The sequence below is a fragment of the Beta vulgaris genome, chromosome 9 (genome assembly GCF_026745355.1).
Source record: "Beta vulgaris subsp. vulgaris cultivar EL10 chromosome 9, EL10.2, whole genome shotgun sequence".
NCBI classification, from domain to species: Eukaryota; Viridiplantae; Streptophyta; class Magnoliopsida; order Caryophyllales; family Amaranthaceae; genus Beta; species Beta vulgaris.
This window is the reverse complement of record NC_079210.1, coordinates 647642-718837: the sequence shown is the minus strand read 5'-3', so window position 1 is coordinate 718837 and position 71196 is coordinate 647642. Positions and strand designations below refer to the sequence as shown.

Genomic DNA, 71196 nt, shown 5'->3' with positions numbered 1-71196 from the left:
ACAGTAGAAGTTGTCCAACATTGAAGCAATATACTGTTATCAGTGTTATGAGATAATGAGAAGAGATTTTTAAGCTCATTGATCTTGTTTTAAGCTCATTGATCTTGTTCTTGATATTGTAATAGATTATGAAATAATGAGATAATAGTAGATTCATCAATCATCAACTTAGGCAATTATTTTTCTTGTGGTAATGCTACAAAAGCTAAAAAAAATAGTTTCAATAATGTGATTATTCATTATTGCATATAACGCAATGGTAACTGATGCTAACAGACAGAGATTATCTCATATCTCATATAGTTTGACAGTAGGCTAGTCTGTTTATCTGTTGGTATGTAGCAATCTTAGAAATTTCGTGCAAAAGGAAAATGCACTATTGATGTTGTAATCTAATTAGAATTAGTCAGGTAGTTGTTCTTATTAGTCAGGTGTTGTACTGTTGTATTAATAACTTGCTCTCATTCCTCAACTTTGTTGTATTTGTGGCATCACATTTAGTTTCACTGTTTTTGTTTTAATGGTTTTTACTTTGGTGTTAGGAGGGATTAGGATCTTAATGGTTTTATAATAAAAAAGCCTTTTTCCTCAATCCTTTTTGTTGCGTCATGCGTGGCCTTAGCCTTGCTCTCCTCTTCACAACTTTGCACTGCAATTCTGTCTCCTTCACACTTGTAACCTTGTGGCAACTTCATGTATACAGTTTCCTGCAAGTCACCATGCAAAAATGCATTCTTAACATCCATTTGGTGTATAAACCAATCTTGCATAACACCAATAGCAAAGAGGGATCTCACTGTTGTCAACTTGGCTACAGGGGCAAAAGTCTGTGCATAATCTAGCCCATATTTTTGCTTATTTCCCAACACTACCAACCTAGCTTTATGTCTTTCTAAGGTGCCATCTGCATTATATTTGTTCTTGTACACCCACTTGCATCCTATGGCAATTTTTCCTAGTGCCAGTGTGGTAATATCCCAGGTTTTATTTAGTTCAAGGGCCTCCAACTCTTCATTCATTGCCCTGATCCACCTGGGATCTTTCACAGCTTGTTTATAGTGAACATTGTCACTATGTTTTGCAATTCTAGTAGCAAAACACCAGAATTGTTTGCTAGTTGGGATGTTCACAGTTTTTTCAGCCCTTTTTGGTGCTTCAGTACAGGCTAGGTTAGTCTTGTAGTCACTTAACCATGAGGGTGGTTTGTGAGTCCTAGAAGACTTTCTAGTTTCCACTGTAGGTTGGATGCTCGTTTCAGATACAATCTCATTGTCATCATGGTTAGTTTGTTTGGTTTGATCATTGGATCTTTCACTCTCAGCCTCTTGAGGATCGTACTGAGTGTTTGGGTGTGTGGATTAGTAGCTATCTCAGTATCATACCACTCTCTGGAAGTCTGGTCTCTACAATGAATTACAGGCTTAGCAGATTGTTTGAACACTTGATAAGGGAACAAGTGTTCATAAAATTTGGTGTGTCTTGTAACAAATATGGTATTGTTTAGCAGATTATGCACTCTGTAGCCCTTTTGTGAGGTTGGATATCCTAAGAAAATGCAGGGTACCCCTCTCACATTCAGTTTGTCACCACTCTTATCAAGGTTATAAGCAATAACAAAACATCGAAATGTTTTCAGCAAGTTATAGTTTGGTTTAGTTTTATAGAGTACCTCATATGGAGAGACATTCTTAAGGTCAGTTGTAGGAAGTCTGTTGGTGATGTGTGCAGCAGCAAGCACACAGTCTCCCCAGAATTGAGCTGGCACTCCTGCTTGCAGCTTCAAGGCCCTAGCCATTTCTAACAAATTTCTGTGTCTTCTTTCCACCCTTCCAATTTGTTCAGGTGTGTCTACACATGATGTTTGGTGCACTATCCCTAGTTTATCAAACATAGGTCTGCAGTGCTTGTCATCCAGCTCAACTGCATTATCAGATCTCACCACCTTCACCCTTTTATCAAACTGAGTCTTGGCCATCTGAACAAATGTAGCCAAAGCATCATATGCATCTGATTTGTTTCTCATCAGATGAATCCAAGTCATCCTTGTGTGATCATCAACCACAGTAAGGAAGAATCTCTGGTGATTCTTAGAGTTCACTCTATATGGCCCCCATGTGTCAATGTGGATCATCTCAAATGGTTCACTAGCCCTTGAAGCACTTACAGGAAAAGAGAGTCTAGTGAACTTAGCCAAGGGACACACCACACATGTGTCACACTCATCCTTGTTAAATCCCTTCAGGCTATCTATTTGTAAGATCCTTCTCAAAGGTGCATGCCCTAACCTCATGTGCCACAAGAAAGTGTCATTTATTTTTCTTCCCTGATCAACACTAGCTGGAACATCAAGTTGTGTTGCATTGAAAGCATGATGTGTACTATTATCTCCCTCTGTGAGCAATCTGTCTCTCATGTTGTGTAAAATATCAATCAGTGGTTCATCAATAAGGTAGTACAAGCCTTTCATTACCTTCCCTACTCCCACCAACTCTTGATTCTTGTTGTTCTGAATTATGCAAAAATTCGAGTGAAAAATTGCTTTGCTTCACCATTGTGAGATAGTTTCCTCACAGAAAGAAGGTTGTGTTTGAATGTAGGAACATACAACACATTTCTCAACACCAAATTGTTCTTCAAAACAGCATCTCCCACATGAGTAATTTTAGATGTTTCACCAGTAGGTAGGTTAATTTTTGCCTCACTCTTACATGTTCTTATATTCACAAGACAACTCAAATCACCAGTCACGTGATGTGATACACCAGTGTCAATTATCCACTTGTTTTCTTCAATTTTTGCATAGTAACAGCTCACCATATTGGAGTAAGCAAGGTCCATTTCATCATCTGACCCTCCTTCATTGTCATTTCATGAAGTAAACAGCATCTTTAACAATTTTTCAATTTGTCCTGTGTTGACAGAACTAGATGAACCTATAGTGGATGCTCCTTCACTTCTCACATTAGCTGCCATTTTCACCTTTTGATCATTACTTCCCTTGTTCCACTTCTGATAGCCCTTGTTGCTGTAGTTACCAGGTTTCTTGGAGTAATATTCCTTACTTTTCCCTTTTTGATCTCTCTGGTGCTTGGGGTGCCTAGGTGGATACCCCACAACAGTCCAACACTTGTCAACAATGTGACCTATCTTTCCATAAGCTGTACAAGTGTTCTCATTGCTTTTACTAAACATTGCAATCATGTCATTTTCTTCTTTCGGTGGTTTATGAAGCTCCCTCTGAGATTCTTCTTGGGAAAGAGTGCAACAGGCACTGTCAACTGAAGGTAGAGGTGTGAGCATCAGGAGGTTGCTTTTCACTGTTCCATAGGACTCATCCAACCCATTTAGGAACTGGAACAACTTTTGTTCCTCTTGCTCTTTGTTCAAGGCTTCCACAAAAGCTGTTACTTCAGGTGTAGTCTCTGTAATGGGGGAAAAATTCATCAAGTTCTCCAATTCTTCCCACAAGGTTTTCATATCAGTGTAATATTCTGAAACTAGCCTTCCATTTTGCTTGGTTTCATAAATTTCTTTACTGATTTTATACTTCATGGAACCATTGGTGACAGAATACCTTTGCTCCAGTTCCCTCCAAATTTGACCACAGTTGGTCACAAACATCACAGACCTCTTGATCTGTTCACTCATATTTACCTTGTCAGTTCCATCTCTCTTAACAACTCCTGTAATGAAGCCTAATTTTCTTTTTGAGGCTAGAGATATCTCAAATGATCTCCTCCAAGCTCTGTAGTTGGAGGGACCTTGGAGTTTTTCTACATTTATGGAATTGCTATTCTCAGAGGGATGAAGGTAAAGAGGACACATCCAAGGAAGAAGATGTCATATTTTCGTTTTTGTTTTTTCTTCTGGTCATACACACAGCAGGAAAAGCAAAGACACATGATGGATTGATTCAGACCTTTTAAGGAAAGATTAAAACTTTCTAAAGTTTGCAACTTTAGGAATCTACAGCATGAAATAAATACACACAAGACACCTTTTTTCTTGCAATCGATGAAACAAACTGAAATAAAAATGTTTCTCTAAGAGTAACGAACCTCAAGCTCTAATACCATGAAGACAAATGTATTCTTTCATTTGTCTCAGCTACTACTGCTGCTCAAGAAACATTTTTCTCACTTTCAGCTTTAGGTTTTCATTTCATTCTCTCATGCCTTTTTGGACATGAATGCAGCCTTTTATATCAGGTGCACAAACCTAGAAAGTAGTGCCTTGTAGGCTACACAAAAACCTAGAAACGTGTCACACAAGAAGACAAACAACCTGAGGTTGCCAGCCTAAGCAACAGACAGAGATATAAAAAGAGTTTGGGCCACACTAACATAGTGGGCTTTTAATACTAACAACTATGTAACTAAACTCAGCTGGACTTCTTTCTTCAATAATGTGTGAGAGAAAATTAGCTGATCATGCAAGGTGGATGTTGATTAGGTTTTCGGAATGGTATATTTTTATTTCTTATGCTAGTTCTTAAGCACAATTATGTACTGTTTATCCTTGATATTGACTTGAACTTGAAGCAATGAATGTACTAACAGTAGAAGTTGTCCTATGTTGAAGCAATATACTGTTATCAGTGTTATGCGATAATGAGAAGAGATTTTTAAGCTCATTGATCTTGTTCTTGATATTGTAACAAATTATGAAATAATGAGATAATAGTAGATCCATCAATCATCAACTTAGGCAATTATTTTTCTTGTGGTAATGCTACAAAAGCTAAAAAAATAGTTTCAATAATGTGATTATTCATCATTGCATATAACGCAATGGTAATTGATGCTAACAAACAGAGATGATCTCATATCTCATATAGTTTGACAGTAGGCTAGTCTGTTTATCTGTTGGTATGTAGCCATTTTAGAAATTTTGTGCAAAAGGAAAATGCACTATTGATGTTGTAATCTAATTAGCATTAGTCAGGTAGTTGTTCTTATTAGTTAGGTGTTCTACTGTTGTATTAATAGCTTGCTCTCATTCCTCAACTTTGTTGTATTTGTGGCATCACATTTAGTTTCACTGTTTTTGTTTGAATGGTTTTTACTTTGGTGTTAGGAGGGATTAGGATGTTAATGGTTTTATAATAAAAAAGCCTTTTTCCTCAATCCTTTTTGTTGCGTCATGCGTGGCATTGTTGCAAGAATTAGAATACAGTTTGCTTGAGAATACAGAAGCTCTTCTTATATTTGCTTGAGAATCACAACTCTTCTAGAAATCAACTTGAGAAGTAGAATACAGTTTTAAATTGACAAGTGTATAATATTGACAAGACTATAATATCAAGATTGTAATGGGCCGGGCCGGGCTTAAATGACCTTTATCCAGCCTAACCCGTTTAATCTATGCAATGGGCCTGCCCAACCCGGACCCGGCCAGTTGGGCACCTCTAACGTGGACACTTGTGCACCTCGAAAACAAATTTGAAATTCGTAAAGAGGTTATACTTCAAAAAATTTATTAGTGTTCAAATGAAATTTCATATTTAATGTAATTAAAACATAATTTAATTGACCATTGAGAATGAGGAGGGTAGAGATGGCCAACAATGAAGGTCAATCCAGCCCATTCAGCCCAGCCCACTTCGTGGGTCGAGTACGCTAAAAGTCCGGTCCAGCCCGCCTCGAACCGTGAAATTGGTGTGTGGATCGTAAGCCGAATTTTTGACCCCAACCCACGAAAGCCCACAACTAAAATCGTGCAATCCGGCCCATGAAATCGATCCAGTCTGGCCCATGAGCCGGACCAGTTCGTGGACCAGATCGGTGTGGGCCAAGATTTTTCATCCCCGTTGACCAGCCCGCCTAAACCGTGAATTTCGCAATCCAATCGTGGGCCATGAAATCTCAGGTCGGCTCGCTAGGGACGACAGACTAACCCGCCGAGCCCGCACCAGCGCCCATCACTAGAGGAGGGGATGAAGGGCTTTGGGCTAGGTTGTACTTATATGTCATGTCGTGTCCTTTAGATTGTAAACTTGGATCTTCCACAAATTCGAAAGAGAATTCGAAATTAAAGAAAAGAAATATTGTCAACTAATACTTCTATAACATTGAATTTCCTATAAAAAAGAAAAATAAAAAAAAACACTAAATTTATCAATTAGTATTTTTTTTTGCAAAAAAAGTAAATATTAACTATAACTTATTTTTTGGGCCTCACTGGGAGCCCTGTAATAAGAAGAAAAGTGATAGAGTATAGATCTATTCCTGGGGCCTCACCCATCAGCTTAAACTTTTGGTTGAGTTGGTCCTTTGACATGAAACAATATTTACATATATCTAACAAAAAGCCCTATTGGACGAGCACTTATCGCACGTTAGACAACTCAAGTACAACAGATTAACATTTAAAAGTAGGATATGGTTTGGTTCCATGGGTATCACAGCAAGCAATGGAAACCATCTGAATATCCAGGAGTGGATTAAAAACTTTTTTAGTCTTTTCAAGCATAGAAAGAAGGAAGATAGTGTTTCCATGGAACTAGAGTTCGTCTCGACGCTCTGGGGTATTTGGGTACACAGAAACGAAATCATCTTCAGGAAGGTGCAGCCAAACCCGGGAAGAATTATGCTCTTAACCAAAGATCACATCTTAAGGTCGAATTCTAGGGAAAAAGACCAGGATCATAAGCTGGACAAGAACTCGTAAAGATTGCATCTGGATCATGGAAATCATCAACAGCATGGTTGGACAAAGGGAAGTATGGATAATATCAGTGTTCAAACAATTGTGGTTGATGGAGCTTGGAAAAAAAATGCAAGCACAAACCAGTGGAAAGCAGCTATAGCATGGAAAATTGTTAACAACAACCCTAAGGAGGAAGCTGCCACAAAGATTTTTGCAACCTCGGCAGTTCAGACGGAAGCTTATGCAATTCTTAAAGCATTATCGGATATGGAATGGCGAAGTCCGGGGCTAATAATCAAAACCGACAACACAGAGGTTATTATGGCTCTGCAAAAGGATTATATCACGAATAAGAGTATAGATAACATCAACAGAGATATTAAAAGGATAGCCAATAGTTTTTTTGTTTGTTTCATGCGTCAAGGTAAGTAGAGAAGAGGTTAGGTTAGCGCATCTCCTTGCTACTACAGCAAGGAAAAGCTAATTGCCTCCAAAAAAAAAAATCCCTATTCTCAAGCTCAAGTAGATAGTGGAACTCGAAGTTGTGCCTTACCCCTTTGAAATATAACCTCAACGATACTACTAGTCTACTACGGTACTACCCACAGCACTACAGCAGCATCCAGCCCTCCTCATTGCCGCTCCTCTCCTCCCGCGCGACGCCGTCGACCAGTCCTCTTCCCCCGCGCGACCCCGTCGACAACACTCACAACACCCCACTCTCCCCTCCCCTCGCACGTCGCTCACGACCCCCCTCCACGCCCCTCCTTACCGGAATCAGACGGACACCACACACCAGGTACAATACCAACCAAAATTCATCAAGTTTCGATTTTTCCCATCTGCTTCCTTCTTTAAACTTCACACTGCCGTCCTATATATAAAAAGAACTTGAGTTTGCCGTCTACTTTGGTGATTTTCGCTTGCTGCTCGCTGGTAATCACAGTTTTCCGGTGAACCCAAAACTCTGGCGTTTAATCTGTTTTCCCAGATTTTGTAAAACCCCTTTGATACGGCGCTTATTACAATCAACCACTTTTGCTGAGTAGTCTGTGTTTTTTTTTTTTTAAAAAAAATTTGATTTTGTTTGTTTGTTTGAAGTTTGAACTATAGTAGCCTTCAGCAAAGCGGAAAAAAAAATGGAGCACTTGAGTGCGGATGCGGTTTCTATATGGCATCATATGCAGCACCATGAGAAAGAGCTTTGGCATAAGAGAAAGTTAGTTTTTCTTTCTTACCTACATCCCCTCTTTATGACCTTTTTTTTTTGTATAATTGCATTATATTCTGGTAATTCTTATGGCTACTTCAAGAATTGAATAACGAAACAACCTTGATCGAATTCTATGTTCGTGTTTCGTTGGTGCATTATAATAGTTATTGTTATTCTAGTTGTGTGAATTTCTAAGAGCTTATCGAAGTTATTGTAGTTGTAAATTGAACTTTGGTAGCCCTAATTTGAACTTATCGGAACTTATTGAAACTTGTTTGAACTTGCCGGGACTGAATTCTTTTTGGGTGTGAATAAGAGACTAGAGAGCCTTAAGCTAGGATATTTTATAGTTGTAAAGATTGCACGAGTTTAAAGGGAACTTTAATGACTGGTAATTAGTAGAGGAAACTAGACAGTAAAATTGATTTCAATATGATTGTGTGTTGCTATATCACACAGGTTTCGGAAAACGATCTTGTTTTTTGATTTTGAAGACAGAAAGGGGAAAAAGAAATATAGTCTGGTAGGTCTAGTTGAAGAGGGGGGAAGGAGAGAGGGGGGGGGGGTTTGTACCTGTTCATGAGTTATTAAGGAATTTCAACATGGGTGGATCATTTATTTTGGGGTGGGGGAACTGATAGATTGGATTTCTAACCCACTTATGGCATGTGCAGGTTCCTGATGGGTTTGTCAGACATCGATTATTGTGATCAGAATGTGAGATCACGTGCTGGAATACAGTGAGTATGAGTTGTTTGAACCCTGAAGCCATCTTGCTAATAGTTCTGACGATGTTCATTGGTGTTCTCTGTTAACTTGAATGTATTTCTTCATATATATATATACTTCCTTCGTTTTTTTTTTAGATGTTACACTTTTCAAATCACGGACTCCTAGGTAATTTTTGGAGAGGAGAGAGATAGAGAGAATGAAAAACAAGAGGGTCCCATGTGAACATGTGATAGGAGAGAGATAGAGAGAAATTATTACCCGAAATAAAAGTGTAACATCTAATTTGAAATTTCCTAAAATAGAAAGTGTAACATCTAAAAAAAATTGGAGGAAGTATATATATTCATAGTTGCAACGATGAGATCCTAAACGAACTTATGCGAAATGTGGATGAGACAGATAAGTCGATAGAGACACACTTGGAGACCTTTCTAAGAGGTATATATATATATATATATATATATATATATATATATATATATATATATATATATATATTCGTAGTTGCAACAATGAGATCCTAAACGAACTTACGTGAAATGTGGATGAGACAGATAAGTCGATAGAAACACACATGGAGACCTTTCTAAGAGGCTTGAGGACTAAAATTGTGAAACCCTCCTTTTTATTAAGGGGTAGGGGTGCTGGTGATGAGGGCAGGAGATATATTTAACATGTAGCGACCCATTTTGATATTTTGTTTTCTAATTTTGTTGGTTGCCTGGATGGAAATCAAGACAAGACACTTTGTGAAATTCTTTGTTTTATAATATACATTATTTTTGTGTTTTGTCATTAATAGTGAAAGGATGACACTGGATATAAATAGCAGTATTAGTTGTTCATATCTATTCTTTTGACCTTTGTTTTCTCAAGTTGGTTAAGAGCTGAGGTTCTTGTTTGTGTCACAAAATAAAGTTGTTGAGATTCCTTGACACTAGCCTGAAGTAAATGAGTTGAAAAATCCTTTGCACTTTAACTGAAAGAATTAACTGTGTTGACGTATATAACCTATATAAGTTGGCATATCAGGAATATTTTAACAACACATCACCGTCTCTTGTTCAACTATACTATATTATCAAATCAATATACTTTCAGTTAACCCCCAACTTCTTAGTATATTGAGATTTTGAGAAAATAATTCAAAATTTACCAACTCTTTCCTTTTTGTTATACTAAAAACTTTAAAGGGAATGGAGCATGTTACATTCATGTTTAAAGCTCAACACTAAACCGTCCCATTTAACTTAATAGGTTGAGCGTGGTTACTCGTGTAAGTAAACATGTCCAAAGTTTCTCAAGAATAAAAATTATTTCGTGTCCGGTTTGTGTCGTGCTGTTGTGCCTGATCACTTTTGCCAGATTTAGTTGCAAATGATTAAAAATCATTGCTTAATTTAGCAATTGCCTTTATTTCTAAGATCTAGTGGTGGCTGTATACCCCTATATAACTGTCATCATGATTTTCATCTCACCAGGTTCTCATGGTAATTTATGGTAAACTGTTTCAATGTGTATTCTAGGCTGCTGTGCGGTATTACTGAGATTCTGAAACTTATTAGCTAACCCCATGGCAAGAAGGTGCAGTTTAGCATTAGACTTGGTATTCTGTTAAAAGATTCATGGGGAACTAATTCGATGGATTCTTATGGGTTGTTGTGTGATATTACTTGGACAAATACTTATAAGCTATTCCTTCTGCAAAGGAGTTGCTGCTAGGCATCAGACTTGGTGATCAATTTAGAAGGGGGGGATTGTGCACACTATTTGTTGAATGCATTTTCTGTAGTTTTAGGCTGCTTCTGTATTAGAGAACTCATGCTTCCCTCATCTCACAGGCCACAACCAGTCTCTCGGTTGTTAATTGCAGTGCCTGGATGACTTTACATGTGTGATCTGTACTTTTGGTTTGTTCACTCACCTCTTAAATTTATGTCATTACAAACTGCCTCGGAACTGACAGGGATTTATTTATACCATGACAATTCTTAGATATATGGCAAACAGTGATTTCTTAGTTTCCACTGGTTAATTGCCCTGTTCATTTTTCTTATAATTTTTGTTTTTCAAATGCAGATCAATATTGCCGGAGTCATTTTTAAGGAAAGATGATGTAAGTATATAGCTTTTTGCTAAATTAATATTATTCCTCTAGTTGGTTGATTTAGCTGATGCTGTATGCTTGATTCTTTAAATTACCTCTGTACATTGTGATGCTATTGATTGCGGCAAATCTTTTCCCAATATTATTTGACTAAATGTTCCTTGATCATGTAGTCTTGTAGTAGAGTCAACAGCATTGTGACAATTGTCACGACAAAGCTGGTCTGTGATATTCTGTGAAACTGGACTTTTGACAACCATATACATTTTCCTTAAATTATTTGCATTACTAAGCAAAGACTTTTGAAGAATTCAATAGTTTGGATAGATTTTGTTGTGCGACAGATTTATCTAGCAAGAGTAGACCTGTCATTGATCGAGCTACTATGAAGTGCATCCTTGACTTTTGATTTCAAAAGGTGAAGGTATCTTTTTCTTTTTTCTGGTTCTCAATTCCTCATTGTTTATTAATTTTAGGTCTTCTATGAAGATGTCAAAAGTTATATTGAGAAGGGCTTTCGTCAAGCATGTGATACTGAAGCAAGACAGAGTAAAGCTGATAAGCAGCAGAAATTCTGTGAGTTAAGTTATGTTGAGAAGGGCTTTCGTCAAGCATGTGATACTGAAGCAAGACAGAGTAAAGCTGATGAGCAGAAGGAATTCTGTGAGTTTCACAATTGGTCAAGAATTATTTTGGCCTTGCTTGATGATTTGTCAAACAATGGACTCTGCTGTCTAGTCAAGATAGTGACAAGGGGTTCAGGTTTTTCCGAGAAAACTCGTCCACAAATGATGCGAGTTATCAAAAATAGCTTGCAAGAAATACATAGCACTCGGTTGGATAGCAACCACCAAGGCATAATTCAGAATCAACTGTCTCAGTTGCTAAGGGACCCAAAGAATTTCCACCAGAATCATGGGAAGCATGTACAATTGACAAGGGAATATCTTATCAGTGCTTTTGAGAAGATTCAACTTCATAGGATTCCTGTGCGGATCTTGTGTGCAATGCAGAGGAGACTGAAGGGGACACAAGGGGTCATGCCGAAGTTGTGCTCTCGTCCTCCTGGTTGGAGCAAGAGAAAACTGATTGTGCATTTGGAGAAAATGTGGAGAATGATGATCGACCAACTTGATGAATCAGATAAGCTGCCAGAACCTTTAGCCAAAGCAATGGCAGTTCCAGGCTTATATTCAAAAATAGCATCTGACTATCAGGATCTTTCCATGCCCACATTTGTTTTTTTGCCACCAGAAATTGAAGCACTACAGATTGAGATAGTAAAGGCTATTTGGTCACTTGATCATAGATTCAAGAAAGAGGAATTGAAGAACTTACAACTTCTGTTGGACCCTAAATCTGAAGTCAGTGTTACTAGCCTAAGAAAAGCAATTAGAAACATGCTGATAGACTGCCTCTTTGAATGCAGTGATATGGAGGCAGTTCCAGATTCTTTATTAGATGCTCTGTCTCTTATTAATAAAAAGTCGAGCAATACATTTAGGTTTTCTACGAAAGAGTTCATTGAAGAAGAGGTGGAATGTGTACTGAATGTGGGTGCTCATATGAAGCAGCTTTTGTGGTCTTGTGTTCCTGATGATAGACTTGACCAAGAATTTGCGGATGCATACATGGAAGAACTTGAAGAAAACGATGATGGAGATATCTTTGACGACTATGACCAGAAGCTGCCTATATGTTCCATGGATGTAGTTCAGTTTGGGTTTGACGATTTCAGTGAAGAGGTAGCTAGTACCGGAGAAGTAGATCATGCCAGTTTTAGTTCAGCAACATCTGCATACAAAGAGAATTGTGGAAATTCTGATGAACTTCCTTCCGGTTCATCCTTTCGGGCCTTTTCTCATAAAGATGATTGCAGGGATTCAACGATCAATGGAAATGAAATGCTCTATACTGTTGTAGGAGATGGTTCAATTCCTCTTATTTCATCTGTATTGCAGAGCAATAGTGATATTATGAGCAGACAAGATCCTCCAAACAACGCTTCAGTGGATTATGTGAACCTTGCTGAGAAGTGCTTGAAGCAAAATTCATTGTCTGTGTACCAAAGAAATAGTTATGTAGCTATCCAAGAAGTTTGTGACCAAGGAAGCTTAGTTTCATACCAGATTATTGGGCACATTTTGGCGGAGTTTGAACAGAGAGAAGCATTGGGTTTAAATCGTCACTATGTGTCATATCTTAGAGGTGAAGATTCTTGGTCAGAAACTTCTCAAGGTAATATCTTTGCTCTTTCCAAATTGTTACAACTAGAGGACTAAAGTCATATTTCTTTGCTTTCCTGCTATTGGAATCTTTTGTTTTGTATGTCACAATATACTTGAGCTCTTAGTATGACATTTCTCCTGCATGAATACAGTTTAATTGGATTGAACAATGCTTTTTCCTTTGCTAGTAATCTTCTACCTCAGCAAGATATGGAGCTACTGTTTATTGTAGACGTCTTTTTTTTTCATTCTTCCACTTTAGTGTTTCTTATCTGTTTAATAATCAATTAGTGATTCCCTTCTATCAATTTGTTGATAGTGGGGGCACCGAGGTTTCTATGAGTGTCACATTTGCATTGCTGCTTGCAATGCCAGAAATTAACTGTTAAATATTTCTTTGATGAAGTTAATACATACCCTTGTTACCAGAACTTCGAAGTTAATTATTTCAAGCAACAATAAATTTTGGTGCTGATTACAGATTTTTGGGAGTGTAAATTCTAGAATCCCATTAGGAAGTGCTTTGTTTTTTGCACGTCTTAAGTGTAATCTATTGAACAATGTGTAAGCTTGTGTACATATGTTTATTCCTCTTAAGAGTAATATAGATGGCTCAAGTTTAACAGAGAACATAGGCTCTTCTGTGTCATAGTGCATGGTGAATCATGGAATGTTGTGCACTGTCTAGTCTCACAAGCATCTTGACACTTTGGGAATTGTGTAGCTAGAGAACTGAGAACCTAATGAGTACGCTATTATGGTTGCACTTTTTGTTACTTCTTGAACTAGTTGGACTTAGTAATTGATCCAGATGAAAACTATGATTGATCCTTCTTTTTCTTGTGTGGAGTTTTGTATGGAAAAAGGTCTTGTATTGACTTCAAATTGATTGGACTTAGGCTATTATTATGATACAAGTTGATGCTATTGAATCTCTCATGGTGTTTTTCTGCAATTTTGAGCTTAGTAATTTGAAATTACCAAGTATCCTTTAATTAATGAGATGGAGATTTTCAGGCTAATTAGTACAATTCTGTTTGCATTATGCTTTCTTGATCTTTTTTCAGTGGCTATAGATGCACGTAGTTCTTTCAAGCTAGTTCTGACTCTGACTTTTTTCGTTGACTTGTGCTCTTATTTTCTAGAACCAGTTGCTTGTTCAAAGGATAAAGATGTGAAAGGTTCGATCATTGTTCAAGCAGTTCAACAAGTCATACCTTCATTCTCTAACAGGTGCAGTTGCTTCAATTCTCAGGCTTTTACATTAGGGCCTTAGATGAGCCCCGCCCCAGCCCCCCCCCCGACTAACTATTGACTCGGGCGAAATCTATTATTTTGTGTGCATCTTCTATGTTTGCCTGAATTTTATATGGTGCATCTACTTTTCATTCTATGCATCTTCCTATGTTTGCCGGAATCTTCTATGGTGCTTAGATGTAGCACAAAAGTCCCGATGGCCTGTTTGATAGGCGGTAGTAAATGGTAATGGATGGTAATGAAAGTTTAAGAAGAAAGATAAATTCCTATATTTGTCGGAATCTTCTATTGTGCTTAGATGTAGCGCAAAATTCCCGATGGCCTGTTATATAGGCGGTAGTAAATGGTAGTACGGTATGTAATCTTGTGAGGGGAGTCCGTTTCAATGCTTGTCCACCCTCTAAATTTTTTGTTCTTCTTAAACTTTCATTACCATCCATTACTTACTTGGGAAGATGTTGTTGAGTGGTAATGGATATATATGAAAAATTACACGCATTCCAAAGGACACTATAAAGGATTAACATAAACACTTTTTATTACCGCCTACCATATGGGCTGTCATAAGTATGCCTGTAGCTGAATAAGTTTGTGCAAGACTATAGCCTCTGTTTGAGACACTTCTACAAGCAGTTTAGTTGTCCTTTGAGTTTGACAAGTTTTGCCAAAATTATCAATCAATGGGTTTCAGAAAGCTCAATTTATGAGGATAATAACAGTAGTTGTGGTGTCTGTCATAGCACAGGAGCATCATATCTTGAATATAAAATTGAGTTTTCATTTTGAAGATTTGCCTGATGGATTTTGTGAAATATTTTCATGGCAGCCAACTGGAGTTATTGCAGAGATTCATGAGCCCGCGATAGAGGAACTAGTGACAGTATATATGGAAATTATCGTGCTTTTACCGTACATCTAGGCATATGTATGCCCTGGCGGCTCAGATTATACACACTAGCGCATGATGTGCATAGGAGTGCCTGTCTTGCACACACCGCCTGGAGAGCCTTGGGCGTGCCTTCATATTGGTAAATCTGTCTACGGTAGCATTTGGGAGATTCGAGGCTTGAGCAATTGACAAGTCTTCTTGCTCACTTGACGTTCTTTACAAGTGGAAGTTTTACTTCCTTTGATCTCTGTCTCCCTCTATTTCTAAAGATCGGGGAAATAATGGTCCCTTTTTTTTTTTTTACAATGTATAATTGATATGTTAGGGGTGTAACTGCGAAGCAAATCACAAATGTAGATAAAACCAATACTGCATTGGAGTACATAATCTTGTAAGAGATGTATTTATATATTTTATAACAAGTGCAAATGAAACTAGTACTTTGCGCTAGAAGGCACAAAATTTTGAAGGGATGTTGTATTTGTATCTCTTATCACAAATGTATATAAATCAATACTTTCCATTGGAGGAACATAAATAAAATATATATTTGAAATTTTAGGGGTGTAACTGTGTAAGCAAATCACAAGTGCGAATAATACCAGAAAATGTTGTACTTCTTGCGTTTCTTTTTTAGTGCAACACTTTGACATGCACTATTCACATATTCTACCTTGATGATTTTTTTTTTTATAAATACTTCTTCCATTCTATATTAGTTACAAGATTTTTTTTTTTTTCAAGAAAGTTCAAATTTAGTTGTAGCTTTACAAAGAATTTAGAAGGCAATGAGTTCTCTGTACTCTTTTATTTTTCTCTTCCTACTTGAAATCTTACACTATTCATTATTATAGAGAATCTTCTAAGTTATTTTCTATATATCAGAAAAATTACAGTCATGTTAGGTCTTGTTTGATTTGTCTTAATAAATACTTTATTAATATTCAATCCTAATAATTTTAATAATATTTAATGAAAGATTTTTAGAATCAAAGAAGTGTATTGGCAAATATGCACAATTAAAGTAGGAAAAACAAAAAGCAGAGGGAGTATATATAAATATATGTGTGTGTGTGTGCGCGCGCGCGTGTGCACGTGTGTGTGAGCGCGTGTGTGCGTGGTGTAGATGATGGGTCAAAGAAGTTGTATCCATCTTCGACACGTTCCACCACCGGCTATCGCTAGTCATCTGTCTCATCTCGGGTTTTCACCCACTTATTTGGGACAAGTGGATGGGTAAGCCATTCACCCGTGAATAATTGCGAGCTCTACGACTTCCCCCTCCATATTGCAAATAATATGGCATGGAGGAGATATATAAAAACAAAAGTCATCATACGATTTTTATAATGATTATTTTCATAAGATTAACTTTTTATATTCTAGTCTAGTACATAATTCGATTCACAAATGGTGTGCCTCCAATGTTGCAACTATTATGGAACGGAGAAAATATATTAGAAATTAACCTTTTATATTTTAGTCTACTATATAATTAGAATTATATATAGTTAGAGTTTTATCAAAGAGTGCATGTCGAGAAATTATGATTTTGTGGGTGTTGTTGTTGGGCTAGAGGAAACTGTGTTTCATCAAAAGAGCGCGTGTCAAAAATTATGATTTTGTGGGTGGCAAGGTCAAGGCATTGGTAACCGCGATGATGGCGGAGATATCCTAAAAAGATGCATGGAGTGGAGCGATGTGCTAGTTTATTAGGAGCAGTGGTTGTGATATTGGAAAAACATAGACAAACCAAAAACACTGACATGATCATATGAGGGGGTAATAAAAACTAAGGCTTGAGCAAGAGTAGTGTTTTTTTTTTAATTTAGAGCTTTTGTAGGTAAGATATTTAGGAGATATGTAGTAGTTTCTAAAGCATACTGCATACACCCAATATTTGTTAGGAATAGAAGCATGTAATAAGAGGGTACGCGGTGCGAATAGTATTGTTTATAGTGTGGATCATGCATGCATTTAGCTTTGCCATTTTGAGATCCGGTGTGGGGACATGAGAAGCGAAAAGTGATGCCACTTGGACATATAATAGTTTAAAGAGATCATTATCAAATTCATGGCCATGATCACTTTGAAAATATTTAATAGGACGTTCAAATTGAGTGATACCATGTTAGATAATATAATCTCCTCAAAACTAGAGTGACTTCATTGATCAAATTAATTTATATAGAATTACAATAATCCAAATCCTAACATAATTAAGAAATCATGCAAAATTATATCTTAAAGTAATGAGAAAATATTATCCTAATAAAGATTGCAATTAGCAATTATGTACAAGGGAATCATGTATAATTGTAGTGGCCTTTTGGATCATTATTTATTCTTATACTTTTAAGATGTGTTTATTCAAAAGCTTCACAGCTGCTTACACATGGATGATTAATACATCACCTGAAGCGACAATATGTTGCTAAATATGCCTAAACTTAATAATAATATAAATCAAGGAATTGCAATAGGTTCAACTCAAAAAAGGAACGCTATATGTCTAAAGAGATATTGGTTCTATATATGTTTCCTCTTCTAAAAGCAACCTAACATGGTATGATCATCTGCTTGTTGAATAAGAAATCGCATTGTCTTGATAAAGTAAAAGTTACTACTCTTTCTCCTTCTTACTATATATAGTTGGAGAATTTGATAGAAAAAAGGTTAGGTATTTGGAAACAATAAATAAATTAACTCAATGACAATTGCTTGAACCATCGAAGGTGATAATTAAGATAATATCCTTTATACACTGACATTTCCACCGACGGATAAGGAATTTTTGCCTTTTACCTCTCTTTTTTCTACTCGATTTGTGTATTATTATCATCTTATTGTTTTTTTTCTTTGAATTTTACCATCATAAATAACATAACTCGCTAAAAATTACCACCTTGACTCATTATGAGCTTAATTTCCAGGCCAAATATGATTCGGTTGCAGGATATTTTGTTATTTCCTTCTCATTCCATCTTCTCTGTAACTGATTTTTATATAACCCAAATTAAAACTTTAGTTCACTGTAATAGAAATCCATGTTAAAATTGAAAATTCTCTCATCCTACTCAAGGTAAATTAGGGTTTGAACTTCTTATCCCACCTTAATCTTGTCCAAACAACCATTAGGTGTATGTCTTTGATGAGGTGCGTGATAAGACGAGAGCTACTTAATTAGATAGATAGTAATATCCTCAGCTATATACACAAAATATCTATCCTGTTCTACATACACGAAGTATTTATTTACCAAAATTATTGATTTTATTGACTATCTCAAATCAGTTACTGATTGGAATACAAGCTCAATTTGATCGTCAAGTATTTTGTTAAAAAAAGAATCAATCTTAAGTTGGTTCATATGTCTGTAATAGCTGATCCGTGTTTCAGAGGTCCAGTTTGTGAGTGGTCATGTTGTAAAAGATTTATAAATAAATTATACATCGGGTGTACCATGAGCATGCATGGTATACCTAAGCTAAAAAAATTTCTTATTGCTCATTTGAAATCATCTAAATGAACAAATTGTACTAAAGAAGGAGACTTCCAATAATGAGGAAAACGTAGTCTTGGATGTACAATGCACATAGTATACCGGGGTGTATGATTAATAAACTCGTCATGTTGACAAATATGAATATGATGTGATAAATATTGCTGCAGGTTGGGCGAGATTATTCTTATCCTACTTTCTGTTTCTAGCTAGTTCTAGTTTAATTCTTATTTACTAGTTAAATGTACTAGGAAAGTTGTAAAGATATTTCTAATTGTTATATATCTAGTTAAAATTAGGAAACTTTTCTAGTTTCCTACTAGTTAATTGGTAGGTTTAGGAAGTGTGCAGTCTTAATTATGTGTATATACCATTGTTTTGTTTTGGATTCCTTACTCCATAAATATTACTGAGCATGACTTGAATGTGTGCCCATTTTCAGTTTTTTATCGCTTTCCTGCTGATGTGTGAGCGTGTCCTCAATTGACTGAGGTGTGAATGTTGCATATTCATTGCCAATGTAGAGTTAGTCACACGAACATGGGCACCATGTCATACTGGAACTAGCAACATTACACTGCCAACTTTTGAGTCAGAAAACATCCCAAGTGCTTTTGTTGTCTCAACGACTTCAAGATTTATTAGAATCGAATATGTCAAAACTCTCATTATCTTCAGGTGGTCACATGCTACACCTGAGATTGCAAAAATCTATCTCAAAAAAAGTAGAAAATATACTTCTCCTGTTTCGTTTTGTAATGCCATAAATGGGTATTATTTGTGAGATATAAAATATTACTTTGTTATATTTAAAGTGAAATGAATCGGAGGAAGTATAACTTTTCTAAATCTAGCTTAAAGATCAGTTGAGAGGAAAAATATAAGCACTATTAGACTTTCGGTTCATTCAAGGTGATTTTCCTCTATCATTTCATTGTAGTATAGCGTCGTCAATAATGATATAACTTATGAGGATGTTCAACAATATGAATGTATGTAATTATTGTATAAGACTTTTTTTTTCTTCTGAGAAATACACAATAATACTTATTGCAAATGAAATGATAGATGTATGACTTCATTATAATGCTAATCATAGTACTCTTAATTTGTCCTTTATATTTATATTGTGACCGATGCAATTAACGAAACAATTAACAATAAAAAATCGACACAAGAATTAACGTGGTTCACTAACAATGTGTTAGTTACGTCCACAGGCACAGGAGAAACAATTTTATTAGGTTTAGGAAAGAGTACAAATTACAGAATTACACGGAGGTAGAGGTTAATAATAGAGTTTATATAGTACTAATCTAATTAACCTAAACAGATGGGCCTAAACCTGAAACTAAAATAGACCTGATATATTAAATAACATATACCGTGCTAGGTTAATTATAGTGCCAGACAGATAATTTAAGACATATTTCAACAATTTATATTTATATAGTAATAGTAATATACTAAAGTGGGAGCCAATAAGATTGCTTTTAATTTCTATAAAAATTTATCTTCTAAGCAACTTAAATCTTAACGCTTGAGTCCTCGACTTAAATGGAAATGTAGCGTAAGAAGAGTTTAATTAGGCATAGATCGACTCATCGACAAATGTTGGCACAATGGCACTGGAAATTAGGTACGGAAAGAATAAATATTGAATGCAAAACAAATTAAAGAAAAAACACACACAGATTTATGTGGTTCACCAACAGTGTGTTGGCTATGTCCACATGTGGAGAGTCAGGAGAGAGAATAGTTTTATTAATGTTGAGTAATTCCAAATTACAGATGTGTTTTCAAACTAATGACGACTTAAAATAAATTACGTTAAATGACATATTAAAAACCCGACTCGAAAATCACGCACCTTGCATCAAATTAAAGAACCCACCGCTCGATCGGGCGGCCAATTTTACCAAACCCGGTTTAGTCCCGGGCTCGATCGGGCGATGGTCGCTCGATCTTGATTTGGTGACTTCACCCGGTCGGGCGACTGCTGAGACCATCGACCCCGCTTGGTCGGGTGACACTGCCCGACTTGACCGGGCAGGCTTGCGTAAGCTCCCTTTGACGAATTTCGACCTGATTCAAGGCATAATTCCTATAAGGAGAGAGTATTTATTAAATGACGACTATAAAATTACTCCCTCTATCCCATAATATAGCGCTTGTTTCTTTTTTACACGGTCTCCAAGACGTAACTTTGACCTTTAATATCTTCAATTCCGTATTAATAAAAAGTTGATATTATGAAACTACACATTGAAATGAATCTAACAAGATCCCACATGAATATGTTTTTTTATATATACAAATGAGAATATTTGATCAAAAATTTTAAAATTTGACCCATTAAAAATGAAGTAGACACTATATTATGGGACGGATGGAGTAAATCATCACATTAATATATAGTTAGAGTTTTGTTGATACGATATTCATACAACCGAAAATTGTTTGTGTATATACCTATTTAGATAACATAAGTAAAGTTCCGTCTCCCACTCACTTGTTAAATTCTAATTAAGAGGACTTCTTTGAGTTCGTTGAACTAAAGCTAGCAATATCATTATCATCTATTCATCTGGTTAGTTTTGCAAAATCACATTCACTGAAAGCTATTTATATATTACTCCTCTGCCAAAAAAAAAAAAAAAACTGCTTATAACTCGCTTATTAAATCGAAAGTAGTATTATTTTTTTTAAAAAATAAAAATCGAAAGTAGTATTCATTGGACTTCTATCTGCTACTATATCAGCAATTCAGCATAACATGTATTAAAGCCGCATAGAGTGTGGTACAATGATGATAAACTATACAAGATTATATTTCACAATATTACGCTAAATTACTGGAGACATTGTTTTTTTTTTCCATCTCGTAGCTAGAGGAAGAAATTTATCACAAGGTAGATATAAATGTACAATATCCAGCCTAACCTATCCTCTTGTGCATATTTTTGCAATATGGGATAATCCCTAGATTTAACAAGGTTTAGGCCAAAAAAACCCAACGTGGCCCGGCCTGACCCAGCCCGATACCTCGACCCGACATGATGAGCTCTAAGTCTTCTCTATGCTAATAATCAAGAGCTTGATCAATGGCCTCTTGTAAGCACTTAAACATTTTCTTGTAGTTGAGGAATCCCATGAACCAAAACTCGAACTCATCAGTGGTGTTTAATTGTAGGTATTTCTTAGACGCTTTCTTTGTGTTCTCTCTTTGGTTTGCTCTCTCAATCTTTCTCAACGGAATAACAACCTGTAATATTCAATGTATGAAAACAAAGAATTGTCATCAGCATCGGATAATATAATATTTCCTCCGTTCTGAAATAAGTGAAATACTTCTTTTTTTTTTTTTTATTGTGAAAGCGTTATGTACGTAATAGCAAAAATTATCGAACAGAGTTCGAACGTGCGTGTAAACTATACCTTGTAATGAAATCTACGCAACTCTCCTGTAGGAGAAGAGAGTTTCACAATCGATCTGTCGCTGCAAAATGCTAGCTTCTCTGTCGAGATGAAGAGAAGGCCTGCTATAGGACCGGCTGTAGTTGACAAGCAGCACTGCGAAGCCTTCAATAACCGCTCTCCTTCTCTTACACTAAAAACTTGCTTACACACTTTCTCCATACTCCCTAGTCTTAGTAATTTTGCTCCTAAACTAAGCTTTCCCTTCACTGCAATTCGATTAAAAACAGGGCTATTAGTCCTTCCAATCGTTAATGATCAAACACAAAAATTCAAACTATATATATTCTGATCTCTAATTTGTCATGTATGCATGAGTCATGACTTATAACATGTTATACACCGCTATGTTACTCCGACACCTTCATTTACCTCAAAAATCGGGTGTCGTGTCGTGTCGTGTTTGACACGACACTTCACTTGGATACTTCATTTTAAATTAAAAACTTGTCTTTTTTCTACAAAATAGCCGAGTCAGACACTTAAACACCCGTATCCGAGTAGACACTCAATCCTACACAGTTTAAAATAAAGGAGGTAGTAGGGATCGCTTTTCCTTACATTTGTATCATGTTAATATAGGTCATCAAGAGTTCAGATTGTTTAAAGAAGTTTGCGCATAGTTCAAGTTTTTGGTGCATATATGTAATTATAGTTTGTCTAAAGAATAATATGTAATGATCTATCATATAGTAAAAGGATGCTTACCATGTTCTTTAATGCCATTTGCAAATTTGTGGGATCTTTCACCCTGCTGTTTGCTCGTTTTGCTAACTATTAATTTGCTTTGTGCCAATCTTGAAGATTCGTCACCTTGGATCGAAGGTCCGGGTAATGACTTGATGGTGGGTGTTTTCCTATTCTGATCATACTCGTACATTGTTCGTCCTGATGATTGATTTCTAAGCATGGTATCTTGAAGCAAAGTCTTCATAGTTTTTGAAGTGAATCTCTCTGGAACATTCATTATATATCTAACTTTATGTGGTTATATATCTAAAAGTTTTATGCAACTGATTGAATAGAGAACTAGGAAATATTTTCTGATGGATAGTGGAGGATTACAACATGTTGAAAGGAGGTATATATATATACATATCAACATATGTATAGCGGAGGGAAAGCAAAAAGAAGTTGATTGATAAATCTTGAAATCTTAAGACATGTCAAATCAGCATTGTATCTTCAAGAATAAGGAAAAGGCCTATATATTTGCCAGATAACTTGCGCATATAACACCAGACCAATATACCAATATGCCAATGTGCCTTTAATTAACTAAACAGGAATAACTCCTTGTTAAAGAAAGAGAAAGAAGGTACGTAGGAGGATAATAATTTTTCGGTCCCCTATCAGTTCGTCCTAATTAACTATTAGCCAATTTGTCTGATTCAAAAATAAACGAGTCAAGATTTCACATTCACATTAGGTTTAGGCATGTATCATGTCTAGTACACTTTAATCACTGAACAGGCAATCGGCAAAAGCTTGACGATATAGTTGTTGGCATAAAAGTAGATTCCATGCATGATACTCCTATAAAGAGATGTATTTCTTTTTACATGAACATTTTGTAAAAGCAGTTGCGGCAGTTATGAGAAGTTAGTTGAGGTAAAGTGTGTTAATCATTCTAACATCACCACTAAAGCTTTTTGTGCTGGCAGAGCAACTTTCTGATGCTAGCCAACTTCTTTCATAGAATCCACATAAGATTTCTTATGTACCTTACTTCTCCATTTTTTACAACTTTGATCATTTAATTTTTCGGGCTTACATGCTTAGGCATGTGACCATGTTTTTCTATGCTACACTACAATATATTTAGAGAGACAACTTATCCAGTAATCCTCAATCTCATATGGGATTTATACATGGTGCCATTTTTATCAAATTACTTAGTTAGAATGACAAATTCTACTTTTGTATACAAATTAATTCTTACATGTAGCACTTTCGATTCCAGGACAACTATGAAATTTATCTAACATCGCTCATGTATTTTTTTGGCGGATATAATGAATTTTGTCAAAACTACCTTATACAACCACATATTTTGTGAAAAATTACCTAATTTCGTCATGTTACGAGTTTTTCAGCGTTAACCATGTGTGGGTCATGTGACAAACCATACTTTTCCACCTCACATCCCTCCAAACCTACTTAAACCTTCTTCTCCCTTCCTTTTCTTCATTCCTTTCCTTTCCTCACCCATTAACTCCCCTGCATCTCCATTTTATTTGCGGTTCCTATTTCAATAACTTACCCCTTTTTCTTCTCTTTAATCTTATTCTCTAAAAATTGTGACCCACACGTGGCCGGGGTTAGCACTGAAAAACTGGCCAGTCCCCCACATTCTAGCAAAATAATTATATAGGGTAGTGTCTAACAAAATTCTGTTACAAGTTTATAACTATTATTGTTTCCGCTGTTAATAATAACAATAGAGTTGCAAGTGGCTTTCAAATGATGTATGTAAATGGATCGGAGTGGCTTTACCAAGTTTATTTTTCGTTTAGTTTATTGTTTATTTTTCGTTGGGGCTTGCCCTCTTTAGCACCAAAAGATGACACCTTCTTGAGTCATGATCGGTCATGACGTGATAATAAATATGGTTACGTTGTGGACCTTGTGGTGTATGTATTCTATTTATAATGAAATCGCCTAAATGAAATAGTTGGTGCATCTGTCATCAGACACAACATCGCTAATATATAGACTTGACATTGATACCAAAAGAGCCTTGTGACACAGCGACACTAGAACACTTGGATGGTCAAAGAATTGCTTCCCTGTTTACAAGGCATCAATTGTTGTTATTTGGATAATCAGACTTTAAGAAGATAGTTACGAGTTACGACACTAGAGAGAATTGCAAATTAAAGCAAGTCAAGAATGAAGATATTGTTGTCATTCAAACTATTAACATCTAACAAGCAACAACTCCCCAACTTCAAGCGATATGATCCTATTATATATGGTTAAAAGCTTGTCAAGTGTATATATGTAGACTGAAGTTAATCCTCCGATTCATGTTATGGAGGGATATGTTCATCATATATGCAAGAATTTCAAAGTTGATAAGGTTACAGTAATTAATAAAGGCGTTTTTATTGTGAGATTTGCTTCTATGGATAATCGTGATAAAATTTTAGCTGGTCACTACTTCTTTGATAATAAGCTTGTAATAACCAAACCATCATGAGAAGCTGATATGGGTTATAGTAGAGAGAAACTTAAATTAGTACCTGTGTGGGTTCAATTGAAGATGAATATTAAGTATTGGGGTGAGAAAGCTCTGTATAAAATTATTCAGCATATAGATAAGCCTATACAGAGAGATGATGCTACAAAGAAGAGAGACAAATATAAGCTCAGTTTGCTAGGGTGCTTGTTGATGTGCCATTGTCCAAAAAACTTCATGAGCAGGTTTGTTTATGAATGAACATGGTGAAAAAACTATTATGGATGCAGTTTATGAATGAAAATCAGTCATGTGTGAAGTTTGTAAGGGGATGTGTCATGAGGCTAATGATTGCATAGTGAAAAAGAAGCAAATCTGGATAGTTAGGCCTCCTGAAAAGGTTGTAGCACCATAAAATGGAGTCAAGAAAACTGAAGTAGATCCTGATGGTTTGCAAAGAGCTTTAAAGCCAATAAGAGTAGGAGTTTCTCAAGCAAAGCCAACTAGTACTACTAATAACTTTTAGTTATTAAAATCAGGCGAATCTTTAGATGTTGTTGCTATTGACAAGGGTGGTCGGAATGTTGATCTGGGAAGGGAGGGACCCTCTCAATTGTCATGGATAGAGTGCTAAGTTGGAACATCCGAGGGATCATCAACTCTTCTAAGCAAAAGCATTTGCTCAAATTCATCCAAAAGTATAAAGTCGGGCTTGTAGGTCTCTTGAAAACTGAGGTAAAGGCTTGCCACCTTGGTAGCCTTTATCAGAATGTTTTTCAATCTTGGTGTTTTACTTCTAATATTGGTCATCATCCTGGAGGGAGGACTGTTGTTACTTGGAAGCCAGATGTTTTCACTGTCAATGTGCTTAAAGGTACTAATCAACTTATTCACTGTCATATTCAACCTATAAGAGAGGGGGGGGGGGGGATAAGTTTTTTTGTACTTTCATTTATTCTTATAATGATTGTGCAAGAAGAGAGCAGTTGTGGAGGGATTTGAGAAGTTTGAAGTCTTTTGATCCATGCATTATTTTGGGTGATTTAATTTGTGTGAGATTTGTGGAAGAAAGAAGAGGTGTCCCTATTAGAAGTGTGGAAATGGAGCCTATTAATAACTATTGTGTTAGTGAGTGTGGTTTAGAAGATGTGAAAGCTACATGATACTTATACACCTGACAGAGTAATGGCAAATGAGGCCTAGTTAGTTGTTTATGAAAATGCTGAAGTTTATTTATTACAAGAGGGGGAATTTGATCATTCTCCAGCTCTTCTTTCAATCTATCCTAGTGTTTCTAAAGGTAAAAAATCTTTCAAGTACTTCACTATATCGAGGCTATCTCCAGAGTTTTTACTAGTCAATAGGTGTTGATGGCACTAAGATGTTTGTGATTAGTAAGAAGTTGAAGTTGATTAAGCAAGAGCTTATTGAATTGAATAAACAAGGATTTAATGATATCTAGGCTTCTGAGTTGAAGGCTCAACAAGACATGATTAATGCTTAGGATTTAATGCATGATAATCCTAGTAATTCTACCCTTGCAGATACTGAAATTGAAGCTGTTAAGGAGTACAAATTAAAGCATAAAGCTTGCCTGGAGTTTTTATAGTAGAAATCCAAGTTGAATTGGATAAAAATGGGGATGAAAATACTTTTCTCTTTCCTAGAAGTATTAAAGCTTGAAAGATGTAGAACAATGTTTATGCTATAAAAGATATGGATCGGAAGGGGTGTGGAGAAATATATACTTTTTATGAAGTTAATGAAGCCTTCATTTCTTACTATCAGAAGCTATTGGAGATTTGCATGGTTACTAGTACTATTGCTCAGAGTGGGCATTTGTGCACTGATGCTCACAAGCAGATTCTCATGGCTCCATACACCACAGTGGAGGTAAAGACTGATTTATTCTCTATGCATGGTGATAAGGTCCCTGGGCCAAATGGGTTTGGTGGGAATTTTTTCAGAGATGCTTGGGATGTCATAGGCATGCATGGATGTTGTTGATGCAGGCTTAGATGTTCATAGAAAGGAAATTGCTCCAAGAATTGAATGCTACTGTGATTACTTTGATTCTTAAATCCAAATGCCCTAGTAGTATTAGTGATTCAGGTCAATATCCTACTGCAACACACTTTACAAATGTACAACTAAAGTAATCTGCAATAGGCTAAGATAGTTGAATTTGAAAATTCATGGATTATTTTGTAAAAAAATTATGAAATATTTCTTAATTTTAGGGCCTATTTTTTAAGTTTCGCTTCGGGCCTCGAGAATGTCTAAGACGGCACTGTTGGATTACCATACACGCCAATTCCAATAGGGACCGTAAGAGGCTGAGCAGCCTACTTTTCAGATTTTCTAGATGGAACACCAGAAACAGTTGCATTTGTCTGACTAGAAATTGGCCGGTGTTCGCACTAGTGATATCGTGGATAACTGGATATATACTCGTTCGTCTCCCATCTTTATTCATAGAATTTAATAACCTGATAAAACACTTTTGTGCGTGGCTTGCCAGGCCACTTGAGTTGGTGTTGTTGTCACCACAAAGTTCCGGGATATACTTCGCTAATCTCCTTTTCCATATTTTTTCCAACCCAAGAAGAAATAACCCGATTACGTTAATAATTATAGACCATGCAACCCTATGAGCTTTACGGTAGATATGTTGAAACGCAAATGATGTCGCATGATTCTAGGCGTTTGATGTGTTCTACCAATATGTAGAGCTTTCACCGAGTTGGATAGAAGCCATGTGAAATGTTAATATAAAGAAACAACCTAATACCGCAATCAGGCCCATCACTAATTGAACGAGTAATCGTATGTATAATGTTCAAGCCAGAGGAAGTAAGGCATGGATCAGGATTATCATATAAGAGGGCCCGCATGCCCTGTACACTATTTTGTTACTATCTATATCTATATTACTTATCTATACAAATATATTAAAAGGCGTGTAAAAGAAAGTCTATGTGTCACGTAGTACTCTTCTCAAATTTCTAATGCAAATGTTTTATGTCTATGTGTACTCCTTAATTAAAAAATTATGTGTAAGTACAAGATATCGAACATGTGACCTTTGAAATGATAAGTAAGAGCTTAACCATCAATACTCTATGACTTTGTTGTCTAATGTTTCAAATAAAATATGATGAATTCTTGTAATAATAATAATAATTAACTAAAAAGACTTAAACAAGTATATACATCTCTAACATTTTTATTACGTAACTTACAAGAAAATATTGATGTCATATTCTCTTACCACAATTCCTTTTGAGGTGTTGTTTTCAAACTCAAACCTTTCAATTTGTTTTTACTTATCACGTCGTAACGTAAAATTTTCAATTTCTTAATGGATAAAAAATACGAAAAGTAATATGAAATTAAAAAATAATAACATATTCGTTTATTGTAACTAACCTAAGGCATCTCCCGGCAAAAAAAACTAGTTAATATATTAAAAGTCGTCTATGACAATAAATACACGCCACATGACACCTCTCTTATTCTACTAGAATTGTCCAATGCGTGTATATATCATGTCAACTAACAAATGTAAATTGGCTTGCAACAAAATTTGAACCCCCTTGATTCTTGCTATTATAAATAGGCAAATAGCACGCGCAATTACCATCTCAACCAACTTTTAATCATGCTTTAAATGTTCATAATATTGTAGTTGTACCGTTTTAAATGTTGATTGTTCTTTATTATAATTTAATGCGAATGGAAAATAATGCATATCAAGTTCAGGAAAATATACCACTCGAGGAAACGCCAAAGCCCAAATACTAATTATTTCTAAAAACATAACATAATTCTAGCACGAGCAATGATAAGTTGACCTGCATATCAGGCGGTTCTTATTTAATCAAAAACTATAAGATTCTTATTAGGGTTTGCCCGCACGACATGTGGGGTCAGGCGTTGCATGATGGGTCTATCTTTTGGTAGATTGGCATGAGGTCGGCACAAAATCATATTTCCTTGGGGTGTACCGTAATTTGCCCGATGTGATCAGTAATGGATTCAAGATTTAATTTTGAGAGATAGACAACAAAACATTGTGATAGTACATGAAAACATTAAAAAATTAAAAATCACATAAACTAATTAATTTTAGAAGTTATAAAAATTCAATTACAAACGTCTCATAATTTTGGACTAATTTACAATCCCTGACTCATACTTCAATTTTTTTTCAAGATAAATAGCTGAACTATTGTTCAACAATTAGGGTGAGAAAGATATTCTAGTACCTGGTTCAAACTGAGGTTCACCTAACAACTGCGATTCTAGATTTGGAACTAGTTTAATTTACTTCGAATTTGATTCCATGAATCTTGTCCCAAATGGTTTATGTTTCTTTGAATTGACCAAGTACTTAGTCTTTATCACCCCTATTAACAGCTGATTTCTCATGCTATTACGCAATTTACTTTAGTATCTTACCTGAATTGCAAGAAAGTATATCATTCTAATATTATAATATTAGAAACATACGTAATTCTGTGTCATACAATAAGATTATATATCTATCTGCACTTTAAATCAAATCAAATAAAATCTCCACTAATATATATATATATATATATATATATATATATATATGTTTATAAAAGTTGAGAGTAATGATTCAAAAAATAGAGGAATAAACTAATTAAAAAATTAAGAATTAGTATCGCAATACGCAATAAAAATCATTGAATTTGACATTGTCCAAACAAAATGAATAGTAAATTTATTTTCACTTGTAATTTCGTTCTTTTATTTTGAACTTGAAGGGATCGTACGATGGGATATTGGGATGTGATACAGGGATAGATAAGTAGTTCAATAGAGTAGTAATTGATAACGAAGAACCTAACTTATGGTTGCATGCCATGCGAGGTCGCATAGTTGATATGTTTATCTATAAACGAAGATAATGAAACATAATAAGGAGACATGAAATGTTATTGGTTTGTTCATCCTTTTCGATTAAATGCTCTGATTGGACTTTACTAAATGGAGTTCGAGCTGTAAAACCCTTGGAAAAAAAAAACCGGTCATGACCAGAAATCCCAAAAAAAAACTACTCCAATATTGCCAGGTAATGACAAGTAGCTTAGTGGCCGAGCTAGTATGCATTTCTACAAATAAACATGTCTCTAGATTTGATATAAAAAAGAGCTACTTGTATAGATAGTGGCGAGAAATTATTTGGTGCATAACGAAGATTAGGTCATTGTTTTTGGCCCATATCTAGATTATATTTGCTATGTACTTTGAATAATAGATTACCTGAAATGGGGTGATTTTTTGTTACATTAGTCTGAGTTGATATAGTTATACTATAAGGTACCGTTTATACGGTACTTCAAATCTCCACCACTCATCAAGAAATAAAACCTCCCATATAGTCGTACACTCATGAAAATCTTTGGTTTTTAAAATTATACTAGACTTAGGGGACTAGGGTTCGTGTCTATATGGGTATAAAATTATAAAAAATTGTATATATCTTTGTTGAAAAAAGGAGCACAATATGATCAAGATCTTTTTAATTAAAAAAAGGAGAAGTCATGAATAATAGGAAGTAGAAGTAATTTCTTTTATATTATTTATCAAGGAGGAAATAACTAGGTCTGACTCTTAATATAGGACCAGCCTACAACATACTAATAATTGATAAGATAGAATTATGAGTAATTTCAACTACTTTCTATATGACCTATAAGTTTTTATTCGCTACTATTTACGATTTTATCGAAAGATTATATACATGGTTAGTGGTATTGAAGTTTTTTTTTTTTTGCCAAGTAAGAGGACTATAGATTGCAGTAGAGGTGATCATGGGCCGGGCCGGGCCGGGTTTGGGCTGGGCCGCAGCCAAAAAAATCTGCTCATTGGTCGGGCATGGCCTAAATTCGGGCCGAATTTTTGTGTCCAAAGCCCGCTATTTCGGGCCGGGCTTAGCGAGCTTTTGCGGGCCAAAACGGGTCGGGCCAAAAAATAGACTAAAAAGTCGTTTTTAGCTTGCCCAAAGCCCGCCCAAAGACAAAAAAAAAAGACCGGGCCGGGTCGGGGCCGGGCCGCGGGCCGAAAAATTCTGCCCAAAACCCGGCCCAAAAACAGGCCGGGCCGGGCCAAAATGATCACCTCTAGATTGCAGCAAAACAGGTATACAACCTATGCCTAAGAAAACCAAGTCAAGTGATACCTTCTAGTAATGGCTCACCATAGTATTGATGGTTAAGATAGATCTTATTTTTCATTTCAAAGGTCACGTGTTCGATACCTTGCATTTACACATTTTTTTAAAGTGAGGAGAAATCATATATACTTCATTCCGATCCTTTTATATTATAGAACAATTAAATTTGGGATAAATTGGGAAATATCTCGAATATTTGGATTTTTGGTGACAATTTTGACAAACTGTTTGGTTCTAATCAAGATTGCCTAACAGCTACATATATACTCCATTCCGATTCTTTTTTTCTACTTATTCTTTCTTTTGTATTCAAATTAAAAAATAAACAGTATTGCACTTAATTCCGGCGGATCCAACCCATGTTGGATATGGGATTATTATTTTTTATAATTGGTATTCTCAAAATCTTCATTTTTCATTACTCCTAACCTGTAACCAAAAATATCAATTAATTATAAAAAAAATGTGTGCGGTAGATTGTGCAAATCTCATATTTAGTTAAAGCAAAAGAATGGAGTATCTGTTTACAAAAAGGTAAAAGTAAAAGTAAAGTCTATTAATTTTAATTTTATCTCATAACTAGTTAAACAAAAAGAATGCAGTTCCTGAATTCCACTTTAATTTTTTAGTGGACGGTACAAATATTAATTTTAGTAGGCTATCCTATTTAGTTGTAGCGCAACGTGTACTATTCATGCACTTTTAATCTCTAGATAATGTTATTAGGTCTGATCATCATGCCCTTCTATATAAGAACTAACCAATATAGCTTTCTTGACTTGCACATCATACAAACTCCTATATCCTCGCACATTTCAAAAAAAATCTATAGAGCATATTCATTATATTACTCCATTCATCCTCACATACTTATTACTAGCTGATAAAATGGATCCTAAATTAGGTGCTAATAATACACCAAGCATAGAAGTTGTAATTGATGATACACCAAATCCTAAGAGTATTAACAACAAAAATAAGGTCAGCCTACACGATCATTTTGTGTTCAACATATTAGGAAGTTTCCATGCAGGATACTTTAGGATAAGCCTAGGCTTATGCGCGCAAGTCTCGTTGTGGAAAGCTCTAGTTCGATTCACCCAAGACAGCCATGATCCTCATTTGCACCCTGTGCTACTTATGTTACCAACAATGGCCTCGACTCTACTATGGTCGATGGCCTTAATGGTCTTAATTTCGCTATCAATCTTCTATGCATTGAGGTGTTTATATCACTTCGACAAGGTGAAAGATGAGTTCTTACACCATGTAGGAGTAAACTATTTGTTTGCTCCTTGGATGTCATGTCTTTTCTTGCTTCAAACTTCACCGATTCTTGTTGTTCCTACTGGTAGTATTTACCAACAATTAACGTGGTGGATGCTAGTTTTACCTATTATTATGCTCGATATCAAGATATATGGGCAATGGTTTATAAAGGGGAAACGTTTTTTAGCCAAAGTGGCTAACCCAGCTTGTCAATTATCGGTGATTGCAAATTTGGTTGGTGCAAAGGCAGCAATATATATGGGATGGACGGAGATTGCGTTGTGTTTTTTTGCATTGGGTATGGCTCACTACTTGGTGTTGTTTGTCACTCTTTACCAAAGACATCCAGGGTGTAATGGTGTTTCAGTGAAATTAAGGCCTGTTTTTTTCTTGTTTATCGCGACGCCGAGCATGGGTAGCTTAGCATGGAGTTCAATCACCGGCGGAACGTTTGATGTTACATCAAAGATGCTCTTCTTTCTCTCTATATTTCTCTTCATGTCCCTGGTAAGTAAGCAGTATTATTTTCAATATCTTTTCTAGTTTAAGATTTTTTTTTTTTTTTCTAAAGGTAAGATAAAGTCGCTTGCAAGGGAGGGGAAAATTGGGGATCTCTCCTTGCAAGAGGTGAGACTCGATCACTTAACCTCTGGGATCGAAGGTGATGTCAATACCACTAGGCTATCACCTGCTGCTCTTTTTACGAGAATTTGCCCTTTGAGTCACCACACTTTAATTTTTGTACTCCGTTACGTACTAATATAAAGTAAACATATCAACTAAAAACTTTCTAAAAATTTGGAGTGATCTAATATTTAAGAGTAAGTACTAATGATCATAATGGTTATGGCAGGTTTGTAGGCCAACTCTATTCCAGAAATCTATGAGAAAGTTCAGCGTAGCGTGGTGGGAGTTCTCATTTCCTTTGACAATACTTGCCTTAGCTTCTATCGGATACGCGCAAGAGGTGAAGAGTGGCGTAGCACAAGCACTAGCTCTGGTCTTATCAATTATCTCAATGATGGTGTCTCTTTCTCTAATGGTCTTCAGCACAATCAAAATTAACAGCTTGTTCCTTCAGCCAAATCACAGTACTAAATAATGTGATAATGATGTAGTTACCACTCTTTTGTATGTAACGCGTATATTGCATATAACAAGTTTTAGTCACCGAAAAATTACATAAAAGTTATTTTTAAAATAATTATGTAGAAGTTAACTTTGTAATGGGTAGCTTTTATGTGATTAAAGGTCACTAAAACTTGTTGTATATAATAAACCTGTTTATATACAAGTTTTGTATGTTGCACTAATGGTTTGAAATTTTAATATTTATTTTTCTCTCAAAGAGGATAACGGCTCGAATGGATAATTAGCTTACACATCTACTTTAGCTATAGATAGTATTGTGATAGAATTATGATATGTATATTTCACATCTCTGAAGACAGATGACATTAATAAAGAAAATAATTCTACATGGTGCTTCATTGCTTCCTAATTCGTGTTAAGCAACAGTTCATTGGTTTCAAGAGAGAGAAACATAAGATGCAAACGCTCTTTAGTGTGAGAAAAAAGAAAAAAGAAAAAAGGGAAAAGTTTCGCATCCTTCCCCAAGAAAATCCTTCGCCTTCTCGTATCTGCTCCCCAAATTTGCCTTTTTTAATAGTAAATCCCTCTAAGAAAATTGCTTCTAATTAACAACGTCTTAGCAATCTATAGCCTCATTATTGCCTTTTTGTTAATTACTGCTCTAATTAACCTAAAATCGCCTATTTTCAAAAATTAGATCCTTCTTTCTCTTCCCTTAAGATCTCCCAGCAACAACGAACAATTCATTAAAGAAAAATCTGTAAAAAGTAATCATGACAATCGGAGGGTGAAGGAGGTCCATCCGACGACTAGTTTTGAGATTGGGCAAAATTATCATGATGACTTGCTTTTTTTGGGGATTAATTGTGTGTTCCTCTATATTATTTAGACCAAATTGCCCAACCAACGTCAAAGTTGCTATTTCTCTCAACTTTGCAGACCCAAATCCTTACCATGGAAGTTCCTAATCCTCTTGCCTCTTCGTTTTTTTTGTACGCATTTATCAAGATTTTTGTTTGTTTTAATTGTTTTAATTATAATTTCTTGAGATGCTTGGGTTGGTTTTTCTATCTCTCTCAATTCCCGGTTTTTCCAAGACTTCGACTCTTCTAAGACTCCAATTCTCCTTCTATTGCACCACTATAAAAGGAACCCCCTAACAATTTGCACTATCCCAACGTCGTAGCAAGCCAAGGTTCGCATACCGTGCACACTCCCTTCAAGACGGGTCGCCCGATCTCTCGTCCACCTCCTACGCATCCTAAAATTGAAACTATCCTCCAATGCATACAATGAAGTTATGTTTATCCCCCCCCCTACTCCTCCTTTCTGAAACGAAAATATTGCCACATCCAATGCTTTTGCCTCTCTTGTTGAATTTCAGATCAACAACCTAGATAATGTTCAATTGAACCCTCCTTCTTTCAGCCATATCCATGACACGGAGTGCCTCAATATGGAGAAAGCATACTATAGAATTGAATGGGATTTCCTTTGGCAAACCCTACAAGCGTTTGGTTTTCCTCATTCATGGATCCAATGGATTAAAGAATGCGTCACTAACGTTTTCTATTCCATAAAAGTGAATGGTCAACCATTTATGTGGTTTAGACCTTCTAGAGGCCTCCGTTAGGGTCATCTTCTTTCCCCGTATCTTTTTATTCTGTGCATGGAAGTGTTTGTCCAAAAGTTAAATATTTCAAGCCAAAATGGATATTGTGGTATTGGGTTCAAACTTCAACCTCGAACAACTAATACCCCATGCATTCTTTTCGCATATGATAATTTACTCTTCTATAGGGCCACCTAGTCGGCTTGTAGAAACCTCAAATCAGTCTTGGATAATTTATGTAACCTTTTTGGTCAACTTATAAACTTTCACAAATCCTCCGTTGTTTTCTCCAAACAAGTCTCCAATAATAGGAAAATATCCTTGGCCAGGCAATTCAATATGACCCCTAATACTTCCTTAGGATGATATTTGGGTGTTTTCTTCAGCTCTTTTCACCTTACTAAAGCTGATTTTAAATTAGTCCTTCAAAAAACGGAGCAAAGAATAAACCAATGAGAATCATGCTTCCTCTCCAAAGTTGGTCGCCTAACCCTCATTCAATCTAATCTTGAGGCCCTTCCATCCTATATTTGTGCATCAAATTTGCTACCAACAAATTTAACTTCTTCCATTGACTCCATTCAGAGAATTTTTTTTTGGAGGGAGTCAAAAGATAAAAATTATATTCCACTTGTTTCGTGGGACATAATTTGTACCTCGAAATCTCAAGGGGGTATGGGTTTGACAAAAACTCTTCCCCACAGAGCTTTTCTAGCAAAATTGGGCTAGAAAATCCTTAGGAAACCTTCAAATTTATGGGTCAGATTAATTACTGTCAAATACCTTAATCGAACATACATCCTCTTTAATTATAAAACCAAACCACATGATTCTTCCATTTGGAAAAAGATAATGCTACAAAGAAACTTCCTCACCTAAGGCATTAAATGGAAAATTGGAGATGGATCCCATATCCTTTTTTGGCTTCATAATTGGTGTTCTGATGAAAACCTTATTACCACTCTAAAGCTCACAGAGGATCACACCTCTCTCTGGGTTAAAGACTTTATTCTTCCTAATAGAACATGGGACGACTTTACAAAACTCTGGTCCTTTTCGCGAGATCATCTTGTCAAAATTATAAAAGGTATTCCAATTCTCATATCACCCATTCAAGATGAACCTTATGGGATCCCAATTATTCTGGTGATTTCTCTATTAAATCAGTAACCTGGTTAGCCCATAATCTTCTCTCCAACCTCCCTAAATGGGAGTTCCATTAGATTTGAAAATTGGATATCCCTCTAAAACTAAAGTTCTTCTTATGGCAAATCTGTCACAACAGTTTAGGGGTAAAAGCTACTCTAGCCAGTCGGAAAATTATTCCTCTTAATATTTGTGTTATCTGCAATACTCATCAGAAACTCTAGATCAACTCTACTCTTTATGGTAGCTTCCGGAACTCAATCGGTGGTTTCCTAACCACTGCCATCTCATACCAATTCATGTAATGCTCAATAATATTAAAAATGACAAATCGAAAAGAAATAGTAAGTTTATCTTCCTCCTATGGAGTATTTGTAAAGAGAAAAACGAAATCATTTTTCGTCATAATCCCCTCAGCATTCACTGCATTATCCAAAAAGAAAAATTCTTATTTAGAGAATCGTATTCCGATTTCTTACCATTCTCATTTCCACCACCCTACCATTTCTTCACCTTCCACTATTCTTGTCCCTTGGGAGCCCACCCAGCTCTCCATTTCAACAATTGGAATATAAAAGCACGTCGACCGAGAGGCAAATAGAGCGGCAGATTGGGTAGCTAATGGAGTCATCTCATTGATGCTTCTTTTGTTATAGATGATTGTACTAGTTCAACTCTTTCTTCCATCTTGTAATAGATAATAAGGCGAGAGCTCCCATAGTACGGAAAGTCTCCTAACCTTTTTTCTCCTTACCGTTATAAAAAAAAATTATCTCTAAAAATTCAAGTACTGCCAATAAGTAATTCCATGTCATAAGTCATAATTCCTCTGTATACCTCACAATATATTTAAGTAAGATCGTGATTTTTTTTTTGAAGGGTAATGAAACGACTTTAGACCAATGATTTATGATAACATACATATTTTTACAAAATAGTTATAAGACCCATATTCTTAAAAACAACGGAGAATGGACAAATTTATCTTCCAATAGAGCCGCACTAGTAGAGTGATGTTGAACTTGTGATTTCAAATAAACTCCCAAGTTCCAAGTTCTACCTTCTACCATAGATAAGAACTAGAATCCACCTTACTTCAATTTGTAGTATCTATTGTATTTTTATGTTTCATATTAGCTACTTTCCCTTATGTGTTTTAGGGCTTATATTTAGATCACTTTCAAAGGGTAATGATCTATATAATTAGATGCTTCTGGTTTATCAACTGATCAAATCTTTTAAGTTGATGGATATTGAGAATTACCTTAAAATGTACACTATTTGAATCATCTAAAATTCTAATTATTCAATTGAACTAATCTTTGTCATCACACAACTAAAGAACTAATATTAGCATTAATATAATAACATTATTTGTTTTTATAAGAACTTTTTATTGTCAAAGTCAAATTCAATTATTAAAATCAAAAGTCAAAAAAATAATGTTGTCGAAGAAAAAACAAATGTTGCATGCGGACTTGGGCTTTGAACCAGTACAAGTACAACCAAAGCAAACATCTACTTACCTTAAAATGTACACTCTTTTGATCATCTATAATTCTAATTATTCAACTAAACTAATCCTTGTCAAATCACACAACTAATTGAAAAACTAATATGAGCATTAATATAAACAATATTGTTATTTGTTTATAAAAACTTTCCGCTGAAATAAAAAGGTAAAGTCAGAGTATTTACAGTCAAAAGTCAAACAAATAATTTATTGTATGAGCTTTCATTGCTTTCATATTTCAAAATAAGGAAGCATTTATACCTTTCTTTTCAAAGTAACAGTACAAGAAGGAAGAGGAAACAAGGATAAGAGGAGGGAAGAAGACCAAGTGATAATAAGGGAAGAGGAAGGAACGCCTATCAATTGTTGTTGGAACATGTCGAGGTTTAAGATAGCTATACGTTAACAAATAATTTGGGACAGAGAGAGTATTAGGAACCAACCATCAAAATAAATTGATAGTCGTTTTGAGTTTGAATTTCGAAGTTTAATTTAACTCTAACTCAATTAAAACCACAATTAAAACTTGCTAATTTTATATTAACTTTAGATTGCTTAAATTTCATCACCTTGAAAAGATCAAAGCTTATAACCATTGAAAATAAATCAAGTAATTAATGGTGTAGACTTTGATCAATACTCTCCCCCTCAAAAAAACAAGAAGTCATGATTAAATATTCCAATGAAGAAAAACAACAAACATTGTGTGTGGATATGGGCTTTAAGTACAATTACACGTAAGTACACCCACAAAACATATACCAATACCAATGAACATATACTAACAGAGATGTATACATATGTTCATTTGGCTTGTTATTCATATACATTTACCTTTTTAATTATGTACATATACGCATTTTTCTCACCATACGAACGTGTACATCAGGTACGAATTGCAAAAATGAGCTTTGAACAAGTACACCAAGATCAAACGTCACTACACCCACCTAGGTTAGTAGAACAAAAAGTAATTAACAATCAACCAGCCCAACAACGTTGTCATTTTCCTTCTCTATCAAAACTAAAAAATTCAACCAAATCTTCAATTTTCCCAATTAACAAATCCAAGTCAAAAGTCAAAACTCAACTTAGATACAACTAGATTAGCCGTAAATCCAGTAGTAGTAAACATAACACCACCAAAAACCCAACAAAACAAACCCAGATTATTCGGCTTTCTTCTCTTTACTCTCTCCTTCAATCAGTCCACATTATTCTGTAACACACATACAGCTTAACAATGGTGAAACTATCAGTAATTCTTTACATAACCATCGCAATATCCGTCATTTTCTTCCTCTCTCGCTCACCAAACCTCAACAATTCTCACCATCAAACAACCTCATCATTCCAACGAAACAACCACCGCCGACTAAAACTCCGGTCAAATTTCACCTTCACATCACAAGACCACCTCGAGCACCCAGACCCACAACTCCAATTCCGGCACCACCACCATGACGCGGTTGCATTCGATCCAGTTGTAGCGGAGATTGAGCGACACCGCGAAGATAAAGAGTGGGAGCGCATGTACTTCGAGGAACACCACCAAGAGATCGCCGGCATTGCGCACCATGAAGAGGAGAGAGAAAATCATGCGGAGGGGTATGAGAAGCAACCAGAGTGGGAGGATTTTATGGATGCGGAGGATTATTTGAATGATGAAGAGAAATTTAATGTTACTAATAGATTGTTGGTTTTGTTTCCTAAGATTGATGTTGACCCCATTGATGGGTATGTTACTGAGAATGAGTTGATTGAGTGGAATTTACAGCAGACGGAGAGAGAAGTTTTGCATAGGACTCAAAGGGAAATGGAAGTTCATGATAAGAATCGTGATGGGTTTGTTTCGTTTTCTGAGTATGATCCTCCTAGTTGGGTTAAATCTGCAGGTTTGTGTTTTTTTTAAGATCTTTCTTTCGAAGTATTAGAATTTCATTATGTTATAGTTCACCTCTTTTTTTTTAATTGAATGATCTCTATTTGCTGGGATTTTAGTGAAGTTGATTAGGGTTTTCAGAGTTTGTGGATGCTCGTTTAGCTTAGTTGGTTAAGTTTTGTAGGGTGGTACTGGTAAGCAAGACTCGATATTGAATCTCGTTTACATCATTGCGCTTAGTCTCACATTACACAATATAAAAAAGAAGAGATGTTTTATGATTTTTGTTTAGGTTTTTGGTAGTAGGTTATAATCTTATTACCCAGGATCAAGTTAGTCATTGTAGTCAATGGATGATGAATATTGTGATTGATTTCACTCAGAAACCTTAGACATTGTGGAACTAAGATGCATTTTTCCTGTGGTGGACTTGAATTTGGGTCTAGGGTTTGGTAGCTTATCTTGAGTTGAAAGTTTGGAGGATAATGGGGGTTCCAAGAGCTCAAGTGTGGAGCTTGAGTTGTTGATCAGCTGTTTTTTTGTCAACTATAGCTGTCAATTTTCATGGTAGGATAAGTTTTAACCTTTCCTGGTTGAATATCTCTTATTCGATATAAATTTTCACTCAAACCTTAGACATTGTGGAACTAAAATGCATTTTTCCATTGGATCTCTTTGATTGATGTTTCTAGAATTATGGGAAAGGAGGATTTTTTTTTTTTTTTTTACCATCTTTTTCTCTATGAGTAATTGCTCCTTTCCGTATTTGTTTCTTTTTTCCCCCTTGAGCAGCACTTTTCAGTGAGCATATTATCATCAATGCAAACAAGTGTGTGTAGCAAGTTGGTAATGAGGTGTTTGGTAGGCAGTAACAAGGTATGAACAACCTCAAGGTGCACTGACGTGATAAGGATCCTACTGCGCTTAGGTGTGCTTCATTGACGTGAGACGCAATAAGGAAAGTTAAAAATAACTGATGTATAATGACATTGTGCACCGTAGGTGAGCTTCAGCGCGCACTGAGTGCGCCTCTTTGAAATTGCCTTGCCTAGCGCACAAAAAACACTTGTATCTCAACCGCCTTGCGCCTCATCCCCTAGACGCACTTGCTGTATACAAAGGAACAAAATGAGATCGCACTTCACAGATGAAACCGTTTCTCCTCCTTTCTCTCTATCTGTTACATTCCTAGCACCTCTATCTCTCTACTTAAAAACTTACCAAGTCAGCCTTTCTCTTAGGTAACAGTGAATTTTCTACACTTCCCCTTGTCCTGTGTCTTGCATATGTCAGGATGATGGTTAACTTTCATGGAGTCATTGCAAGCTGCAATTGTCTATTTGGTTTTGTTTTGAAATTTTTACATTGGGTAATTTATCATATCCGGAACATCTGATTCCAGTTTCCATTAGACTCCTCATCACATCTTTTGTCATATATTTAGGTGCTAATGCTACCATATCTATTATGAGGCTGCCTTGTCACTAATAATATGAAACTCATGCAGATAATAATACCTTTGGATATGAAATGGGTTGGTGGAGAGAGGAGCACTTCAATGCTTCTGACGTGAATGGAGATGGTCTCCTGAATATTACAGAGTTCAAGGAGTAAGCTCCCATCTGTCAGATACTCTTGTTTGGCACTTCTGTTTCGTAATACATACCCTAATACATTATCTTTGTATTTAACAGCTTCTTGCACCCTGCTGATACCAAGAACCCAAAGCTACATCAGTGGTTGTGCAAGGAGGAAATTCGGTATGCTGAACAACTTTTTCTACTGAAACTTGCAAACTTTTTTTATATATTTTCATTTGTCTTATTCTTATGTGATTTGAAGCTATTCACTTTCTTCTTTCCATATTAACTTGCTTACTATATCCAATGTTAGTTTTGTGCTGTGATGATGCGTACATAAAAACTCTTCACTGATAAGGTGCCTTTTAAACATTTTTCCAGCTTTACATTTGATATGTAAACTTTTAAACACGTAATGAAGTTTGTTCTCGTGCCATGCTAAGTAGATCTTTCCTGAAAGACATTGTTGTTTTGTCTTGCGTCTGCAAGAGATATGCCTAACGATTGTCCATTTACGAAGATGCAATTGCTGACCTAGATGCTAGAATTTGTAGTCTTGCTTTATATAATTTTGATGTGATATTATGTTGGTTTACTTATTCCAATTTTGTTGTGAAATTTGAAGATAACTCTTTTTAGGTTTGTGGAACTTCTAAGAGATTCCAGAATTTGGGAACTTCAGAATCTGAGTTGTTAGACAAAGAGGGAGTGTTGAAATATCTTTGGTATATTCTTTTCCCTTAAAGAGCAATGAAAAGAAAAAGATGGAGATGAAGAAAGTGATGATAATTATCACTTCACAATTTTGCCAGTTCTGATAGATGTATTGCTGATTTCTTAATTTATAATACTAATTTCACAAGTCACAACTGGTAAATCTAAATGTCTATATGAGTGATCTCTGCATAGGGAATTCAAGATATATTTCATTGAAAATGGACTTAGGTCTAGGCCGAATACACATAATGAGCTGAAAGTCTGGATACCTATTACTGGTGAACCTCAAAGCACATAGTGGACTAGCAAGAAGAGTCAAAAGCCACCCAACAAGATTTACCAATATGAAGGTATCACCCTACTCTAATATGCCTCTAATAATTCTAGACTTGCACACACTTTACCCATCACGGGCAAGGAGGCTTGAACCTCATATAGCCAGAGAGACGAAAAAAATTAAGCCTCGTTTTGTGTATAAAAGTTTGTCTTGTTTGTGGACATTTCGGTGAACGTTTGGATATTGCATTCAGGTTCTAATCTTTTCACTATGAGGTTGGAATTACACGTCAAACTATGCTTTTTGGTTGGATTAGCTTTGTAGTTTCTTGGGTAAGCTCTTCGTTGGAATGGCTGTTTTTTGTGGAGTAATATAGAAAAAGAACATTGTCATTGGTGCAAACTGTTGCTGGGCTCCTGGACTACTTCCCTACAATGAAATTGGTTTTAGATCAGAGATTAACCTTTGAAAACATCTGATTTGAAGTATGAATGAAAACATAGTGGTCTTGATTACTAAGGAGGAAGGAGTCGCCTGCCTTGTTGATTTCTTTGTAGATTGATAGTGGTGGCTGTAGAGTAGGGATGACAATGGATCGGCTTGGAATGGTTTTTCCAAACCCCATATTAGATCCACCTATGTTCGAACTTGAATCTTTTAAATCGAATTTGGATGGGTCAGATTTGAGTTGATCTGGACTGTACTAGCATTGGAGATCACAAATATTGTAGTGTTAGAGGAAAAGCATTATACTATATTTACTTGATGTTAGATAATGGAAACATCATCATCCTGTTTAAATGTAATTCTAGTCTCTCGGTTTGATGAGGTTTGAGTCAGATTTTGTAAGCTCCACCTTCTATAGAATTTGGATTGGATCTTTTTCAGATCTAGTCGGGTTCAGGCAGATTTTGATTTAATTGTCATCCATACTTGAGAGATAGGAGATGAGAAAGGATATTAGAATTGGAAAAGGATGTTTGTTGACAGTGGGAGAGTAGTGATACATCCATATAAGAGATGACAAATCTTTCACCATCTCACCCCTTTTTTTTTTTTTGGTGAACTTAGGATACCATTAATTAAGAGTTTATGGCAAAGAGCCGATTACAATCCGTAGCTAGTAAGTTCTTACAGTAATTAGGGGGATGGGGAAGATTCCTAATTACATTAAAGTCTTCCAAAATGTTAATACATTCCTTCGCCAACTTGTCTGCAACTTGGTTGTCCTCTCTTTTAACGAATACGATCTTCATCTCCTGGAAATACAGCCGAAGCTCCCTGCATTGAATAACAATGTCACTATGTAAATCGTCAAAATCCAGCTCCATATTGATTGTTTGCACTGCCCTTTGGCAGTCCGTGCGTAGAATTATGTATGGCAAGTTTCTACAGCTCGCTTCCTGCAGTGCATTCCGAACCGCCAGCAGCTCCGCATGATATGGATCAAGAGCATAGCACGCAGCCTGTATGCCCACAATCCACTGACCCTGGCTTGTTCTAAAAACTCCTGCAATACCTGCCTTAGTTTGAAGGTTAATAAATGAAGCATCAATATATGACAATCCTTGATGATTTTGTCATGTATATTTTTTTGTGTCTTAAGGGGTGAGATGGTCATGTTACCATCTCACCCCTTAAGACACAAAAAAATATACATGACAAAATCATCAAGGATTGTCATATATCAAAATCTGGGCTGGGATTTGTAGTAGGCTCTACTCTAAATGACAAAATCATTAACTCCTCCCTATAATTTTTTTCACATGTGAGAGGACAATTATTAAAATCTGGGCTGGGATTGCATTGCACTGCTTCTATTATTTGCTTCTACTTCTGCTCGCATGACGATCCCAGGGCAACAAGCATGGGATAAATACAAGTTGATTCAGTGTCAAACTGATACTTACACTAAAAGACTTCTGTTTGGGGTGGATGAATGTGATGGACTTGCACTTAGAGGATATGGTATTAATCTTGGAGTCTAACATGAATATGTTCTTCTGATATGTTAAAAATGTATATGTTCTTTACTTGAAATTGAGGTGCTGATGTGAGGATCAGCTGTGTGTTTATAACTGTGGTCTATTCATGATGGTTTATGTGGTATTGTGGTGCTTTTAATTTTAGTCTTTTATATGATTTATTTGGGGAAAACGATTTTTAACTGGTTCTAGATTTGCCATAATGATTTTATGGCTTGATGCTGATCTCTCTGATCTTGTGTTGTCCTCTTTTCTGTTTTATTCCATCTTTTAGGGAAAGGGACACAGATAAAGATGGCAAGGTCAATTTCAATGAATTTTTTCATGGACTTTTCGATTTGGTGAGGAACTATGAAGAAGAAGGACATGGGCACAATTCTACACATCATACAGATGATTCTATTGAAACTCCTGCTGCTAGGAAACTGTTCAACGAGCTTGACAAAGATGGCGATGGGTATTTCTCAAAGTTCTTTAAAAATTTTAATACGTTCTGGACTCCTCTTTCCCTCATTCCTGCAAAAATATGAGTTATTAGTGCCATTGGGTGGGGCTTCAATTTTAAATTTTAGTAAATCTTTCTGGTCTAACATGAAAACATGATTGTATTTGTTGCTTATAGGTTATTGACAGAGACAGAGTTGTTACCTATTATTGATAAGCTTCATCCTTCAGAACGGCATTATGCCAAACAGCAGGCAGATTACATCATATCCCAGGTACATCCTTTGACTAACTGCTGATACATTATGTTCAAATTGTGTCTAGAAATTAGTCTTATTTGGCAAGAGCTTTGATATAGATCTTAAAGACCTGGTCTCTGAAGTAATATCATAAATGCACACCTAATCATGTGGCCATAGCTTTGTTTCAATAGCTTACAGTTCGACCTACAATGACTTGTATTTGCTGAAAATGAGGTATGCTGTATCATATTGAGCAATGAATATATGCTTAAAATGAGGTATGCTTTATCATATTGAGCTACTTTAATGTTAGGTTGGTAACTGATAACTGATATTTGACTTGATGACTTATCATTGTGGTGTGGCTGGTTGATGTTAGTATTACTGTCTTGGCTAAAAAGATTAGAGCATGAATTTTCTCAATGTAACTCGCAGCTAATTTGGGTAAGTCTCATCAGTTCTCCAACTGTCAAGTTTACTTTCAGAAGACCATATCTGTTGCTTTCTTTGCCAGAAGACACTGGTAATCTTGGTTGGGGCAGACCGCAGAAGTATGGCTACAAGCTACTCCCTCCGCTATTTTAACGGGAACATTTTGTCATTTAGGGTTGTTTTTTTTCAATTGCGATATTTCACGGTTTCACCCTTTTTCATATATCATGAAATAAATGTTCGGGTTGCCCCATTATCTCTCTTTATACTCTTGGCTTTTTTCCTTACTTTTACTCCCCCTCTCTACCTTTTGCACTTATTTTTGATTAAAATACAACGGAGGTAGTAAATACATCTAAAGAGAGGATGTTATTGTCTGTCGGACTATTATTGGATTACCTGACTCATTAGCAGGGAATTAAAACTCTCCCGTTCCGTTACAGAACGGCCGTTCTGTAACGGATTTTGGATTTGCCGTTCCGCGAAATCCCGTTACGGAACGCCATAATAAAATTCACATACTTCTCGCCGCGTTGTCCGTTCCGTAACGCGAACTCGCCGCGTTAGAACGCTTTTATCCCCGTTACATCCGTTTTTTTCAAACATTGGCCAAATTCTTTCTATGATTTAATTATATAGTTGATGAAACATGATATTCTATTAGATTTGATTATATTATGTTGTAATAATGCTTCATAAACTAAAAAATGAAATAAAGTTGAAATATAGTTATGTGAATTTTTTAAAAAAATTCACGCCGCGTCGGCCGCGAAACGTTCTATTTGCCCGTTACAAGCCGTTCCCGCGACAACGTGACCGTTCCCGCGACCGCGACCGCGATCGCGTTTTTTTTCCCTGCTCATTAGTGTCTAGTAGAGTAGTAGTTTAGTATTCAGGGCTTCTCATCAACTTATTGCTTCCTCAACTTCCAACATTTTACATATGACCCTTTGGTAAGCAGCAATTAAGATTGGCAATTGTAATGCATTTGTCGAAATTTGTAGAAGAATTATCAGGGTTGGAACAAGAAAATTAGTTTTTTTTTGGGAAGGGGGACCAAAAATTTCATTGTAATGCATTTGTCGAAATTTGTAGAAGAATTATCAGGGTTGGAACAAGAAAATTTGTCAAAACATCTATATTCTTTCAAAAACTTCATTAACCATTCATTACCTCTTGGGAAGGTGGTATTGCGTCATAATGGAAATATATGAAGACAAACACGGGGATAGAGTTTCATTTCTATGGGCATTATGAAATTGTCTTACAAATTACACTAAAATGCATTACGATCACCACCAGTTACCACCGGCCATTAAATCTTGTTATAATTCACCTTTCCTAAATCTGTTTTGAAACTTACTGGACTTTGCTAAAGTCTTCTAAATTTTTAAATCCTTTTGTTGAGGAATAGTGTTGACTCTTTTGTTTGTTTTAGGAGTTGCGGAGCTTACTCACCTCTTACTTAAACACTTCCAATGGGCCTTCTTTTTTGTGCAATACATTTCAAATGTTGCTGCTAAAACATGCACGTACCAAAAAGTTTGTTATATATTGATGTAGTTGATTGCTACCGTCATCAACTTGTTTTGAGGGAGTTTTCTTTCCTTTCCCATTGCAGGGGTTGGGCCAATAAGGATTTTGCATGTTTAGCCTTGTAGTCCTTTTTTTTTTTTTCATTTTTCCTGGCTGTAAACGTACATCTCCTTATCCGTCATCAAGTACCCAGCTACTCACCTGCCTTACTGTATGCCATTGGCAGTTCTAATATTAATTTTTCTGGTATCTCAGGCTGATACAAATAAAGACGGGCGCCTTTCTCTGGCTGAGATGATTGAGAATCCCTATGTTTTCTACAGTACTATATTCAGTGATGAAGACGACTATGACTACCATGATGAGCTTCGTTGATTTTGCAGTAGGTATTGAGGTATTCAGGCATGATGCTGGGTTGAAGCAACTGAAGCCATCTAATAGTATGTTAATTCCTTGAACTGACGGTCGTTTCTTTCTCTCCGTGCAGAATGATTGCGGGATGAAAATTTTCTCTCAAATTTTCAAGTAACAGTTGCAATTTGTTGTAGAGTTAGTCAAATTTTTGGTGCGCCTCCGTTGCTCCTTTACCATCGTGATTTTGTGCATGTTAGAATGTAAAATTGGAATGTATCGGCTAATGATATGCCTCTTTTTTGCAGATTGTGAATCTCAGGCTGCGATAGGAACTTTGTTATTGGTTAAATGACATCAAGAACTTGACTTTCAAGCAGTGACATAGTTTATGGACCTTTGTAGTTTCACTCTCCTTATTTCACGTATTTGTAGTTATACTAGTAATTTGGTTTGTTAATAGCTGTATGATAGGAAACAACAATCACAGCCACCTATAAACGGGCCATATAGTTCAAAATAGATGTATTACGATGAAAGGGGTTTAAGTTTTGGCTTCATGCCAATCAATATAAATGTAACCCAATCAAACATCAGTATACCTAGTAGGTTTATTTATATTTCATCAGTTATGCATGAATTTTGTATGGTGATAAATTTGCAGCCTAAAGTAATAGGGGATTTCGTCAGAAATTAACAAATTTTTTTTGTGAAATGTTACCTAACAAAATACTGTTGTAAGAACCTATTCCATAAAACGTTTTATGTTGTGAAGCACTACCTTATGTTGGAAAGTGGGAGCTTGACTAGTTTTTCGGTATTACCCCGATGATTAACCCGTCAAATTCTTGCATAAGGTAGTGATTCACAATTAGGGTTGGCAATGATGCGAGTCGAGTTCGAGTTTGACTAAACTCGAACTCGAAAACTCATACTCAAACTCGATTCGACTCGAAAACTCGCGAGTTTCAAATTTTCAAGCTCGAACTCAAACTCGAAACCTAAGCTCGAGCTCGAACTAGAACTCATTTCAAGCTCGAACTCGAACTCGTTTCCAACTCGAACTCGTTTCCAACCCGAACTCGTTTCAAGCTCGAACTCGAACTCGTTTCAAGCTTTTTGGTCATTTGATATAGTTCTATTTTTTATAGAAGAAATTTACTTTGTTTTTGGTCATTTTATACACTTTTTTTCATTTTTTTTTGAAAATAAAAGTACAAGTATTTTTTATAGAAAAAAATAAAGTTAAAATTTCTTAAAAAATTAAAAGTATATATATATAAAATTTTATCGAGTATCTCACGAGTTTCTCGAGTCAAGTATTGAGTTGCTCGACTTGACTCGTTAACCTGTCGAGTCGAGTTCGAGCTCAAGTCGAGCTCACCGGAGTCGAGCTTTGACCGAGTCGAGTTCAAGTAGCTCACGAGCTGTCTCAACTCATTGTCAGCCCTATTCACAACCCGAAACATATTTTGACAAAATTATTTGTATTACATAGTTTTTAGACAAAAAATTATTTTGTGAGAGAGTTTCTAACAAAGTTTCTTCAATATTATTTATGTCTTCTCACATGAGACCAATAATTTTTTGTTCTGTATATTAGTATGTTATTGTAGCTCTTAGCTATTACGATAAAAATTTCCTTATACCAGCAAAATTGGTATGATTATAAATACAAATTTTTATTTCCGGTATATGCATTATTTGCATTTATTATTAACATTTCTGATAATAATAAAGGATGTCTTGATCTAGTGGTTAAGATTGATGTGTTGTGAACGATAGGTCATAAGTTCAGATCCCCCTCTATATCAGATACTTCCTTCGTTTCAATTTAATCGTGACACTTTCTATTTTAGGAAGTTTCAATTTAGTTGTGATACTTTCAGGGTAATAACTTCTCTTTATCTTTCTCATGTTACATAAGATTCATTTGTTTTCTTTCTCTGTTTCTCTCCATTATAAAAACTTTCTAAAAATTCGTGATTTTAAAAGTATACGATTAAATTGAAATGGAGGGAATAAAAAGTATCCTAAGGGCTGAGACTCCAAACACCTTCTCTGATCTCTACCGCGAATTTTTGACTTCCACGAACCAGGTAAAGTCTTCTTTCTTTGATATCCTTCTCATTGTTTATCTCTGCTCTATTTTTCGTTGAATTCGATTGCGTATAACTTCTGATATGAACTCTTAAGTATGGATCAATCTTTAAAAATAAGGTTTGTTTCATTACATAATACATATTTTTCTCTGATAAGCAAAACTACAAAGTACTTTAGTGACTTAAATAAAATTCAATGTAATCTCAATTGTTTTCTCTCGAATGTCCCAGCTATATTTTCAATTCCACTCCTGAATGCATTCTAATTGCAAGAATTAAAATCAATACGATAATTCGTGGAATTTTTGAATTACTAGGTTAAGTTGCTTATAACTTTGTCTGTTGTGGAAGTGAAGTGTGAGATATTGCAGGCCACCTGTTTGATATAATGTGCAAATGAGAATTGAGTTATGTTATGCTGCTTTTCTGCTTGTTTCTTGTAAACAATAGTGGTAGAATCTGGGGAAAATGCAAAGATTATAATGCAGAAACTGTTGATTTAGCTACTGCACTTTGTTAAATGTATGGCTAATCTTTAGTTTGATGGATGTGCACAAAGATATGGTGGACTTTTTGTAAGAGATGGGTAATACATATTAGTGGCTTTTTGGGCCTTTAACGAGAAATTGGGTGATTTTACCGTCTTATTGTATTCATTCATCTTATTATGTAATTAAATTTTGTGCATGAGTTCTTACTTCGCGTCAAATTTTAAGCTTGATCTTAATGCTTTTGACAGGAAGAATGGTTTTCCTTTGCTGGAATCGTCCATCTTTAAAAGATCAAAAGGCTTGCTTGGAGAAGTAAATCATGGTTTTCATCCTTATTTATGCCTGCATTCATACTTTTTCTTATGTTTGTCGAAGATTTCTCATTCATTGTTGAATGTTTCTGCAGGACCGATTCCTTTAATTATGATTATGAATGTAAAGGAGTTACTGAGAGGTCAGTATCTTCTCTTCAGAAAGATAAGGAGTTATCAGATAAGGGTTTTTTACTCAATCATGCTCGTGTTCAAATTGGATCTGGTCAAGATACATACGAGAAAGGAAAAAATGCACTTCAGAATTGGAGGTACGTTTCTTTCTGTTACTCATAGTTTAAAATTTTGAAATATAAAACCTCATTTTTCATGGATTAATGTTTCCATGCTCTGAGTTATCGTGTATACAGGCATTTCCAGATGAACTGGACATTCGTTGAAGGTACTACTCCGATCAAAAGTGGAGTAAAATTTTGTGTTTGTGTCAAGGAGTTCCTGCCGTGGTTAATGATGCCACTTCAGGTGGTGTATGTAAAAGAGAACAAGAGTTCTGGGAAAATGAAAGCCTCTTTTAGCTTCGGTAGTGGCACCCTTCAAGGTCACCTACTGGTCAGTATTCTTTCGTTCTCTGCTTCACTTATTGAGTTTCTTCTAAGTCCTTGATTGAAGCTTCTGTTATCGTCATTCTCTGGCTTTTGACCCCCCTCCCCCCAAAATAATAACCCTCATGTAATAATAGAGAAGTTGTGTTGAATTGTGAGGTATAGTATATATGCAGAACGAAGCTTGGAATGCCTTTCGCTTATTATTTTCAAATAATAGATGGTTTTGACATAGCTGTACAGTGACTGCTGAAGTCAAAGGGTGATAACGTAGGGTTTACAGAACCAAGTTACAGTTTGCTTATTAATGTTTGCGTTTGATGCTTACATAGTCTAAATATATTATTACTTCGTAATTTGCATGGTTACCTATCCTTTCTTACTTTTTGTTGCTTCATCTAATTTGTAAATGAATCTCATGTTGTGCTGTTTTTCCTTGGCAAGGTCTGAAAGTTGCACAATCTTTGTCCGTGGCCTTTGTTGTTTTTAAAATTTTGCTGGTGTACTTGTTGATGTTCAGTCTGCCTTTTTCTTTTTTCGTGCTGGATATGTATAGAAATGAATTTTGCAATCTGATTTCTGTTGCCTTTCGAAAAGATTAGATGATATATACAGCAGGTGTTCTAAAGTAGTCCATTGTATTAAAAGTTTTTGATGTTTGGTCAAGCAGGCTGGGGAAGAACGTTTTTCGGTTGAACTGGATGACAATAATCAAGTGTGGTACGAAATACTCTCGTTTTCAAAGCCTGCACATTTTCTCTCGTTTATGGGCTATCCTTATGTACAGCTTAGGCAGCGGTTCTTTGCGAAGGAGTCTACAAATGCTCTTATAAAACATGTATCCACTTGACTTATACTAGATGCAATTGTGTCAAATGAAAATTCTGTATTTGAGAAAAATTTCATTTGCATTCTACTTAATCATTTGCAATTGATCAATTTGATGATATGTATGTTGGAACAAAATCACGGTGTATATCACGATTGCAATAGCCAGTATGGTAGATTTCTATGAATTGACATAGCTTGGACAAATTAGTGGTTTAGTCTCTCCTATTTCTCCAATGTGGGACACTCACATGTTGAATTCCATTGATGACCACATTTGAGTGTCCTACATTCGAGAAAGAAGAGAGACTAAACCACTTTATGAGCTTTGGAGTTACTCCTCTTATCGCCAATTGGTTTTAGTATGGAACCTCATTTGGGCTTGTATGTGGACTGGACTCTCCTCCTCCTTACTGGGTTGTCTAATCCCATTTTGCAATTCTATTAACTTTATCATGTATCAGAGCCTATTTCTTAGGCCTTTCATACTGGGCATTTGTCAAGCAACTGGATAAGGGCCTCTATTGAGAAGAAAGTACCATAATATAAGCTAGAAGAGCTACTCTTACTATTGCGAATTGGTTTTAGTATGGAACCTCCTTTGAGCTTGTATGTAGACCGAACTCTCCTCCTCCTTATTGGGTTGTTCAGGCCTATTTTCACTTCTATCAAATTTATCATGGTATTAGAGCCAGGCCCACGGCTGGGACCGTTAATTAATCTCGGCCAATTGAAAAAGGGACCTTACACGTGAGGGGAAGTGTTGTAGCTATGATATATAGCGCACAAAACATGTGAGTGTCTCTCGTTGATAAAAGAAGATAGATGGGTTCATTTTATATTGCAAAGGGGCTATTCCCCTTATAGCCATATGGTTTTTAGATGAAACCTCCTTTGTCTTATGAAGTGGATTTCTCTCTCCTTGTGGTGGGTGCCGCCTAGGTCCATATTTGACATGGTATCAGAGATCGGGTTGCGGGTCTCTTCTAAACTCGGCCTTTAATCAAGCAACTGGACAAGGGTTTACCTCGACATGATGTCCAACCTATAAAAGGATTATTTTTGATTACCTTTTCAGTTAGCTCTAAATTCTAGAGACACTCACATGTGAAGGGGAGTGTTGAATCCATTGATGACCATGTGTGAGTGTCCCACATTAGAGAAAGATGAGAAACTAAACCACTTTATAAGCTTTGGAGTTACTCTTCCTATCATCAATTGATTTTAGTATGGAATCTCCTTTGGGCTTGTATGTGGACTAGACTCTCCTCTTTCTTATTGGGTTGTCCAGGCTCATTTTCAATTCTATCAACTTTATCATCATTCCCAGCAACTCACTGCAACTGTCAACTACATTGCTAAAAACAAAACTTAATCTAAGCAAAACTGTGGCAATTGACATCTTCTTACAAGCTCCGGTCCTTTCTCACACCGCCGAGCGCCTCCTAACGCCACCACTCGCCAATACTCATCCATTTCATTACTTGGAGGGGGATGGTAAGGGAAACCTCACCCCAAAGAGCCCCTAATGAAATTTGATCCCATATGACCTAATTGAAATCACGAGGGTAAACTTTTACCACTCCAAGTAAAGAAACAAGTTTAAAATAAAAGTGTGTAGATTTAAAGAAACGAAGATAGTTATTGTTTTTTTATATAATTTTAGAGGTTTTATTTATTTGCTTCAAAGAGTCATAAGCATCATCATACACTGTTTGCAAGCTGAATCTCACAGCATGCCATTACAAATTACACAAAATTTCACCTCCAATGATCATGACATAAAAAAATGAACAATAACCACACTATAGTTACACCAAGCTACAAACTCAACACATCTTCTCAAGCCGTAGCTAGTGAATCTGCAAATGTATTCGAACCTCTGCATTTTTGAGTGGTTGTATCCATGATTTTCTGGAATTCCTTATGAATTGAGAATGAAACTCATATTCCACGACCCTCCATTATTACCATGGCACCATAGCACGACTGAACAACACCAAACAAAGGCAACACAGAAACAGATGAACTCCTTAAACATTGAAGAATGAAACCATTTAGCCATTGGAATATCCCTTCTTTGTTACTTGAACTACCTTTTTCTTCACCATTTTTTGGCGGAATCCTAGATTCTGAAAAACTTGAGATTGATTATTCTTCTCCATATTGCAATGAAACCCAAGATGAGTAAGTAAATGACATTGTTTTTTCTTGATTGGCCTTTGAAAAGGAGAACTTGGCCAACCTTGCTCATATTAGAATCAAGCGGGAACAATGAATCAATACTAAGATCATGAATTGAATCTACATTTCTATCATTTCCTTTAGCACAAGTAGAGACCTCATCTCCATCAACATAGACTGAACTTCTCTTGATACACACCTCGCTTGCAAATGAAAGGGTACTTCCATTGACACTTAAACTAGCACTTTATGATAACCTCTTTGGATTTGCCGTCATTTTTCCCTTGTTGACAATAGCGTTTTTGAAAGGTTCATTGTTCAACCAGCACATTGCATCACATGAGATATTTGATTCCTTAATAGGATGAACCATACTCTATGGCTTAGGATGACTAGAGTAACCCTTCAAATTTTCCAAGTTTAGCAAAGCGCATCCACTTCTAATTAACTTGAGCTCATTATCGTGAGAAGGAGGCAGACTTTCTTGCCGAGGAAAAGCAAAAGAATCCAAACAGACACTCCAACATTCACTATCAATAGCAACCAATTTCGATCCCTCTTGAGCAACATGAAAAAAAGCATGGACAAAAGTCCTCTAAGAATTAACACTACCTAATGCAGGGACAAAAACTGATACCATAAACCCTTAATCTTCACACTTAACTACAAAAACCATCCCCATCTATTACAACGAGATTGAATTTTCCACCAAAGGCAACCAAATCGTCTATAGTGCTCAAATTCAATCAAATTTGAGCAACCATTAAAGACATTGGAAATCCATTCAATCAACATAAGTGGAAAATTAATCCATCGCTTTCGATTGTTATAGAATCAGCAATTTTTAAGAAACCATTACTCAGCTCCGATTGAAAAGCCTTACCTTTGATTTGGATTCTCATCTTCAACTTCAATTGACTGAGTTTGCTGAAAACCCACCAAAAAAACGTTACCTACAATCTGACAACTACAAACCAGAGCACAACAAAGCAACTTGAAGAAGGGAACAAACTGAGACAGAGCCTAGAGAGCAAATTAATTGGAAAACGACTGATTTAGAGGGGATTTATGGGAATTATAGAAAAAGAAAACTAGAGGAGGCAGTGAAAACGTGGAGGAAAATCATCAGGGAGAGGAGGTCGACCCTGCGACGGCGCACACCGGAGGGAGAAACGTAGGAGGCGCCGTCGCAGGGGAGGCTGGAGGCTTGCTAGCTAGGGTTCGACAACGTTTTGAAAAGAACAGAGCAGATAAAGCTGGGAATTGAAAGATTTTTTTTTGTTTATTTATTTTTTAAGGTAGTAATTATTTTGGCTCATACAGTTGTAACTGTTGAATTTATGCGGGTTATATTTTTTTTGGGCTTGCTTGGGTAGGAGTAATGAATTTCATTGGATAATTTATGGCTTTTGAAGGAGGTAAATTAATTAGTCATTTCATCATGAATTGAGCCAGCACATGGACTGACCCAAACAAATACATATATATATACATATCCTATGAGACTATGTTTAACTATTTTCTAAATAATTCTATTCATGTGCTTAAGTTGTTGGTTAAAAGAAAACAATGCATTAGATTCCTAAGTATATGTTAATAAAATTAGAAATGAGCAAGTTGTTAACGAATCTTCATAGATTCCTAGACATGATAGGAGCAAGCCAGTGGATTTTTGTCTAAATATGGTTATCTTGTATGTTTCTGTTGGGCTAATAATACTTCATAGATTCCTAGACATGAAGGAGCCAAGCAGCTTCACTTTTCAAGCACTAAATCCTCTCATTCACTATAAAAGCAAGTTGACTAACTAGGAAAGCATAGTATTAGAGCCTTTCACTTCATATTCTAGCTCTCTGTCTTCCAAACAAATTAAACTAAGCTAAACAATCTAACTCTGTCTTCCAAACAAATTAAACTAAGCTAAACAATCTAACTCTGTCATACCCGTGAATCGTGATCTAACTAGCTTAATCTAGCAGCCGACGGTCAGTTCCTCTCATTATCAAGATAAACTGTAGCCGGGCGGGCGGCGCATATATATATACTCGTTACACTTTTCATTGTGAGAAGTTTCACATTACTTGCTACACTTCCTTTTGGGCAATAAACTCTCTCAATATCTCTCCTCTCACATGGGTCCTTTTTTTTCTTTTTACTCTCTACCTCTCTCTTCTCCAAAAATTACCTAAGAGTCCGTGAATTGATTAGAAATGTAGCGAGTAATATGAAACGGAGGAAGTAATACATATATACTATATATGTTTACTACTATATATCGACTAAAATATGCTTAGGATTTGTAGATTATATAGATGCCATACTATGTTTTCATAATCTGTTCAACTTAATATATTGATTTATATATGTCATAATATTTTTTGTTGGGATGTCTTTATCAATATAGTCACAGGGTCCTCCTTCATGCAAAATCTAGCCACTCTTTGTATCCCAAACTTGTCAATTGCCAATTATTTTCTCCTCAATCTACCTTGTAGGTAGACAACATATTATTTGTGAACCGCGTTAAATTTTGGTGGTTGCTCTTGATTGCTTGTTTACTCTCTTTCTCGTATCTGCCATAACATGTTTTAACTTTGTATGACAGGCGAAAGTAAATCTACTGAAGGATGAAAACGACGGAACGATTTCTTTTGATAGTGATATCAATATTGGTCATCGGATTACCGACTTGGGCAGCAGATTTAACCTTTAACGTCGAAACAGCTACCAAAGATACCTACTCTCAACTTTTAAACAATGTGCGTGGTAAAGTGAAAAATGCAAAACTTAAATATGGTGGCACAAATGTACCAGTAATGGCTGCACCTACAAATCCACCAAAGTATCTTTTGATTGATTTGAAGGCTGGAGTAGTTTCCATCACAATTGCTCTCGATAAAAACGATTTATATGTGGTGGGTTATCTTGACAAAAGCGAGGATGGAAAGCCTAGAGCACATTTCTTTGCTGATTCTCCAGCAATTGCAAAGACAACTCTTTTCCCCGAGGCAAAGGGTGCTAAATATCGTCTTCAGATGAACTATAAAGGTACTTGCATAATTTTTGGGCGCAGTAACTATTATTAACCCAAAATCAACAACTGTATATATCTTTGAAACACATAACGCATGTCTTTGATACTTGGTTTTGTTGGTTAGCACTTATAGTACAGGAGGAGTTCTTAGGTGTAACCGTTGCACCATAGGTCTGTCCATAACATATAGTATAACGATCTTCAAACCACCTCTTCTTTTATAAAAAGAACTCAAATAATTAACATGAAATAATGACTAATAACATCTCATTATTTGTATGCACATGTCATTTTTGTTAGATACTATGCCATTATGTACGTGTGAAATTTGTTACACAATAAGTTCTGGTGTAGGATGTTACACCAAATACGCACTCCTTACAGTAACAATGAACATTTGCTCTTATATTTGCTATACCTTGCTTTGTCCATTCATTTATTTTGCTGCCACATCAAGAGCATGTTATTCAGTCCGTCCCAATTTAATTGCAGTACTTTCACGCTGAACACTAAAAACTTGAATTATCTATTGGAGTATTGGTTCAAATAAAGTTGATATTATGAAAATATACATTAACACAAATCCAATATCTTATGTATTACTATTATTGATGTCTTTTATATTAGTAAAAAGAACATGCTCAAGTTAGCTAGGTACATAGTATAAAAGTCAAACTGTGAGTATGTGATGATGACTAATTTGGGACGAAGGGAGAACAATTATCTTGTTGCATTGACCTTAACGTGATATTTTTCCTCAATTGTATTGCTGTTATGTTTCATAGAAATCTAAGCGGTTCGTTATTGTTTTTTGTTTTCAAGTTTTTTTAAAACAAAAAAAGAAAACCAGAAAAAGTGGTTTTCACTTTTTAGTTACCAATTTTCAAAATCATCATGTTTATAATAAGTTCGACTAACTTTTTTTTCATTATAGGACATATTTATATCATATGACTTTTAAATACAAAAAAACCAAAAAACTGAAATCCACAGTGATATCGAATGAGCCCTAAGATCAATAATATTGTTGCACATTTTAGCAATCCATTAAGTATTTATTTATTTATCTAAAATTACTGCAACAGGTACGTACGGTGAACTTGAGAAAAATGCTAAGGCTGATAGAAGCAAAGTGGGTTTAGGTAAACAGCCACTAAAGAAATCAATGGATCAAGTTTACGGAAAGAAGCTCGATGTCCCAACCGAAGCTAAGTTTATGCTTGTTGCAATCCAAATGTTTGCGGAGGCAACACGATTCAAGTATATTGAAAACAAGATCATTGGGCAAAAGTTCGATCAGGTTTACAACCCAGATCATAAATCGATCAAATTTGAGCTCAGTTGGCAGAAAATTACTAAAGGTATTAAGAGTTCTAAAAATGGTGTCATCTCACCACCGATTGATTTAGTTGATGCTCAAAATAAGCCTTGGAAAGTGTCCAAAGTCAGTGATGTAATAAATGACATGGGTCTATTAAAGAATGAAGGCAACAGTCTAGTACATCTATTTTCTGACGTCTTCTTAAGGTTTCTCGCGTCCAATAATGGTGATGATCTTCAGTTATGAAATACCCCTTAAATTTCATGTTGCTGACCAAAGAAAAGTGGTTGTAATGCTATGGATACATTTCGGTGCATTGTGAAATAAAGCACTTCTATGTTAAGGTGCGCGTGTTGCATGGTTTGTTGAATCCTGTCATCTTTATTCTCAACTGATCTGTACAATGTTGATATGTTCTAAATTATTGTATACCAATAATTGTTGCATTAGTTTGGCTTATTATATATGATCGCTCTATCGATCTATGCCTTAAGAGACAGTTGTAAGAAATTATCACACTTCATTATTCTCCTGTGTGTTCCTCCCCGGAAAACAGAATATATCTTCTGTGTTCTATCTTTCCTGCATTCCAAATAACACAAGGTCGTTGTTAACATAGCATAGTAAAAAATAAAATTTGTGGATCACTATTTGATAGAACTTTTTTTTTTAAAACAAATGTCTAGCATGAACTTTTATTTATTTAATGGGGACCACAATAATGTAAAATGTGAAAGTAGAGGTAAAAATGAGAGAATTAATTACAGCTTGCTCATCATATTTCAATTAATGAAACTACACGAGTCCTTAAATAGGCTTAGGTATAAACTAATAAATCTAAAATATAGGCACATGACTAGGTAGTGGCGTAATGGATAAGACCCACTCCTATACTACATAACAAGATTAAACTAACACATGCTAAATTATTTAATAAACAACCCACTAACATATATTGCTAAACTTTAGGAACTATTCAGCTACTCTTAAAGAACAATCATCCATTACTAACAACCATTCTTCTTCAAGACATTTGATAAAAAGATGAGAGAGAAAGTTAGAGAGATAAGTAAAAATTTCCTCTCCCTTCAGCCCCAAGCCCGTAAAACCCTAGTTCAACGCAAAAAATCCCCAAATCAATTGTACTTGCTATTTGCCCAATTTCTTAGTATTCAATGCTTATTAAGCACTCAAGATCTGTCATTAAGATTAATTGTGGAGTTTCGATTATCCAAAATTTCTCCTAAACTGCTTTCCCTCTTCTGTCATAATTGCGATTTTAGCCACCCTAGCTGTAGGTCTGCTAAATTCGTCTTTCAATTTTGGCAGGCCTATTCGTGTAGATCTGGAGTTAATTTGCTGCTGAAGTGTTCCAAAATCTTTAATACTCTGTTAATTTGGATGAGGTGGATCCAATTTATTAGCATCAAGTACAAATTTCATCTTAAATCTAGGGTTTTCTGGTTGTGGGATGTGATGGGTCATTTATCTCATCTAGTGAGAGAGAGTGTTCTTAAATTTTTTTGGTTTTCTATAATCATTTCGCGATGGGTAACCTATTTCTCAATGACTTGGCGTGCTGTTCTTGGAGCTTTATCCAGAATTTCAGAATTCGCATTTAATGCGATTAGAGGTTTCTCTGCTGCTACTCGTTTGTGGTTTTATGTGAAAGGTATGTGGGTGTGGTATTCCTACTATAAATTGGCTTCATCCCAGGTAAATTGGTATTTCTCATTCTTCTGCTTTCTTTCAAACGCTATATCTTGTCTTCCTAAATTGTGTCATCAAAATTTACTTCCTTCATTCTGTTTGGTTTTAGTTTGCATTATGGCGTCTGATTCATCTTTTAAAGAAGTCCTTCTTAAAAATGCTGGTATTGAAAATTCTGTTTCTGGGGATAGTGTAAACCCTAAAGTAATAGAGCCTGTTGATAATTCTGGAAAAAATGTTTTGCATGATGCATGTTTTGACCCCCCTGGTCCTCCCTCTTTCCCGGAGGCGATCATCTTAGATGATCTTCCTCAAGTTCAGCGTGATATTGAGGACTTATCTCAATCATGTCTTGTTGGTATAATGTTAGGTGAGCCTGTGGACTTGAGAACTATTATCTCAAGGACTAGGGCTGATTGGAATTTCTGTAAAGGTGATGTGGAATATCTAGATATGGGGAATCATTGGGTCCTTATTCGATTTGCTAATCCTGGCGATTTGTTTTTAGTTTGGTCAGAAAGGCCATGGCATGTCATGGGTGAGTTGTTTGTTATATACCCTTGGAAAGCTCACTTTGATCTTTTCATTGAGGAAGTAAAGTGGATGGACTTTGGAAAGTGTCCAAAGTCAGTGATGTAGTAAATGACATGGGTCTATTAAAGAATGAAGGCAACAATCTAGTACATCTATTTTCTGACGTCTTCTTAAGGTTTCTCGCGTCCAATAATGGTGATGATCTTCAGTTCTGAAATAGCCCTGAAATTTCATGTTGATGACCAAAGAAAAGTGGCTGTAAGGCTATGGATACATTTCAGTGCATTGTGAAATAAAGCACTTATATGTTACGGTGCGCGTTTTGCATGGTTTGTTAAATACTGTCATCTCTATTCTCAACTGATCTGTACGATGTTGATATGTTCTAAAGTATTGTATACCAATAATTGTTGCATTAGTTTGGCTTATTATATATGATCGCTCTGACGCTCTATCGATGTATGCCTTAAGAGACAGTTGTAACTTATAACACTTCATGATTATACTATGTGTTCCTCCCCGGAAAAAAGAATTTATCTTTTGTGTTCTATCTTTCCTGCATTCCAAATAACACAAGGTCGTTGCATTGTTAACATAGCATATAGTAAAACATAAAATTTGTGGATCACTATTTGATAGAACTTTTATTTTTAAAACAAATGTCTATCATTAACTTTTATTTATTTAATGGGGACCACAATAATGTAGAATTTGAAAGTAGAGGTAAAAATGAGAAAATTAAGTATTACTACTTGCTCATCATATTTCAATTAATGAAATTACATGAGTCCTTAAATAGGCTTAGGAATAAACCAACAAATCTAAAATATAGACACATGACTAGGTAATGGCGTAATGGATAAGACCCACTCCTATATTACATGACAAGATTAAACTAACACATATTAAATTATTTAATAAACAACCCACTAACATATTGCTAAATTTTAGGAACTATTCAACTACTCTTAACTAAGATATAATCCTATAATTTTGGGAGCACTTCCAACAAATAAATGTTTATAGATACCTTTATTGAACCAAATACGTGCCCAATAATGAATCAAATCAGCAACAACTACAAGGCTACAAGTACAAGTGACGTGTGAATTGAAGGTCCAAGTTATGTTTAGGTTTTATCCGCTTTTGCTGTTATTTTTTGAGCATGTAATAAAGCCTTGAGTTTACTCTTTAAGTAACTCAATTAGGTTAGCTAACTAGGGATTATAGGTGTTAGGAAGAGTCTTAGCTTCTTATTTTGCTGATTATAACCTCTTGAATTGTAATAGCTCCTTAATAAAAGCATTAAAAGAGGCGTGAATTAAGGAGTGTTATGAGCTCCTAAAACTGCCCACTTTGGACGATTTGTAGGAGGAATTTTTGAAGCCTTTTGGCTTCCTTCTTGCAAACTTCATTCCTCTATATAAGGAGATCAAATGATGAACAGAAATCTGCTTTGTGATTTATAAAAAAAACCTTGTGTTTATAGTTTATGCTTTGAGTTTGTCTCAAGTGTTTGTTACCCTTATTACTTTGAGTGAGTCTTGAGTGATAAGCCTAGGAGAGATTGAATGAGTCTTATATATGACCCAGAAGGCTAGAACCCCCAAGCCATTGAGTTTGTCCTTGTGGTTTGGCAACTATCCTTAGTTTCATAAGTTTTCGAGTGATCATCTAGTGAGTATTCTTGGTTCCTTGAGTTTAGATTCATCATCCAACACATTAGAAGGTAGATTTACATTTACATCATCTGGTATCAAAACTTTGGCGCGGAGATCTTGCAGAAAACTCGAGTTTTGGAGAAGAAACAAAACTGCCAAAATTCATCCAGTTTTCAGTCGACTTTGAAGGACGATTTCTCAGCCTTCAGGAGTCCAAATTGGTTGAATCTTTTTTTTTTGATTTTGCATAACTGTTTGTCTAGAATACTCCCAAAAGTTTTCATATTTTTGTGAATTTTTAGATATTAAATTAGGCACGTTTTTCGCAACTGCGCCACAATGGAGCAAATCCAGCATACATAACTTAAAACGAAGATTACTCACCTTCATGCAGAAAGCTTTTCAAGAGTTTCTTTTTTTTTTTTTTAATTCTGCTTAAAATTTCCTAAATTTTCTTAATCTAAAATCCTTTGAGAATCTCAAGATCATTTAATAAAGTTTCGTTTTGTTGTTCAAAGTTTACGACAGTTTACCCCTTATAATTGTCATAGCCTAGCAAAACAGTCAAATCATGACTGATGGTGAACTTGCTAGGATGTTATAAGTCATAACACAAAAATTAGACAACTTAGAGAGAAAATTAAAAGCAAATGATGAAGACAAGGCTCAACAAAAGACTAGGTTAGATGTTATGTCCGAAATGTTGATGCAAGCAAGTAAAAAACTGATTTTTCTTGAAAGTAAGGAGGGTGAGATTAATACACATGGAAAATTTGATGAATATAGGGGTTTAAAAATTGAGATGCTCGAATTTGTCAGGGGGCATGATAGTGAGGCTTTTCTTGATTGGATGAGACAAATTGAAACCGTTTTTTACTATAACGGATATGATGATAGAAAAAGATTTAAACTTGCTATCCTAAAACTCACTAAACTTATTGTCTTGTGGTATGAAAACCTCAAATCAAATAGAAGGAGAGAAAGAAAAGAGAACATACTCATGGGTTAGATTGAAGAAGAAAATGAGGGTGCATGGGTTAGTAAGGAGTATGAGCAATGACAAACTTAAAACTTATGCACCTATCACAAGAGATTGACATGAGTGTGGAAGGCTACATGAAAGAGTTTGAAAAATTATGCTTGATTCGTGATTTGCAAGAAAAGGAAACTTTCAAGATAGCTCGTTTTGTTAAAGGGTTGTCCAAAGCGATTAGTAAAAAAGTGGAGGTGACTCACTATGCCACTTTTAGCGATGTTTGTAAGTTGGCCTTGAAATATGAGGCACAAACTAAGGAGGAAAGGGAGAAAAAGAAGCCTAAAACTTCTTCTTTTTCTTTCAAGGGTGCTTTGGAATTTACTCTTTCCTATTCTAAGGGGAGTACTTTTCAAAACCAATCCTCTTTATCATATTTTAAGGGGAACGAGAAAGAAAGGGTTGTGATTTCTCCTAGTGAACTTGCTAATAGAAGAAGGTGTTACAAATGTAATGGGAGGGGTCATATTACTAGTAAGTGTCCTAGTAAATTTGTTTTGATCGCCACTCAATGTGCCATCATGGATGGAGAAGAAAAGATGTATAATTTTGTTCATGAGAAGAGTACTTTTGATGAAGATGATTATAAGGAGGAGATTCTTCCGGAGGAGGACGGAGATTCTTCCGGAGGAAGAGTTGAACATGATGGTAGTGTAGAGAGTCTTGTTTAGTGAACCTTAACATGAACTAAAACAAAGAAGCAACTTAATTTTCCACACTAGATGTAAGATAGGGGAAAATACTTGCAACGTGATTATTGATGGTGGGGCACAAGTGGATGCTGTTTCATCCGAAGCCGTGAGCAAATTAAAGCTACCAACTAGAGACCATGGAGAGCCTCATAAGCTTAATTGGTTGAATGATGGTACTAGTGTGAGGGTGAGGAAACAAGCTTTGGTCACTTACTTCATTTGAGGGTTTAACAATGAGAGATGGTGTGGCATTCTTCATGTGGATGCGTGTCATTTGTTAAATGGAAGGTCATGACAATTTGACCATGATTCGGAGCATAGATGCAAAAATCAATGTATATCTTGTAACTACCAAAGATGGTAGAAAAATAAAATTGCTTGCCCTACCCCCCAAAGTTGCTAAAATAGAAAAAGAGAAAAACACCTATCTTGTAATTTGTAATGAAAATGCAAAGATAGTGGAAAAGAATGGGAATGGGAGTGCTTTGGTTATGGGAGCCAAAGAGAATAATGGTACTAGTTGTAATGATTCATCTCCTTTGAACGAGTTGTTAGAAGAGTACAAAGAAGTAATTCCCAAATGACATGCTCAAAGTTTTCTCTCTTATAAGAGACATTGAGCATGGCGTTGACTTTCTTGAATTGTCCAACAAGGCAGTCCATAGATGTGCCTCGAAAGTGAGTAACAAGCTTGAAAACAAAGTGCATAAATTGGATTACCTTAATCTTCTAAGAAATATATTTAAGGAAAGATTACCATCAAAGAAAGATCTCAAGAGGGGGTACGTTGAATATGGATTCCAAAGCAAAACAAAGTATGTATGAATGGTTAATAGTTCTTTTGGCATTCTTTTATAAGAGGTTTAATAAGTACTTCACTAATTTCATGAGTCCATTCACGAAATTGTTGAATATGGGAGCTATCGAATGGGGTGATGCAACAAGATCTTTTGAGAATGTCAAGTTCTTCTTTCGCAATGTTCCTATGCTTGTTACGTTGATGAGTGTAAGTCCTTCATTTTATTTGAGAGGTTTATCTCTTTGCTTGAATGATCCTAGTTTGAGGGCAAAATTTTTCAAAGAAAGAGGAATGAACCAAGTATGAGCCCAACAATGAATTAAATCAGCAACAACTACGAGGCTACAAGTACAAGTGACGTGTGAATTGAAGGCACAAGTTATGTTTTGGTTTTCATTTATTTGAATCTGTTTTTATATTTGAGCATGTAATAAAGCCTTGCGTTTACTCTTTAAGAAACTCAATTAGGTTGGCTAACTAGAGATGATGGGCGTGTGATTAGGAAGAGTTTTAGCTTCTTATTTTGCTAATTATAACCTCTTGTAACAGCTCCTTAATAAGAGCATTAAAAGAGGCATGATTTAAGGAGTGCTATGAGCTCCTAAAACGGCCCACTTTAGATGGTTTGTAGGAGGAGTTTTTGAAGCCTTTTTGCTTCCTTCTTGCTGCTCCATTCCTCTATATAAGGAAAGCAAATGATAATAGAAATTAGCTTTGTGATTTATAAAAAAAAAACCTTGTGTTTATAGTTTATGCTTTGAGTTTGTCTCAAGTGTTTGCTACCCTTATTACTTTAAGTGAGTCTTGAGTCATAAGCATAGGAGAGATTGAGCGAGTCTTATCTTTGGCCTAAAACTCTAAGCCATTGAGTTTGTCCTTGTGGTTTGGCAACTATCCTTAGTTTCTAGTGTTTCTTTGTCAAAGTGAGTGTTCTATATATATTTCTAAAGTTTATAATCATCATCCAATCTTTTGGAAGGTGTTTTTAGATTTATATCATTTATAAAACAAGAAATGGTAAATAACTCTTGAATATTAATCGGTAATATATTGTTGTTCATACCATGTGAGGCATTGAGTTTTCTCTTTTTTTTTTTTTTGCCCTTTATTGTATAAGGTTGTTTTACTTTGAAATTATTTGTGAACTTCGAACGGACTACACCGGCCACCCTTTGGATAATTGAATGTGAAATCTTTCTCATGATTCTACGCATCTATACTTTTCAATGTCTTATAAATTATATCAATTGGAAAAAATTATTTATTAGCCTTTTCAATTTTTTTTAAAGTACGTAGAAAATTCGTGCATATGCTCATGAATGTACATGAATTATATAGACTACAATATGTATCTAATATACATTTACACATGACCGTTTACTCAGCAAACTTTCCCAACCATCCTTATCAACAACACAAACTAAACAAAACTAAATTTTTTGTTTGACAAATTCTATTGGAAACCAATATATAATCTTTATAGGAATGAATCTACGTGTTTACACTGATTGAAAAGTCGGTTTTTAGTTGCATATAGGTAGGTATTAAGTCTCATTTTCATGAAGTTTTTAGTGCATCTTAGATCTAATTGCATGATTTGAGCATTCTTTTGAACCATTATGTTATTTCGAGAGAACTTTCGGCTCTTTTATGTGATTTTCAGGTTCTTGAGGCCGATTTTTACTAAGAGAAGCTAATATGGCTCATAGATGGTCTACTTGGCGGTTTTCGGATGCGAGAAGATGAGTTTGAGTGCTTTAGGGTTGAAGGAATGATGATATTGAAGAATACTTTCTTTGCGGGACCAAGCAGAATCTCACTTTCCCACGCACCAAGGCGCACGCCCGAGCAAAATCTCACTTGCCCACGCACCAAGGCACATGCCCAAGCGAGATTCCGCTTGCCCGTGCACTATTGTAAAACAAAACACCAAAGACCTTATGTTCCGCGTGCACGCCCAAGCAGAATTTTGCTTGCCCGTGCACCATGCTGCAAGCCCGTGCGAGATCCTACTTGCCCGTGCACACTGCTATTCGTCAGAATTTCACGACTTTTAATTATTTATTTTTCTAGTTTATTTAGGCGATATTAGGTTTTATTAAACATACTTTTGAGCACTTTTTCATTATTTCTTTAAAATAGAGTATTACTTTTTAGAGAGCTTTTTGAGGGTAAACTCCATTATTGAACCTTGAATTCTACAAGTTTGATCCATTCAAGTAAAGACTAAGTTTTTCTAATCTCCTCTTTTTCTTTATCATTATTATGTCTTTCAATTTATTCATCAATTGCTTAGTTATTTTAATTATGAGTGAGTAGCTTTATAATCTAGAGTTAAGTTGAACTCTAGCAACGAGTAATGCATCAATCCCTCCCATAATCCCAATTTGATGTGATTAATTGTTCTTGCTTGATTGAATTGTGCTTATTTTCATTATCATACTAGGGATAGGTGATTTTGAATATTCCTTATGTCTTATTTTCAATAGGAATTGAATCTAGATGGATTTGTTGATTCAATCAAGAGTATGAATATCTCTATGGGAATAAGTAGATAGGATTACTAGGAAATTATTCGTGATGCCATGTTTAATGTCTCTTTCTTCCATGATTCCATGAGAATAGGTTTGATTGCTTGTTTAAACTACCGTAGGTACTCGGGAGAGATCTCTGGTATTTATAGAGTGCATTACCCATTTTGAATCATTGATTATGTTTACTGGGACGAGAATTATTCATGTATTATTCGTGCTAGTAGGGATACACTACTACAAAAATGGCCAAAGAGACTACCAATAGGAGACCGGTTGAGGTAACTAGCCCATTTCTTAAATAAAGGAAACCATTGATTATCTATAACCAGTCTCTTAAGTTTAACTATTTGACTAATTGAAAAAGTTGTTGTGAGATAAGAGACTGCTTCCAAGTAAAACCGGTTTCCTTGAAATATTTTAATTTTTTTAATTCAATTTTTTTTCAACATAATACACTATGATACGTATATATTCTTCTTCTTGTTATATAGGAGACTATTTCTAACTAGAACCGGTTTCCTTAAAATATTCTAATTTTTAAATTTAATATATTTCAACCTAATACTAGTGTAGCTGTGTAGTATACGTTCTATATATAATTCTATTTATTTATAAATTTGTTTTTCCTTTTTGAAGCAACAAATACAATAAAAAAAAACCACCACTCCTAGTATTATGTATCTACTGCATCGTGGTTTACAGCATGGGGTGGATGTTTAGGATACATCTCTCTCAATCCCGTCATACTTGAACCCACGCACACCATCACTAAAACCGTAAAACCACCCACTCCCGTAATCCAAATTCTCCCTGTAATGCAAATTCTCCCCATAATCCAAATTCTCCTGTCACAATTACACATAAATTCCCCTTAATTCTCAATTCAATTCGCAATTGAAAAACTCGAATTCGTCTTTCGCAATTAATTGCAGATTTTCACCACTCGCAAGTCGCAATTCCAGTAAATCCATCACCGGCGACGACATATCGTTCTTCCTCTTACTTAGCCACCGGCGGCCACCACACCCACTGCGGAGCACTTGTCGCGCCTCCCTCTCTTAGGTTTTGTTATCTTCTCCTCTTTAATAATACACTGTTCTATTGTAGTGTAAACTAAAAATTGAAATTCGGTGTAATTTTAGGTTTTTTTGTGTGTGGATAATTGGTTTAGGTTTGATTTAGTAATTTCATCATTGTTTTCTTCCTACTCTTATTTGCAATTTTGAGAGCTAATTAGCTCAATTTTATAAGCAATAGAGATTGCTCTAAAAATTATAAAATTAGTGATGTTAGAAGACATTGGAAAATTATTGTGTGATGGTGAGTGAATCGACCAAAATTGTTGGAAAATTGTTGTGTGATCGTGAGTGGAACGACCAAAAACATAATTTTTTTATGGTGTATGTTAATCAACGGAATTGTAAAATCGGATCCCCCTCTTTTGACTTTAAGTTCTGATCGACCATGGTGGTGTGACTTTATCTGGTTCAGTCCCTGTTCCTCAGCTGCCAGGCTGCAGGAAAATGTTCCAAGCTCCATTTTCTTCTGCTAAAACCCTAAGATGATGGTTGGCTAAGTTAAAAAGGGACTATGGTGTCTAGTGCAATACTAGAAACAATGTACGAAACGGATGTCTGGTGATTGGTATTGATGTTGTGCACCATTAAGTCACTAACTTCGGCACGAGTGCACGACAATGGTGTCTAGTGCAGTACCAGAAATCCCAAGTCGAAGTAACATAGGGTTAGAGAATAAATTTTTGATGCTTCATGGTATAAGGAGTGTGAGAAAATGAATGAAAAGTATAAACCTGTCTTCCAAGCTGGTTGACTAGACTTGTATCGATCAGCCAATGGGTACTCAAATAAAACCATCTGAAACTTGACCCTCAGAATTCTTTTCACTGCATCATCAATTCTGCTCATTGGGATGTGCTTTTCTTTCACATGGAAGGTTAGGTCATTAATGAATTCTGTATAGTTGTGAGGAATCATGACCTGCATTGTTATCATTAAGTTTTTTCATTAGAGCAACTTATCCCGATACTAAATGAAGAACAGGTATTTCTCTAGTTGCATTTCTAATGAAGTATGTAAGACCACATGAGCAATATTACTCGATGTGGATTTCAATGGCGAGAATTGATGAGTACTAACTATGTCAATGTCGGCATGAATTCCAGCTTGTACAATCATTGAATAGTTAGTATGTGGTTGAAGCATGTTAAACCAAATCTTTGGTATCAACTGTGTGCTTTGATGTGCCAATAGCTTGTTCGTAATTTTTTTTAAAAAATGGCAAGTGAATAAAGAGACCAGATATGTTTTTCTTCTTTTCCAATGACCCTTTTGCTATGAAAGCTTTTGTTTAAAGCTCCGTACTATTTTTCTGTACTATTAGATTTCATTGGATAATTCAGTGGGTAGTAGTAAGTCTTGTTCTGTTGATCAGTTGAAGTATTACTTATTCGGCTTTTTGATAAGCAACACCACTTTCTTTCGATTAGTGCTTCGTGTCTTTGTTGGGGGGAGGGGTCTTACTAAGACCTTGAAGCAGTTTCTCAAAAATGGACTTCTACACCAATATCATAATGGGCAAAATCAGGACTCTTCTTGAGCTAGAGTGCTCTTACATCTTAATAACTCCGACCTCCCTCTAAAACAAAAGTGTTTGGTTTCTCTATAAGTTTTTGGTGTGCAAGATTACCTTAGATGAAAATCTTGAAGTTGCAGGGATTTCACATATGCACTAAACATGATCAACAACTTTGAGAACTTCAAGGCTGTCTATTTGAACTTTTTGGGTGTGCGCTCAGATGATTCACTTTTAAAATAGACCTGAGTTGATATTGTATATGTATCACTGACTAATAGAGGTCTTCTAGTGTTACATTGTCTTATGGGATCGCTACCTCATCATGAACTAAATTGTGATCATTAAATAGCTACTCCCTCTATTCTTATGCGTGATGTTCTATACTCTCTTTTAGTTTTTTTCCCCATATGAATGAAGTAGGTGTATTGTATTTTTTGGATATGTCATTTTGCCAGTTATGAGGCTCTATATAGAAGACTTTCTTCCATATGCATATGTTCAATTGCTGTCATGCGGCATCTGCCAATTTTTTTTCTTCTTATTGTAAGTTTCATCTGCCACCTGTAAGTTCATTAAGAAGAAAAATTATGGGAACATATGTGCCTATGTATATTTGAGTTTATGTAGAGGACCTGCCTCAATATGCATACATGCTATTATATCTAGTAATATATGTCGTTTCTAATTTATGTAGAATTCTGTTCTCTATGCCACTAGGTACATAAAGCATAGCCTTTTCAAATAACCCTGCACTTATCACATAATCCTTTGACCGAAAATGAGCTGCAGCATTGGTCAGTAAATTCAACTTGGTTAGAAGGATGGAATGTCGAAAGCGCCAGTCCTCATAATATACAGAAATGTAGAAAGATCAACATGTTGATTAGAATTCAGAAAACCCAGTGCTACTATTCTTACATGGTATGCCATCTAAATAAAAAATAAAACATGCACAATTAGGATTCAACCAAATAAGCCGTTGATCAAATGGCTTCATAGATTTATATTCCTAGTTGATGCTGTTTCTTGGAATGCTCTTCTTACCACACTATTGTTTGCACTATGTCATACTTCATTCATTATCATAGATTTAGAAATTCGATTATTCTTGCTTTGATTTTTTCTTGCCGAATTTGTATGTATGAAAGTTATAAAATATAGATATAATAGTTCTAATTATAATTCTTTGTAATTATTTTATAGTACTTTCCTGGGATTCCTAGCACTTATTTCGCAAGACATGATTGACGAACTAAGAGATACGTGGGTGAAATATTTAAACAATCA

The 71196-nt window shown here is 35.6% G+C and overlaps 6 protein-coding genes across 11 annotated transcripts; 5 read left to right on the top strand and 1 right to left on the bottom strand.

Moving 5' to 3' along the window:
* Positions 1-7210: 7210 nt before the first annotated feature.
* Positions 7211-15543, top strand: LOC104902539 (hypothetical protein). 2 transcript variants are annotated; one of them, XM_010690341.4, is made up of 7 exons: positions 7211-7447; positions 7750-7867; positions 8536-8601; positions 10673-10709; positions 11177-12938; positions 14074-14161; positions 15012-15543. In XM_010690341.4, exons 2-7 carry the CDS (start codon positions 7788-7790, stop codon positions 15049-15051), a joined length of 2073 nt encoding a protein of 690 aa, XP_010688643.1. In that variant the 5' UTR covers positions 7211-7447; positions 7750-7787; the 3' UTR covers positions 15052-15543. The 2 variants fall into 2 exon arrangements, with proteins under 2 accessions (XP_010688643.1, XP_057247751.1); XM_057391768.1 differs by lacking the exon at positions 8536-8601.
* Positions 15544-21440: 5897 nt separating this feature from the next.
* Positions 21441-23139, bottom strand: LOC104902538 (GEM-like protein 7). The gene is made up of 3 exons (XM_010690340.4): positions 22762-23139; positions 22015-22262; positions 21441-21841 (listed from the first exon to the last, which is right to left on the bottom strand). Exons 1-3 carry the CDS (start codon positions 23018-23020, stop codon positions 21659-21661), a joined length of 690 nt encoding a protein of 229 aa, XP_010688642.2. The 5' UTR covers positions 23021-23139; the 3' UTR covers positions 21441-21658.
* Positions 23140-32090: 8951 nt separating this feature from the next.
* Positions 32091-34176, top strand: LOC104902537 (S-type anion channel SLAH1). Of its 2 annotated transcripts, none has more exons than XR_007269646.2 (2): positions 32091-33335; positions 33562-33699. XR_007269646.2 is itself a non-coding variant. In XM_010690339.3 (2 exons), the coding sequence occupies exons 1-2, from the start codon at positions 32328-32330 to the stop codon at positions 33808-33810; spliced, it is 1137 nt and encodes a 378-aa protein (XP_010688641.1). In that variant the 5' UTR covers positions 32103-32327; the 3' UTR covers positions 33811-34176. The 2 variants fall into 2 exon arrangements, 1 of the variants encoding a protein (XP_010688641.1); XM_010690339.3 differs by having other exon boundaries at positions 32103-33215; positions 33562-34176.
* Positions 34177-39122: 4946 nt separating this feature from the next.
* On the top strand, positions 39123-48174 carry LOC104902536 (uncharacterized). 3 transcript variants are annotated; one of them, XM_010690337.4, is made up of 8 exons: positions 39123-39966; positions 41461-41563; positions 41648-41713; positions 44787-44969; positions 45135-45231; positions 47422-47548; positions 47654-47731; positions 47826-48174. In XM_010690337.4, the coding sequence occupies exons 1-6, from the start codon at positions 39315-39317 to the stop codon at positions 47539-47541; spliced, it is 1221 nt and encodes a 406-aa protein (XP_010688639.1). In that variant the 5' UTR covers positions 39123-39314; the 3' UTR covers positions 47542-47548; positions 47654-47731; positions 47826-48174. The 3 variants fall into 3 exon arrangements, with proteins under 3 accessions (XP_010688639.1, XP_010688640.1, XP_010688637.1); XM_010690338.4 differs by having other exon boundaries at positions 47422-47552; XM_010690335.4 differs by having other exon boundaries at positions 39124-39966; positions 47422-47560.
* Positions 48175-49506: 1332 nt separating this feature from the next.
* Positions 49507-52000, top strand: LOC104902535 (UPF0548 protein At2g17695). Its single transcript, XM_010690334.4, has 5 exons — positions 49507-49616; positions 50359-50422; positions 50517-50693; positions 50793-50991; positions 51655-52000. Exons 2-5 carry the CDS (start codon positions 50364-50366, stop codon positions 51832-51834), a joined length of 615 nt encoding a protein of 204 aa, XP_010688636.1. The 5' UTR covers positions 49507-49616; positions 50359-50363; the 3' UTR covers positions 51835-52000.
* A 2323-nt stretch (positions 52001-54323) lies between these two features.
* LOC104902653 (protein synthesis inhibitor PD-S2) lies at positions 54324-58721 on the top strand. Of its 2 annotated transcripts, none has more exons than XM_010690508.3 (3): positions 54324-55981; positions 56602-57044; positions 58116-58721. In XM_010690508.3, the coding sequence occupies exons 2-3, from the start codon at positions 56624-56626 to the stop codon at positions 58595-58597; spliced, it is 903 nt and encodes a 300-aa protein (XP_010688810.2). In that variant the 5' UTR covers positions 54324-55981; positions 56602-56623; the 3' UTR covers positions 58598-58721. The 2 variants fall into 2 exon arrangements, with proteins under 2 accessions (XP_010688810.2, XP_057248007.1); XM_057392024.1 differs by lacking the exon at positions 54324-55981 and adding an exon at positions 55982-56058.
* Positions 58722-71196: the final 12475 nt, after the last annotated feature.

Coding starts and splice junctions, on each gene's coding strand:
- LOC104902539 (XM_010690341.4), top strand. CDS start 7,788: ATGGAGCACTTGAGTGCGGATGCGGTTTCTATATGGCATCATATGCAG. Junction 8,602..10,672: donor AGATCACGTGCTGGAATACA/GTGAGTATGAGT, acceptor TTTCAAATGCAG/ATCAATATTGCCGGAGTCAT. Junction 10,710..11,176: donor CATTTTTAAGGAAAGATGAT/GTAAGTATATAG, acceptor TATTAATTTTAG/GTCTTCTATGAAGATGTCAA.
- LOC104902538 (XM_010690340.4), bottom strand. CDS start 23,020: ATGAATGTTCCAGAGAGATTCACTTCAAAAACTATGAAGACTTTGCTT. Junction 22,263..22,761: donor AAATGGCATTAAAGAACATG/GTAAGCATCCTT, acceptor ATCGAATTGCAG/TGAAGGGAAAGCTTAGTTTA. Junction 21,842..22,014: donor TGCGTAGATTTCATTACAAG/GTATAGTTTACA, acceptor TGAATATTACAG/GTTGTTATTCCGTTGAGAAA.
- LOC104902537 (XM_010690339.3), top strand. CDS start 32,328: ATGGATCCTAAATTAGGTGCTAATAATACACCAAGCATAGAAGTTGTA. Junction 33,216..33,561: donor TATTTCTCTTCATGTCCCTG/GTAAGTAAGCAG, acceptor TGGTTATGGCAG/GTTTGTAGGCCAACTCTATT.
- LOC104902536 (XM_010690337.4), top strand. CDS start 39,315: ATGGTGAAACTATCAGTAATTCTTTACATAACCATCGCAATATCCGTC. Junction 41,564..41,647: donor AATATTACAGAGTTCAAGGA/GTAAGCTCCCAT, acceptor TGTATTTAACAG/CTTCTTGCACCCTGCTGATA. Junction 41,714..44,786: donor TTGTGCAAGGAGGAAATTCG/GTATGCTGAACA, acceptor TCCATCTTTTAG/GGAAAGGGACACAGATAAAG.
- LOC104902535 (XM_010690334.4), top strand. CDS start 50,364: ATGGTTTTCCTTTGCTGGAATCGTCCATCTTTAAAAGATCAAAAGGCT. Junction 50,423..50,516: donor CAAAAGGCTTGCTTGGAGAA/GTAAATCATGGT, acceptor ATGTTTCTGCAG/GACCGATTCCTTTAATTATG. Junction 50,992..51,654: donor CCCTTCAAGGTCACCTACTG/GTCAGTATTCTT, acceptor TTGGTCAAGCAG/GCTGGGGAAGAACGTTTTTC.
- LOC104902653 (XM_010690508.3), top strand. CDS start 56,624: ATGAAAACGACGGAACGATTTCTTTTGATAGTGATATCAATATTGGTC. Junction 57,045..58,115: donor TCTTCAGATGAACTATAAAG/GTACTTGCATAA, acceptor TTACTGCAACAG/GTACGTACGGTGAACTTGAG.